This window comes from Labeo rohita, chromosome 15 (assembly GCF_022985175.1).
Source record: "Labeo rohita strain BAU-BD-2019 chromosome 15, IGBB_LRoh.1.0, whole genome shotgun sequence".
NCBI classification, from domain to species: Eukaryota; Metazoa; Chordata; class Actinopteri; order Cypriniformes; family Cyprinidae; genus Labeo; species Labeo rohita.
The window spans coordinates 3,221,487-3,293,575 of record NC_066883.1 but is presented as its reverse complement, the minus strand read 5'-3'; the positions used below and the strand labels follow the sequence as shown (position 1 = coordinate 3,293,575).

Genomic DNA, 72,089 nt, shown 5'->3' with positions numbered 1-72,089 from the left:
AAGCATAAAGCTGCCTGGAGTAGCATGAACGTTCATACTGGTCCAAGATGGTCTTAAAGAAAAGCATGGCCTTATGAAACTGTCATCTTATATCTAATGGAACAATTTCAGGCCCTCATGCAGATTCATGTTCAACTGGCCGACAATTCCTCTTCTAGAACGGGCCAAAAAATATACAATGTCAAGGACACATTCCTGAACTCAGAAACATCATCCGTCTCGCCGCCTCACGGCATACCTGACCAAAAGCACGTCTTAGCTTCGACCCTCTGGAGAGCCGAGATGACGTCTGTGAAACATAAATAAAAACAGTATATGGAAATGAAGAACTGCAGTCCCTTTATGTCTGTAGACAGACTCGTAGGTCTGCAGATCTGCAGTTATGCGATTAGGCAAAGGAAATAATAAAGCAATTTTGCATATAACTTGTCTTACCTCCTTCCTCTGAAATCTCTAAAGCTGACAGCCTTTGGAAAGAACAAAAAGTACTGCGAAAGTTTGTGAACTTTATGTTGGCTTGATAAAGTTTTGTTTCAGAATTCTGGAAACCTGACCAATATTTATTCATCCTTAAGACACAGTTCACTGGGTTTGTTAGCTTTGCTTCAAGCAGCAGGAAAAGAGCCAGCAGTAGCAAATGACTGAAATACTGTGGTGATGAAAGACAAAAACTGAGATACAAGCAAATGAAGCAGGGCACTGGTGTACACAACAAGGACATACATCATTTGTACTACATGGAACTGTTACCCAAGTTAGAAGGTGTATTACGTTCTGTACAAACCACCAGTGCACAGTGGACTTCTGAAACCAAGAGCCAAAATCCTGTCTGTGTGTTTGGGTAAATTCATATTACATTTGTTGCTTGCTGTTTGCATGGTTTGTAGATTAAATGCATATGGCACATCATTTACCTTACACTATCAGCTACAAGTCCTATAATATTGCTATCGTAATTTATATTATCATACTATTTATTAAAACCAGGGCACGTCATTTTTTTTTTTTTTTTTAAACGTTTTAACACTGAATAAAAAAAAAAAAGACTATATCGCTCAGTGTGAATGTGTAGTAACTTGTCTTATTTGAAAATGTTTAACAAATCGAAATGAACAAGTGTTGATTCAGTCTAATTTGTGCTTTACACACTGTTTTATCAAATATTCTGAAATATGTTGAAAAGACCCCAGGTCTAAACATAGGGGTCAATATCACCATAGAGTGCCTTTCAAGCCTCACAATACTCAAAAATGTTGGTCTTAATTTCCCATTCGCCTTATGTCATGTCGTAAATAGCAGACACTCAAGTACTATAAAAAAACATATTAGCTGAGCTCCCACACATTTTTTAAGATAATTATGGGCCATTATTTGAAGGATAAACCCTAAGATATGTCCACCCTGTCATGGACATATTTATTACTATTGACTTTTTTTTGACTATACATATAGATACGATGAAATTATTATTTTAAATATTATCTTAAAATATCAAGATGACAGGGTGGACCAGCACACGATGGGGTGGACACATATAGCACAAACCATGATAAAATATGACAATGAAACATTTATTCAACTTCGAAAAAAATATAGTAATAATAAATAATATACTTACATTCTCAGTCACATTGAGATCCCCCCAGACTGTGACTAGCTAAATAGTCAGTCTGGTTGCTGAAGAGAATTTGGTATATTTAAACTTACATATTTTAAAAATATTGTATTCTAATCATTTCTGGCATATTTTATGCTGACAGGGTGGACATGTTAAGCTTAGGAAAAGCAAGTAAGCAAACTCATACAAAGAAAATTGTCAGTTTAAAAGTCACCAACGTACTCACCTCAGCAGTTGAAATTCCCGCCACTGAAGAGACAAAAAATCTGTAGTCCAGATGTCACTAAAGGGGATGGCCTTTTCTTAAAGTGGCAGAGTCCCAAATATGACAGGTTGGACAACAATTCAAGGGACATGGACAAACTCTTCTTTTTTTTTTAAATAAAAAATCTTGTTTTTATATTAATAATGAGCAGTGCACAGGACATAGCAAAATAACACGCATCCTCTTACAAAAACGTAAAAAAAAATCTAGAAAATGTATTTAAGGGACCAAGTAATGCTTTTGTTATGAATATGAAAACTAATATAACACACCCTTTCATAGTCATTTTTATGTTATCATGGCATCATGGTAATTGAGTTATTTATGTACAGGACACCAAAAGGTAACCCTACAGTGATACTGACCCATATAGTTCATATGCTTCAGCCTCTCAACAAACAGTAAGGACGAGAGGACGCAGGCATCCGTCAGCGCATGAGGCCTGTCTCTTGATACGAGGCCGAGAGCGTGTTCGCATGCATCACTGTACCGTTCTCCTGCCAAGCATGAGAAAAACATTTCCTCACAATTCCAAGACTCTGACCTCTTTTGTACGAGGCGGATTAATGCGGCTCAGAGAGGAGACCAGGGGGTGAGGTTACCCCAAAAACATGGGAAAATCAGGTCAAGCATGGAGAACATTACCAACTGTCGTCATCTCCTGTCTGTCAGAGTCATCCGCCCCGAAACACGGTACACTGAGAAATGATCCTTATAAAGCGTCCGTCCAGTCACGACTTGGTCGTCTACCAAGACATTAGGGTTGTTTTCAGCTTTGAGCACGGGCCAGGATGACATTGCATGTGTTTTCATCGTATTCCGTTCAGTCATTATCCGCTTGGCCGTGGACGTTTTTACGGCAGACCGCACATGTTTTTGGAGCATATGGATAGTGTCAGCTACACAAATGTGTGTATGAAAATCTGACAAGCTTTCCTGGGCGATACATCTCTCGTAGGCGCAAGCATTTTAAACACCTTCTTGTTTAAGTCTTGGGTCTGACAGGCTGTTTGCCGCAGTCACGGAGGCTTGTGAAATGTTCTGTTCATTTTTTATCAGCAAATGTCAAAAAGATGATAGCCCACATTCGTCAGGATTACAAATATACGGTCTTGATCGCGCGCCATCAATCACAGCACCACGTTCGCTCATTCTTCTCCAAAAGGGCCAAACAATATCTCTCGTTCAGATGTGTAAGGGAAGCAGCTGCTTTGCCATCAAAAGGAGAAGAAGGCATCATTAAGCGAAGCATGTCACAAAGAGTTCAACGTGCCAATTCGGCTACGTCAAGCGTCTGCCATTCTGTGCGGAAACCCGATCTTAAACCTGACACATCAGCGTGTGGTCTGTGAAGTTTGGCCTAGAGAGCGCATCGGCTTGATCTCTGAGTGCCTGTCTAGCTGCCACGAGACGTGGTTTACTCATGAAATCACCGCGATCAGCCCCGGTACTACACATGGAGAGCGGTGCAGCATCTGGAAGACCTGCCTCATTCTTATTCTTATACTTATTCTTATATAAGTCAAGCCTTTTGTTCTGTCGCTCATGCCTTTGTTTTGTACATTAATCCTGAAGAGTTCTTAATGGTTATAAGAAGCGAGCCCACTCAGATGGAATAATGGTGCTGTTCCATACGAATGTACCTCTCAGTGACTTTGCAACAGCAAGCATAATATTTACAAAGATAATCTGGTATTGAAAATCTAACTAAACCATGGAAATAAGCAGTCTTTTTCAGTATTTTGGAAAAATGTAAACAAAGATAACATCACAAAAATTATTTACAGTTCTGCTTTGACAAAGTCACTAATCACATGCAAACAAGTGACATTGGTATCTTACATGCAGTCAGCCTATCTGCTTTCATTGAAGCGTGAATTGCAGCATTCTCAGATCATTCTGGAAAGCATGATGTGACATCCCTGTAGTCACTTGATTGTTTCTTGCTATTTTCATGTGCGTCTGTGTTTTTACTTACAGGCATTTGACTGACTAATGTGAGATTTGGAATACCAGCATGCCGTCTCAAATTGTCATGCTAATAATACCTTTGCCAGTTTTGTTTTTTTACATCATTTATGTAAAGAAAAAAAAAAAAGGGAGCAAGCAACAGGATAACGGGAGGAACATGATATGAGTAACATATATTCAAGGATCAGTTCACCCAAAAACGAAAATCCTGTCAAATTGGCTCATGTGATTTTTAATCTGTATGGCTTAATATGAGCAAAGGAGATTGAACAGAATACAAAAGAATTCTCCCAGATCATTCACGCTTCTATTTCTGTGAATGGGGACTGTTGCTGTTGAGGTCCAAAACTGACAAAAAGCACTGTGAAAGCAGTCCATATGACTTTTGCCCCATATTCCAGGTCATCTGAAGTCATACCATAACTCATTTGTGCTTCTGCATATTCAAATGTAATGCATGGCAGTCCATAATACGTTGTATTGCATCATCTTGACTCACCATGTATGAACGTACTCAAAGGAGGCCTAAAGGCTTTGACATTGGATCAACGGTCTCATACGACTTCAGAACAGTGTGCTAGTTGTACAGACTGTGGTGTTGATATGGTGCTTGCTTGGTTCATTTCTAATGCACTTTCATTGGGTGGAAAAGAGCAGTGTGAACATTCTTCTAAACATCTGTGTTTCAAAGCAGGTAAGAAAGTAATGTGGGTTTGGAGCGGCATGGGGGTATGTAAATGGTGAAAGAGTATTCGTTTTGGGGGGAAAAGAACTTTTTTACCCCCAAATTATTGTATATCTTAGAATGTAGCCTTTCTCTTAAACGTTTTATGCCTTGGCGTGACATTTGTTGACAGAGACGCTGTCCTCTGGTCTATTAAAATTCATTGGTTTTATGTCACCGTTCACCTTACCATGCGGTCTTGGACAAACAAATGAAATCTTACAGTGCCCTCAACTGAAAGCTGAAAGTTATTGTCTTTGGCTTAGTCGAGTATGACAGAACATGAGCTGTACAGCCACACCGTGTCATGAGCAAACCTTTCATGATTTATTGCACACTACACTTTTCCATTCGACACTTGCCGTATGACTAAACGGCACCTTGTTTTTCTGGGGCGCAATGTCGTACATATCCAACGGGTTGATGTATGGTTGTGTTCTTCTGTGTTTTCAGACAACAGCTTTGCTTCATTTTTAGACCTTTGGCGATGGCTGAAGAGGAAGATGAATGCGTACGCGTGTGTGCCATGCTAGTTTCTGCTCTGCAGCTCTGTGTCAGAATTCTCTGATGAATATTCAAAGTAAGCCAAAGCAGATAAGCTCTTTTGGCCAAAGCCTGCTGACATTGTCTGGAAACGTGGTTACTTGAGACGTTGTAAACCCCATATTGCCAGTCCACTGGCTTTAAAAGCATACAATTTTCACTTTATGAAAGTCAAATGAACCCAAAAGGCAAATCCGTCTTGAGCTCTTTGTTCTGAAGGGTAATTCAGTTTTAAACAGGAAATTCTGGAAGTTCCTGTCACCTTCAGAAACTCTGACTCCATTCCAAGCACGTTCCATTGTTTAAAAAAAAAATGGCTGGAAAACAACGAAAAACACACGAGTGCTCCTCAGAGGTGCTTTGTTGAGCTAATGAAGGCTTAGAGACGGAGCTGAGCTTCATTTAGTAGTCCGTTCCTCTAAAGATGTTAAACACACGGTGAAGACTGTGAACTCTGGAAAACATAAACTTACAGCAAACGCTCAAAATGGAGCAAATGGAGCCGTTCACACAAGACATGTTTTTGCATTAAAAACACATAGATGCAGCGCAGTGGATGGTTCGAAGTTGAAACTGAATTGTTTTTCAACTCATGCCGTGACAGTCAAAGATGTCTGTTAAGTGCATGTTAAAATAAGAAGAATGCAAGAATGCATACTTTGTGAATGCTACCTTGGTCATAAGTGCACTTGAGCATTCTTTGTAAAACATTATTGCAAAATTTGATTTGTTTTTGTTTTGTTTTGTTTTGTTTTGTTTTGTTTTTTGTTGTTGTTGTTTTTTTTTTGTTTTTTTTGGTTGCTTCCTTTGAAAAATCTGTGGTTACAATGGTGTTCTAAGTCAACAACTAGTTTTGCTAGGTGGTTGCTGGTCGACTAGTAGCTCAAGAGCCCACCCCCATGTCTCATGTTGCATTTTCAAGTTGCAAATGGCAAAAGGCAGTGCATTCTCGCAGTGAATTATATAATTAATAATAATAATAATAATAAACTATTAATACACTATATCCAAGTAAGTAGTAAATAAGTAGTGTTTGTTTGGATCATGATTTAAAATGCAGTGGTCACTTCTTATTTTAGCAATGTAAAATTATTTGTTCAGACAACTGTGTTGAATAGCTGTAACAAATATCCACCGAAGTCAAGTTGTGATCATGAACCCAAGCACAGTTTAAGCAGAGTGTAATCCAAAATACAAACAAACGAAGACTTGATTTGAAACAAACTTGACTTGGCATGGCATGAACAGACTTGACCATGTACAAAAACACAACTAACCAAACAGCAGGTTACATACTTTCAACACAAGACAAGACACAATGGCAACATGAGGGTTACTTATAGCGAACAATAAGGGTCACATGACATAAACCAACCAATAGGAAACAAGGCACATGGCTAAAGCAGCCACTGAGCAAACAGAACTGAAAATCACATGACAAGACAATAACCAAACACAACAGGTGTGTTCGACCTGAAGCATGGCCAAAGCCACTAGATGGCAAATCTGCAACCATTAGCCGAAAAAGCGTAATGGCTAAAGCTAACGCTTCCGGTCTGTCAGTATGTGGGAAAGGAGACCAGAGGCTGTTTTCTTTGAATGGATTTTTAGAGTTTAGAAAACTATTTTTAGAGTTTACTACGAAAAAAATGCTGTTTTATAAGAGAAGTCACTGACTTTTTGCAACAGGTGTGATTCAGCTTATGGCACTTCTCATTCATTCCTATAGTATCCGTAAATGGTGAGTGTCGCACAACTCTGACTGAAATTCAATGACATCAAGGTTGTAATGTGATTGGTTATTAAGGAACACGTGATCCAAGTTTGCCGTTACGCTTTCTCCAATAGTACGTAATACAGACCCTCTCATCTCCCTATAGTAAGAAGATCTCTGGCACGGCTACAGACGGCAGTTGGGGGCAGTTGAAAATGGAGCCGTCAAGTCGGATACTTTCTGCTCTCGTTAGTGAAGCTCTCACAGTGTTTGCATGCTCTATCACAGATGAAGTGAATTAAATGCAATATTTGTCAAATACACAGACTTTTCAAAAGCGTTTTCGTGAGCAACAGAAACACGTTTCATATACTGCTTAATACAGCGTCATCTGAACAAGAATAATGTTCAACATAAACATATACTGTTTAAATACTAATAAAGTGGGATTATATATGCTTTTATCGTTGTTTTATGATAAATCTGACTCAATATAAAGTTGTGACTGCAGTAAAAAGCTTTTACTGTTCTAAAAACACAGATTTGTGAGCATTATTGGACTTTGATAGGATGTTAGAATAAACCCGAAACACACATGATCGTTGTCATGTGGTGAATCTGGCCAATCGCGAAACAGCCGTGTTGTCATCAGTGCTCTTGCAGCCGCTCTGGAGAAACTGCGGCGGCTGAGTTAGCTGGCTGCTCTCGAATCGCTATCGCGGTACTTTGATTCCACAGTCACGTGGCGTCAGCGCTGTCTCAAGTCGGACAAAATTTCTAATCGGCATGCACTGCTTAAAGTCAGAATTTGATCGAGCTGCGCAGTGCTGCATTTAGTCAAACACATCTAACATGACACAAGGCAGGAATACAAGAGGGAAAGGGAATCACATGACTGAACAAGGACCATGACTAAACTTCAAAATAAAAGTCTAACCCAGGCTTTTGTGTAGTTCCAAGAAAAATACAGAGTTCTGCCATGAAACTCTAGATGGCGCAGTCCGATAGGTCTAGCTCAATCTGACCTGGCGACATCACTGTCACATGGCATCTGACTGGTTCTCTCCTGAATTGGTAGCCAATGAGCTTTCTGCTCAATATTCAAATACCTGGCTTTTGTTTGCTGTAGTAGCTTGCAGCGCACTTCAGAAAACCTCCACCTTCCCCAGCTCCACCAGTATAGATCTGCTACGGGGTGATTCATGTATGCTATATGGGGGTTATTCATATGTGTTATATGTGCAGCAGCAGCATTTCTTACATGCTCACAGCAGCATGTTGTGGACGTATTGGCATTAGCAAGTCTCTGTACTTGCTCTGCCGCAGCAGCAGCGTAATAGATCTCTTCCGCCAAGACCAAATCTATTAACAATGTCATGCACATTACCATACCAATCCCTCTGAGAGTTGTCATGACAGAACTGCATTTCTCAGAGTCTTAAAATGTTTCATAAACTGGTAAAATATGTAGGTGCTTTTTATATCAATGCATTAGTACTGCCGTTACTTACATTTTAATGTCCTGTGTATTATGAATAGAGCCACTTGGTATTTAATGTGAAAGTATATATAATTTATCTTAATAAGATCATAAATACCTGTGTTAACCGTGTCTTGTTGTATGTTCTGTTCTAGTTTTTCTTGTTTGCTTTCTTTGTTTTGATTGTCCCACCACTGGTTTGTTACTTCATTGATTTCTTTACACTCCTAACAATAAAGGTGCTTCACAATGCCATAGAAGAACCTTTTTTGTCTAAATGGTTCCATAAAGAACCTTTAACATCTTCACAAAAGGTTCTTTGTGGCAGAAGAAGGTTCTTCAGAATATAAAAAGGTAAGAAAGAGATGCTGTGAAGAACTTTTTAAAGCACCTTCATTTTTAAGAGTGTATTGTCTGCATCCAGTGGCGTTTCTCACCACTAGTGGCATTGCTAGGAATTCTGGGCCCTGTGCACTGAATTTGCTGTGGGGCCTCCTCAAAAGCACATTTATTATCTGCTCATTGTCAGTTCTCATTGCGTGTAACCCAGCTGTTTTGTTCTGATCCTGTTTTGAGTTTGTGTAAATACAACTGCATTGCTGCACCTTGATCTATCACCTCCTCCGTATTTGCAACCGTTTTGTGACAAACAGCATATCCAGCCAATTGTTATATTGTGTAAATAGTGTAATTATTGTGTGATCTAGGTTTTAATTTGTTTAGTTGTGTGATTAAACTCCAGAGTGCTTTATTTTTTAAACAATCCAAAACCTGATGCAGCATGTCATAGCAGCAGCTGTAAGGAATCACTTCAGAAAGAGAGAGCAAATGCCTCATCTGTGTGTTGCCTAATGAGCGTTCTCACATCATAGCGCCACAGCTATGACATCAAGAGCATCACACGTTCCAACACATGGCGTATTCAGCACATGACTCGAGAATCATATTACGCCACACATTTACACTTTTCCCACATGGATCCTTGATTCCAAATAAACAGAGGCACGGGGCAGGCCGCGGTCCGAGCGGGGTGAGCTCACCCTTCCCTGAGATCACCGCATTCAGTTTGACATCTGTAACGTTCCACAGGAGTGTCGACAGAGCGCTTCCAACTCAGAAACCAGCAAATTTTGCACTTATGATGCGTAAACACTTCGGCTGGATCTGTAAACACACTTGACATCATTTTTAATGTTGCTCTGTAGCTGAAAAGCAGCTGTGATCGTCTTAGCCTTTATCCCATCATGCCTGCACATGTGCACTTTGGCATATTCTAACGTTCAAGAATCAATGGCATTTGGCGTTGTGGCACCATGACGAGAAGTCAGTTTTTAAAGGAAATGCAAATGAGATTTCAGAGTTTCGGTCAAGGGTCAGATTTTCTTTTACTGGGTCCATTTATGAATTCAGAGGAACGCTGAAAGCTTCAATCACCTTCAACGCAATTATCGGGTTAACTTGTGCAAGGACTCGCATCCTCCCGAGTGTTCAGCGTAGCAATAGCGCACTATTCTGACTTTTACACATCAGCACAACTGCACTGTTTGATCGATGAGAACGTTAAGCTGAGTTGGGTCATGAATAAAATTAATAATGGTTTTTCATACTATGCAAATCCCACAGGTCTTCAGAGATTTCACGGACTAGCGGAGACATCATGAACAAGAGAAAGGGAACAGGCGTAAGGAGCTTATTTACTGTTTATTGAATAAAGTTAGTTGAGGGATAGTTTAACAACAGCATTGCTGTTAATGTAGATCTGATTTGTACGTCAGAAACTAGGGTAACTACCACATCTAGACGGGTTGCTGTGCATTCATTTATATCAGGTGGCGGATGAGGGCCGGCACTGCATCCTGCTGTCGTCATTTAGCTGAAATGAGCTAGCCTATTAATGACATGGTTTTTATCACATTGTTTCTTTCATGTTGTAAGCGTTTAATTGGTGTCAGCACACTGCCATGACTTGGCGGAGGATTGCTTTTCCACAGACTGTAGATTCAAGTTAGCCAAGTATGTTTGTTCAGAAATCGCAGCACTCCCCATCTGTCCACAGGCTGTCAATGGCCACAAATTGTTTCCAGAGACACGGTATTTAAAAACTTAAAGTGTTGTTCCCTGAATTGGGTTAATCTATCGCTTGACCGTTCGCATGTTTTTGAACCGTTCCCACCAGTTAGAAAGCATGTGAGTGCAAGTCATAATCATTGTGATTATGATCGCAATCTTTCAATTGTTATTGAAAATAAACATAAAATGGACTGCGGATCCAGTATTATAAGAGACTGGAGCTTTGCCTGAATGTTTATTCAAAGCCAGCGCTTCCCAAACGCCAAGACCCTTCTAGCAAAAATAAATTTTTTGAAACATACCGGGTTTGTACGCTGTGAACAACCTGATCGAAGGAAATATTGTTTTCCAAATTGGAAACATATTTTGTTTAAACCTTTATATTTCAAAATATATGACAAAATTTGCTTTCAGGTCCAAGCAAATTTAAAAACGATACTTCCATTATCAAAACCTATTTTTTTGAATGGTTGGAACATGGAAACAGAAACGTAACAGAGGCCCTTTGTAACTTTTTTGCTTAACTGAAATAAAACGGTTTGTTTGTTTGTTTGTTTGTTTTATTTAAAATGCATGAAGTGAAACGTGGTGGGTTTGGGGGAAAGAATTTTCACTTCAGAAACTATTTTCTATTTTTTACTGAAATGCATTTGAAATTCATCTTGATTTTTAAAAATACAAAATTACATCTGTATTTTCCAGTCTTCTCCAGGCTCTAGAAAGCCATTTTAGGGCTAGACATGTTAATAAACCCCACAAGTAATTACTTTGTTTCACCATAACATCTCTCCTGGTTTTTGTGATTGATTTTGAGCATGTAATGTGTGTTTTGAAAACAAAAGTCAAGACATGTTTAACTTTTAAGTTAAATACAGCCTTTAATGTGGGTAAACATCTTATACGTTGTTTATAGATCACTCATATTCATATTTCCTTTTCTTCAATTATTCTCATCAGCCGTTACTGAAAAAAAGCCTTCCACAAACTGTGCATGAAATTGTGCACGAACCTCATCATCACAGATCCCTCTCAAATATCATGCATAATTCACGCATATAATTCACGCACAGTTACGTTAACGACCATAACATTTTAATTAATCTTTATAAAATCGCAAAGCCCCCAAAGCCGTGGCCAATTATTTTCAACGCTTGACACGGTAAGGAGTGGAAAAGTATTTCTAACACACCTCGTTCTCCATCATATAAAACGATCGCCTCTGCTGATATGTTTTGAGGGAGGAAAACGCTAAAAAGCCTCGATTCGGTTGACGAAGCAGTACACCGGTGACTGCAGTCTCGCTGATGAGGCCAGCGACGGGCTCGCGAATGTGGCGTATTTTCCTGCGTGGCCGACACTGTTGCTTTAAGAGCTGATAACAGTCCGCATCAGGCGGTCCCGGCCAAGCAAAGCAAAGGGGAAATAGAATATGCCGACTGACAGCCAAATGACTCTGGAGGGGTGTGGGATGTGTCAAAGATCCACCCAAAATGCTTGAGGAGGTAAAAGACGCCTTTTTTAAAAATGACCCTCGGCTCACGCTCCTTAATGGATGGCCATCCTGCTTTTTCCTGGGCTCTTCAGAAGACGTATTAGAGCAGATGTTTGCACAGCTGCTGCTGTCAGAGGTAGAGTCTGGACCGCTGCCTCACTTCTACAGCGCATGAGGAATGAGACTCACACATCACCCTTGGCTTCTTGTGAAATGCTCTCGCCTCGTTTCGGACGGTCCATGAACTGGTTTTGATGTCGGCCAATGAGCCAGCTTTTCTGCGACGCTTTGCAACTCCTAATTATCTTGTTGACAAAAGACTTCCATGCGGGGACATGGAAGATCTCAGTGGCCAAGAATGACAAGTGTGCTGCAAATTATTTGAATCCCCACATTTCTATTTCCATATTTGTTTCTAGCAACTTATCAGTCAAAGAAAACTGACACATCCGTTCATTTACAAAGTTAGATTTGAAGGCGTTAGGAGAATCATCCTTTTCAGTCTTTAATCTTATTACAGGTTGAACAATGCAGTAGTTTGAGCATAGTTTAACTGTACTGATCTAATCAATAGTGGCACTACTACTATTGCTCATACTTGAGGTTTGTGCTAACACAGGAATGTAATTCCACAACCTTTCTTTTTTTTTTTTTTTGGCTACATGAATGACTCCTCAAATAATGCGGCTTGAAGAGGAAATTTGTGCTGTTACTTCTCTAACTGATGACGTTCAGAAACACAGGGCAGAAAGGACAGCCCTTCTCTCTGCCCCAGTCACACAATTACACATGAAGTACTTTCATCTTTTTCCCATTACAAATGAATCAGAAAAAAACACAATCCTTTATCTATTTTACTTGGGTCGCACATTCAAAAAATAATATTAAATGGATTTGAAATACACTGCTCAAAAAAATGAAGGAACACTTAATCATCCCATAGAACTGAGTTAAACTTCAGGGATATCAGTCTGTCCGGTCAGGAAGCAGAAGTGATTGTGAATCAGTTTCTGGAGAGACAACAGCAAGACAACCCCCAAAAAGGGAATGGTTTTGCAGGTGGTGGTCACAGACAATTGCTCTCTCCTTATTCTTCTTGAGTGATTTGTCTCTATTTTTCTGTTTTTTAGGGTTCTTTCTCACTACCTGAAGCATGAGGCAGTGCATTCCACCCAATCATGTTGTACAGATAATCCTGCTCCTACGGGATCGTACATCCATGCGTGCCACCACAAGGAGGTTTGGTGTGTCTCCCACCACAGTTTTAAGAGCATGAGGAAATACTGGGAGACGGGCCATTGCACGAAGAGAGCTTGACAGGACCGTAGAAGAGCAACAATCCAGCAGCAGGACCAGTATCTGGAGGAACAGGAGAACTTGCACTGCAAGAGCCTATAAAATGATCTCCGGTAGGCTACTGGTGTTCATATTTCTGACTAAACAGTCAGAAACAGACTCCATGAGGGTGGCATGAGGGCCTGATGTCCACTAGTGGGCCCTGTACTCACAGCCCAGCTGCAGCCTGGTTCGCATTTGCAGAAAAACACCAGAATTGGCAGGTCCACCACTGGTGCCCTATTCTTTTCACAGATAAGAGCAGGTTCACACTGAGCATATGTGACATACGTGAAAGAGTCTGGAGATGCTGTGAGGAATGTCATGCTGTCTGCAACAGCATTCAGAATTAGGAACCGGGAAGAAATCCAACTTTCCAAGATTTCCAACTTAAATATTGTGTTCATCTAGATCCCATGTGTGATTTAGATAAATAAGTAGATCCCATGTGTGATTTAGATAAATAAGTAAACTCTATTAAGCAAGACTGTAACACCTGCATGCAACATCTTGTCAGTAAAAACAGGCCCTCAGAATGACCACACAAAATACCTGTTGTATGTTTTCATGCAATCTGCTTACACCCCACTGGCAGCAATGTTTAGGGGTAGGAGTAGGGGTTTCTTTTTTCCTTCTTCTTCTGCTAAAAATAGTACATATTTTGTACAAATTCATACTAAATTACCCCTATGTAAAATACTTACACTTTCTCAAGAGGCTGGATTGGAATCTTTGTTTTCTGGTGTCCATTATAAACTCTTGGAGTGCTTGATGTACAAGGACAGTTAAATGATCTAAAGCTGATGAGAACAAGATTCACAAGCTAGGTTCTTAAGATCTTAAACCTTGTGTTTATTATTTTAGAACAGTTTATAGACTGAAAAAGACGAGGCAGTGTTTAGACTGTTTGCATGTGAACACAACGTTTGTTGAAATTACTGCAGGGTTGCCAGCTTTGCTTGCCTGGCTGGAGTGAGATTTTGATGTTCGATCATATTCCCCTATTTGGATCCAGCAATTTACCCTTATGCTTAATGTGGTAGATTTTGGTAAAGTTGGGTAGTTTGATTAAAAATGGCTAACTGTTTAAAAATTAAAGGGATAGTTCACCCTCATGTTGTTCCAAACCCGTAAGACCTTCGTTCGTCTTCAGAACACAATTTAAGATATTTTTGATGAAGTCCAAGACCTCTCTGACCCTCCCATAGACAGCAAGGGTACTACCATGTTCAAGGCTCAGAAAAGTACCAAGATGATTGACAAAGCTGTCCATGTGACATCAGTGGTTCAACTGTAATTTTACAAAGCTACGAGAATTAAAAAAAGTGTTCTCGTAGCTTGGTAAAGATGTCACATGGACAACTTTGTCGATCATCTTGGCACTTTTTAAAATATCTTAATTTGCGTTCTGAAGATGAAAGAAGGTCTTATTCACTCCTTTAAAACAGGACCTGTTATTCTTTCTTCCTGGAAATGTAGGCCCTACTTTTTATTAAGATCCCATTTCAGTCACTCTTCTTATTAGAAAACAAAAAACAAAAAAATTATAAAATAATTCTTGGGTGGATATTATGATGCATGACAAAAAGGCATATTATAGTCAAAATTATTGTGCCCATTTCAAAACAGTTAGTGACAGCGCATATAACAAATTGACCATGAAATGATCACCTGCCATGGTGCTCTGGCCAAATAGAACATTTAATAGCTTTTGTCATAATTTGCATGTGTTCAATTTGTTAAACACCCATCTCACAGCTGTTTCCTTCATTTTCTCTGTCTGGTTCTGGTGCAGGATCTTTCTGCTTGATCAGTTCAGTCGATTCAAGAAAATCTGTTTGAGACAAATCATGTAGAGTGGTGCGAAAGTCCTGTGATCATATTTATTTTGCTGTTATTTAGTGTGAAATTTAAAAGTGGGAAAATGAGACAGACTCCGAAAGTATGTGTCTCACTCCCAGTGCATGAGAGTTAGCAACCCTGATTTCTGTTATCTTCAAATCTAAAGATTTGCCACACCTCTCCATATAAAAGAATACAGTCCAAATGCATTTCCAAGCATTTGCATCGAAGGAGGGCCTGTGCTGTAAACATAGACCAGAACATCACAGAGACTCTTGGATGGCCACATAGACCACCCTAGCAAACACATGGTGCTAGCAATGCCAAGATCATGGACTCGATTCCCAGGGAATGCATGAACTGATAGACTAAAACGTGAGTGCAGTGTTAGTGACTCTGGATAAAAGCATCTGCCAAATGTAAGTGTGTAAAGGTTTCCACTGTGCAGAACTCCAGCGCAGTGCTGGAGGAAAAACATTGACATTTTAAGAATCTAGTTAACACTGATTAAATCAGTACCCAGTAATTTAATTTCGATGAAGAATCCTGCTTTAAACCACATGGAGAAGCTCATGTTTCTACAGACACTCTCCATTTCTCCAGCAGAAGCATCATTTGGTCTGGTGTTTGTGTTGCAGCTGACTTTGTTGCATGTTCCACCAAAATCTGTTTAAAAAATGAAAAATCTGGCATGGCTAGAACATGCCATTATTCTTTCTGTCCCTTCGATTTACGGACGAGTGATTATTATAACGATAAGACTCTCGGCGTCCGACGCTCCCATAACATCATCCACATAAACAGGTAACAGGCAGACAGGCAGATGCATCATCGCAAGTACGGACATCATTAAACAGGAAATGGATAAATCATTTTGGCCTGACCGAATTATTTCCAGGTGGAAGTTGCTGGAGAAAAATGCAGGATGGGTTTACAAACATTTCTATTATCCTCATCTGACACAACAAGATGACGCCACGTCTGCGAGAGCAGCAGAGCCCTTACATGGTGTTCGGGCTGTGTGCGTGTTAATAGCAAAACAGGCAGCTTTTGCTTTTGCACGAATACCTTGAGCTCAGAAACTTTAGTCTGCTGGCATAAGCATAGTCCAGACATTCGGAATTCCATATTTCACTTTTAAGGAATGGTATCAGATGGGATTAGGTTCGGTCCAGCTCAGCTTTCCCAAGAGAATGTGGCCAAGTGCGCTCAACTCAGGCCTGAAGTATCCATGCAATCCAGTGCACGTTACCTCTCTTCACGCTCCCCCCGGACGCCAGAGCTAATGAGTGATGCAGAGAGAGTCCAACACTCGCAGGAAAAAAAGCTAGTGTGAAAAAAATGGCTGCGAGTTTTGTGTGCTGCACTTTCCTTTATGATTTAGTAGGCCTGTTAGGATGCCTGGCCAAGTTCGAACACATTTAATCAATCAATATAATAGTCACACCAGCATATGTTATTGTCCAGTGCTTTTCCTCAAACGGGCCAGAGTTTCTGGGTGAAACTTGGTTTCTCTCAATAACCTGTACATACTGTTGAGGCTCACGAAACCTGCTACAACCCGCAAACCATATTTTGGTGAATATGATTTACAGCTGATAGACGTGGGCGGTGAAATGTAAGCATTTATTGCTCTAGAACACGCAGTGCACACAAAATTGTAATGATTCACATACTGTTTGATAGTTCGGCCAAAAATAATATTGATAGTGGTCATCATTTACTCACTCCCTTGTCATTCCAATCAATGTCATGTTCTTTCGAACGAAGCAGAATGTCCATGCTGCTTTTCCATACGTTAACACACACTGAAAACTGAGCAAGAAGCACCACGAAAGCAGGTCAAACAACTTCAGCGCTGCAAGTCTTCAGAAGCCGGACAATAGATCTGAGCCATTATTTGCTAAAAAATCTCATATTCTAATCGTCAGCGATCCCCGGGATCTAACCGTTATCCCTCACGATGGGCCACAAGAGTTTGACATCCTGCACCGGTTTTAAAAGCACACGTGACATTTACGAGCTACAGTGGAAGATTTTCTGTGAATAATGACTCTTGTTTGTTCTTCACACAAAGGCTTCGCTTGACCTCAGAAGATTTAGATGCTTGATGCTTTTATGTTTCTTTTCTGTCCTCTTTTCACGCTCCACTGCCCCTGTCACTTTTGTTTTATGGAAAAGAACAGTATGAACATTCTGCTCAACATGAAAATACAAGTTTGGAACAACAGAAAGATGGGAAAACGATGACAGAATTCTTATTTCAGGACAATCTATTCCTTTGAGTCAGTTTCTTACGAATGCTAGTAATGTGGCTAAAGCTTTACTGTTGGTCTAAACATTTCCATATTCTGAAGCATAAAAGAATCTTTTGGCCAAGATTCCCTCTTTGATGTGATTTATATCTCAGGATTAAAGCAAATCCCTCCAAAGGATCCTGCTGAATTCCAGGGGTGGCGAGCATTCTTGTCAAGTCGAAAATACAAGCTCTCCTGCACATGATGAACTCATCTCGAGATCTGCTTCCCTGATAGAGACCCGCTATCATGCTGAGCACTCCAGAGACGGCTGCTGTGAAATGAGCAACTCCATCAACATCTAGGATTACCAAAAGGACACAAGACACAGATCTGGCCAATTTTTGACATTTGATCTGTTCAATAATCTCAGCAAAGACAGAGCAGTAAAGCACCGGGACGATGTGCGTTGGTCATCATGCCGTGATGTCGGCAGATCTCTCGCACAGACTGGAAACCGCTAAGCGCACACATACACAACAGCCATGAATAAACAAGACCGGGCAAAGAAACACAGAAACAATAGGGCTTATTATACACAAGGGCAAACAAGGACACCTGCGGAGAAAATCTAGGGGAACCAATTAACAATGAAACTACAAAAGCACTACAAAACTTTTTATTTGGGGGGCAGTTGTGGCCTAAAGGTTAGAGAGTCGGACTTGTAACCCAAAGATCACAGGTTCAGGTTCGAGTTTGAATTGTAGGTGGGGTGAGTGAATGATGCGCTCTCTTCCACCTTCAGTATCACGACAGCAAGAACAGAACCCCAACTGCTGGCACCGCAGCAAAAATGGCTGCTCCAGGTGTGTGTGTGTGTGTACTTATATGTATGGGTGAAAAGCAGAGCACAAATTCTGAGTATGGGACACACATCACATCACCTTTCCTTTCCTTTCCTTTAAAAGAGGCAAAGGTTAAAGGAACACTCCACTTTTTTTGAAAATAGGCTCATTTTCCAAGTCCCCTGGAGTTGAACAGTTGAGTTCTAATGTTCGAATCTATTCAGCCAACCTCCGGGTCTGGCGGTAGCACTTTTAGCATTGCTTAGCATAGATCATTGAATCCGATTAGACCGCTGGCATCTCGCTCAAAAATGACCAAAGATTTTCTATATTTTTCCTATTTAAAACTTGACTGTAGTTACATTATGTACAAAGACAGACGAAAAATGAAAAGTTGCAATTTTCTAGGTCAATATGGCTAGGAACTACACTCTCGTCACCGGCACCAAATTTGTGTAGATGCAGAGTTGCAGCCGGCAGAGTTGACGGCTGCGTAATATCATTGCACCTGCTGCACCCGTGGTATGGCAGCAAAATTCCTCGATTATTACGCCAGAATGAGAGTATAGTTCCTAGCCATATCGGCCTAGAAAATCACAACTTTTCATTTTCCGTCAGTCTTAGTACACGATGTAACTACAGAAGAGTCAAGTTTTAAATAGGAAAAATATCATTATATATGGTCATTTTTGAGCAAGATGCTATCAGTCTAATCAGATTCAATGATCTATGCTAAGCTATGCTAAAAGTGCTACCGCCAGACCCGGAGGTCGGCTGAATGGATTCGAAAACGGTAAAATTCAACTTTTAAATCTAGGGGGAGTTGGACAATGAGCCTAATTTTAAAAAAAGTGGAGTGTTGCTTTAAGTAGGCCCTAAAAGAGTTCTGAATGCTCAACTAAAGGAAGAGGTTAATGGAGAAGCTGTTTCAAGAAGTGAAGGATGATGGAGAAGAGAGAAATCAGAAATCTGCTGAAGATACCACTCTTCAAGAGCTCAGAGACATGTTCCAGCAATGCAGCAAGCCCAGGACAGTCATTTAGAGCAAGAGGTGACCTGATAGGGTCACCTATGAATCAGTTCAATTTGCCCCAACAGAAAGTGCACCTACAACCCCAGGTTCACGTCAAGACGAGGGCAGTGTCACCCAGACTTTATTACCCAGCATCCAATGCAATGAACTTTCTTTGTCCACAGAGAAGAACCCAGGTGATACATCACAGTCACACCTGAGGTCTTCCAGGGTTTGGAAAAAAAGCCTCAACTACAATTGTTGAGTGAAATGGATGATACTGAATATTTGGCCTACAGCTGACAGTTAGCTATGGACATGAATGATTCATTCCATTATGACAGGGTTTAAAGGGATGGTTCACTCAGAAATGACAATTCTGTCATTATCTGCTCATCACATTACTCCAGATGTTCCAAACCTGTATTGACTTCCATAGCAATTTATGATTTGGAGTGGAGTTTACAATATGTATTTTTCCATCCTTGGTTTTCTGAGACAAAAGTAAAAACAGACAGGTTTAATGCATCTTTAGCAAAATAACTTCCATCCAAGGAAGGTTTTGACATTCATCAATCCATGCAGATTTCTTTCTAAATAGCTGCTCCTTTTATCACTCCCCTCTATACTCTTACAAGTTCTTCTTGCAACACCCTCACAGAAAAAGTCTTAAAACATTATGTAGTTAGTATGTTTATTAAGCCATTTCCTACAAGAATGGTGGTGTGGTTTTAGTGTTTATTATCCTTGTGGGGACATTTGGTCCCAATCAGGCTTTGAAATTAACTTTTTTACTTTACAGCCAATTTGGACACTATTTTTTTTTTATTCAGAACTTCTACATGCCAAAATATCAAAAATAAACCAGACTGTTAAAGTTAAGATTTAAATAATGATAAAACAGTCTGATTTAGAATCACTGAATCCCCATCAGTTATATGGCATTTAATCATTGTTTGTAGATACCATCTACAAACTCATCATATTAAAGCCTCTCCTCCACTGACATCCATTCAAAAAAAAGAAAAAGAAAAATATTATGGCACAATGACAAAATAATATCCTAGCATATAATTTAAATGATTTCTCTTCTCAGCAGTGCATCAGCACGTTACGCTTTGATTTGCTCACGTTGGAGGCTCTGATGCCACACAGTGTGATAGGACATAATCATAACCCTTCCAGTGAATTGACAAAACAGACACAAACCATTTAGCACTTGTTCTACTAATTTTCTCTCTTATTTTCTATGTGATTACAGAGCGATCACGTAGAAACCAGCTAGTTGAGTGGGCTATAGGGCACACATGACAGGTTTCTGACAGGTTTGCAGGGCTCAACATTAACCATACGGCAGCAGGCGGAAACAATCTTCTCCGAGTTTATCTTGTGCCATAAACTTTTTGGCTTATTAACTCACATGCTAATCAAACGTACTGTGGCTTGATTCCAGCAGTTCCTGTTTTGCAGAACTCTAGAATCCCCCTGCGGTGGACGAAAGAACTCTGGAGAGATGCAATAAAATGATTAGCATATGGGAAACAAATGACTGATTGTGTGATGAATGGCATGACCTGTAAGTGATTATATTGTAATTTGTTAATTTAATAGTGTGATAAATTAATGTATATGTATATTTGTTATGCCTCCACCAGGCTCTGCTTTCTCTCACTCGCACATGTAACCATTCGCATGCGCAATCAAACACAGCATATATAAATATAAACCCTCCACCGCCACACAGTCAGTGTCTAACTGTAGACTCAACAGACTGCGCTGCGTCTCACAGTAGTGTTCCTCACTTCTACAGACCACTTCTGTTGTTATCATTTTCCCTCTGTGTTTACCGCATCCTCTCAGGAGGTGTTTCCACAACAGAGAACTTTTTATGTGTTTTAGCTTTGCGTTTAGAGAAAAAAAAGGCAAATAACACAATGAATTAAACATGAAATTGTAATAGTAGTATATTCTTTTAAACAATACTCCAATAATCATAGTGTTATTACACTATAGAACAGCTAACTCATTAACTTCAACCTACACAGCAAGATTCTTTTCAGACTTTATTCCGCTATGACAGGTGTTGACCTGAAGGAGAAAACCAACCTTGAAGACTAATAGCTCCCCCTGTGGTAATCCTGAGAATGCAGCGCACATTTGTTATGAATTGCATCGACACATTTCTGAATGCAACAATAATGGGTGAAATCATGGCTGCATAGCTAGAGGTGTTTGTGCCCCATTCTAGTATAAATTATTACGGGGCCGGAGTGTTGCATGGACTGCGTGAACTTTGCAGACACTACACATGAAACAATGTTCGATCCAAATGGTGGAAGTGGGAAATATAAGCTCGCTGTTCTTGTGAGTCACTCGGGACAGGCCAAATCACTCCCAGGCCCAGTTCAGCATGTTTTCGGAGCCTTTGGTGGACCTGTGTGCCCAGCTGTGTGCTGCGGTCCACCCGTGCCAAGCTCTTGATTGAAGCCCGTAGATCCACGTGCCAAGAATCACAATTGCTGGAATGCCTGCGCTGGAACGGCTCGGCTCGCTCCATTCCTCTCTAAGTGACCATAAAAGGCTGAGAGGATCGTTCAAAAGAAAGCGGAGCGCATGCAGGAGGAAAAGGTTCAAAGGCGTTTCTTGTAATCTAAGGTAGCATGAACAAAGGTTTGACAGGGAGACTACTTCCGAACACGTCATGTGAGAGACTTAACACTCTGTTTGTGCTGAAAGGTCACAAAATTCGAGAATGCTCCTAGTATAGTATAAATATCTAAGAACTCTTGAATCAAGATGAGTTTACAAACAAGACTATCTGCCAATGGGGCAAGAAAAATAATCTTGTTTAGACTTTGAATTAAGATTATATTTCTTACCACATTGGCAGATTTAAGCAAAAACTAACAAAATTTTGATATCTTTTTCAGAAAACAAGACATAATATCTTAAGTCATTTTACTTGTCAGGTAAATGCATCTTGATTCAATAATGTATCACCAAGTAAGAAAATTATTTTTTGCAGTGTTTGAGCCAAGTCAGCTCACCGTTCATCCATTTTGCCAAGGCAGACAATTTTAGGACGACATGTGCAGCTTAAGAGATGGAGGTTTGACTGGTTAGCGCCGCCACTGGCAGACACCATAACTACACCTGGGGCACGTTCAAGCTCAAACCGGTGCGCAACATTTTGCTACGGTATCTGGGTTGAACGACATGTTTCCTGGAGGGGGTTTGAGATACGTTTTCTCTTGTTTGGTGGGTGTGTCAAAAATGTCAGCCCAATCAACAGCAACATGTATATAAACCACGCGGTATTAAAGAGACATTTAAGTCTGTCTAAATATCATGTAGTAATTGCAATGTCTTCTGGTCCATATCCTTTCCTTAGGAAGGTGTGCTAGATACTGATTAATGTAACATAAAAATACTGTACATATTTTTACATTTTGCTATTGTATTGTGGAATGACACTTTCATACACTTTTCTATACTGCTCTGATTATATAATGGTAAATATTACAATATCATAGCACAACAACAGTGATCAGCAATAATGATAAGCTTAATACTCACAATAAAAACAATAAGGTCATATAGATCACAACACAGTCTCGGAGGTTATAAGTGGACTATCCTTCACCTGAAATGTGAGGTAAATGTTGGATCACAATAATTAGGAACCACAGTTTCCACAAACCCTGTTCTCTTTTATTCTGGACGGCAAGGGCAGTGACTGTAACATTGAGCATATTTTGCAGTAGTAAACATATTTATACCGATTTCATCAGGCTCAGAAAATTCTTCAAAAAGAACACAAGGAATGGCCTTCTCAGCTGCCATAGTTGCAACTGTGAAAAGGGTGTTGAACGCACCACCGTTTCCGTTTACAAAAAGACATAAGCGTTGTTTTTCACAAATATTTTTTGAAGTAGTGATTACAGTATAATATAATATAATATAGTCCACTACAGTACATACGGTGACTACCAGACATATTTGGCCACCTAAATGTGTCTGAATGTCATTACTTAAAATTGAGGTAAGAAAGCAGACCTTAAAACAAACATTTCACACAATTTCACATAGGGATGTGACGAGATCTCGTGGCGAGACCAGTTGGATCTCACGAGATCTCGTGACGATATCCTTGCAAAACATTTTGCAGTGTTTACATTTTAGCTGCACGATTAATCCTTAAAATATGGAGATCTCGATTCAAACACCCACGCGATCTAATTCCTGAATGACAACGATTTAGCTATGTCTATTAGGACTGTTTCACATCACAAGTGTCAGTGGAGCGTGAGAAGCACGTTTTGCCGCTGCTCATGTTAAAAAATTAGAGGGTCGGGGTAAATGTGAATGCGGAAAAAGCAACACAAACAGTCTTTTCAACCACATTCTAATCATTATTTCTGTGTTACAGACATTTAAATAACAGAAGTACTGGGATAAAAGTTTGTAGTTTGGGTATAAACACTTATTGTCTACAGTAGCAATCAAAACGAAAGTATCTTAACACTTGTACGTATTGTAACGCTTATCCTCTTCCGCCAGGAGGTGGCGACAACTGGCCGCTTAAAAAAAGTATGTCATTGAATCGTTCATTCAGCAGATTTCAATAGTCAAACAAGTCTTAATAAAGTGAGTCACTGACTCCTTCATTGAATGTTTTTTTAATTATTGTTATTTTGTTTAAATGCATATGTTTTTAAAAGACTTAAGCAATGATTTGTCAGAACCACTAGTAAATTATGTTATTTTGTTTAGTTTTCTGATCTTTTTTCTACAGAATCGTGAGAGAATCATGGTCTCCAATTTATTAAAAACAACTGGGATTCTCAGTTTATCCAGAATCGTGAAGCTCTTGTTCAAATGTTGTTTTATTACTGCGTATAATTCATTAAAATGGAAGTTTAATTTCATAAAGTTCAAAATGCACCTACATTTTTTTGCATTTTGCCTTTTTCAGTTGAATAAAAGACTATTTTCCCTATATATTTCATCATTGAGGATTTCTTAAGGAAAGTTTAAAAGTCTCGTCTCGTTCTCATTAACCCAGTCTCGTGTCTCGTCTCGTCTCGTGGGATAAGTGTCTCGTCACACCCCTAATTTCACAACAATAGATGTACTGTTCTGATTGAAAATGAAAGTATTTGCACACTTTGTGCAGTCTGATTTGGGTTGTTTTTTTAGTGGTGTTTCATGGCCCTGGATACTTATGCTATTTTTTTAAACAGTTTAATGAAAAGCAATTATATTATACACACTATAGAATTTTTGTTTAGAATTAACAAATATAAATACAAGCTTTAGAATATATAAAGCTTTTAAAATGCCTAAGCAAGTTTTGTGACTTATATAGATGATCAATTAAATAAATTCAGTTGATTCACTTGTGTTTATATAGTTTTATATGTTTTATTCTCAAACATTCGTGGCATCAGCTGTTTTTTTTTTTGTTTGTTTTTTTTGCCTTGTACATGCCTTCAATTAGCAGATATTTGTCATAGCTGTTTTTCTGCACAGAAGAGAATTGTTTTCTGCGATTGTCTGTGGGCTCGCCTGAGTTTAATCACAAACTCTGAAACGAACCCGTCGTTGACGGAGAACATCCATTGTGAGTGCTGTGAACCCACTGAACCCGATCTAAACTGGGTGGATTTGTTTGGTTTAGTCAACTCTAAACCTGCTCTGTGACTCAGAGTTTGTTCAACTGGTGTTGTGTAACATGCCACTCTTGAGCCGAGCTACAAATCACCAAAGCACCAGCTGATTCAAAGACATTGTGAGACCTCAGATACTGTGAAGAAAACTGATGTTAGCGAAGAAAAAGACTCATTTCAGCATATACAGACACTTTCTTTGATTTTTTGTAACCTAACGCAATCACAGACATGGTGAAGTGTGACTAAATTGTCTAAACAGGTAAATAATTGTGTTCACACGTTTCACATTTCTCCACAGTTGTGTTTTTGTATTACATTTTTGCAGTGTTTGTACTGTTTTGATACAGATGTTTTTCCGTCTATACATCTGCAATGCACAATCACATACGGCTGTGATGCAGATGTGTGTGAGGACACAGTTCTGAAGAGACTGACAAAAGCACCACCTAGAGGCTAAAGTTGTCCAATACAACACAACTGAGATCTGCATTCAGTTAATTCATGCACATTTATTTATTTGCTCTTTGTCTAAAGCAGCTGATTGCATTCAAATTCGATCTTGACATAATTAACTACAGAAACACATTCCAGCTTTTTCTTTTTAACATTTCAACTTAAAAGACTTGGAAGCCAATCGCCCAGTTCCATGACTGTACGGCCCATCTTGAGAGCCCTGTACGTGCTGTGACTTTCCTTAACGATTGGATGTACACTTTTCCCCATGCTAATGAACAGATCCGCCGGTACTGAAGGAGAAAACACAACGTATAGACATCAAGAACATCACTGAGACTTGGGAATGGAATCCTTTTGACCACCTAGTAACCGGCGTGGTCATCCCAGCAACCATCTAGCAATACCCTAGCAACCGCTCCCCACGCCGGTACCGGAGAGCACCGCTGGCTGCGGCCTCACATCCTCCCCAATGTTTATGCAGAGTGACTTCACTCTCCTCTGATGGACACGCCAGAGTTTACACTGGCTGAAATGTAATGTAATCAGTTATTCATTTGTTAAATTAATTAGTTACAAACTGTTTAATAATCTGTTCTGGCACTAAACCGCTAACAGTGACCTGTTTCGATGTTTCGAAAGAAACGACAATCAATAGATGCGATTCCAACTCAAATCAACACGTTTTCACATACGATCCAGATTGTTGAAACACGTCATGGTTCATTTGAGCCGGCTGGCGTGGTAAGCGTGTGTTTGTATTTGTAAACTCTCAGATCATTTGGTAATGATTGTGTTGTTTCTCAGGTCAGTAAGTGATCTTGAGCAGATCTCCATCTTCTGACTTCATGATCTGTCACCTGTGACCTGAGAAATGAACAAGTATTTGAACAAAGGGCCAGAAACAACAAATATTATCAAATTCTTCAAATGACTCTTGTTTATTCCCACTTCAGTCTTTCATTTTAAATTTGAATTAATAGAGGACAGAATTGAAGATAAGAGTCCCATACACGAATGCGATTTATGTACATATATTAAATCTTCATATATGAAATACATTGTCACATAAAAACGTAGATGAAACCTAGAAACTGGAACTGTTTCATATGTTAACGTATAATATTAGCCCTTACAAAACCCTAAAATTACCCTCACGCAGTTTACGACATTAAACGTTTCTGGTGTGCCTAGTAATCAACATATGTGACCCTGGACCACAAAACCAGTCTTAAGTCGCTGGGGTTTATTTGTAGCAATAGCCAAAAATACATTGTATGGGTCGAAATGATTGATTTTTCTTTTATGGCAAAAATCATTTGGAAATTAAGTAAAGATCATGTTCCATTAAGATATTTGCGATTTATGTTCATATATTAAATCTTCATATATGAAATACATTGTCACATAAAAACGTAGATGAAACCTAGAAACTGGAACTGTTTCATATATTAACATATAATATTAGCCCTTACAAATCTGTTTGTTAATGGATGTATAATATACATAGATATTTCTTCATCTAACCAGAGAATGTACATATGTGAAAAATATGGCCTTATAGATAACAAATATAGCAATATCTCTCCTGATATAGGGCGAAATATGCTGTATATTAAATTACTGTATGGTGTGCTAAGGTACATAAACAAATAATAACTGAAAAACAATGTGCACTTGAGGAATGGGCTTTTTGAAACTTTCAAAATGTGCACACCTTTATGCATTTCTTTGATATAAATAAATGATTGCATTAAATCATTATATCCGATATTGAAATGCACAATCACATACTTGAGGTTAGACAGATGCCGAATCTTAATTGTGAAACTCTCAGCCTTTTGGAGAATTTCTAGTCATCTTTAGCCTTAACGGTTGATTTCACAGATCGGCCTGTCATTGTGTACATGATACGTTAATGTTGTTCCCCACAGAAACAAACACGACCAGGAGCAGAATGGATGAACTGAATCCAAAGCTAGACGGCATTCATCATTCAGTGAGACATGAACATTAGTTCATACTGAATCTCTGACCTAAACATGCTCAGGACGAAGCTTAAAATGATACAAACCAGCTTCTGTTTACACAGATTCAGATGTTATCGAACGCTTCGTCGTGAGCTGGTGCTCCATCAAATCCTCCACAGATGATCAGTCAGCCACAGGTGAAGTCACTTACACAGTAATGCTCTGACGCAGTTACTGACTGACACAACCGAAATCTTCTCCCTTCCCCTTAGAGTAGTCATGTAGGCCTGTCTGTGGTGATCTGATGAAAGTTTTCACATTGTTTTGAGGTACCTGAAGAAAAGAGCAGTCGCTGCACACAAGCGCGTTGAACTGAATCCGCCAGTGGCCAAACATATAGTCGGCGAGCAGTTAAAGAGAGCGGCCGGGTTCCTCCCCGCCTGAAGATAAATCCTTGATCTGTTGAGCGTAGATCCCTTTAGGACATGCAGACAGGCCGGTGGGACATCTGGAAACATATTCAGCATGATTGATTTCCAGCTCTCTTAATCGTGGGCCTATTAGTCGTGGTTATCGCTGTGTTCTCGTGACGGTAGATTTGTTTTCCCGGTGGGTATAGCCATGAATGACTGCTGAAACACTGGTGCAGGAAGTCTTCCTCTCGCTGGGAAACATCCCAACCAGACTGATAGGGATCGAGGGACACATCTTACAAGCAAAGCTTGAAAAGCCGCAACACAACAGCTGGGTATGAAGCAAAAACTCACATTTCTTCAAGAACAAAGGCAGCCTACTCACTCCGCGGAGAAGAGCGGACCGTGTTTTACCAGGCTTTTAAAGCAGGATTCAACACATCTTTAAAAAAATCCTGTTCTGTGGCTTCCACGTGATTCAGCTATAATCAGATCCACTGTGGAAATCTACATCCTGAATACGTGGTCAGAACCAGCAGCTGTTTATCACCACTAACCCTAAAATTACCCTCACGCAGTTTATGACATTAAACGTTTCTGGTGTGCCTAGTAATCAACATATGTGACCCTGGACCACAAAACCAGTCTTAAGTCGCTGGGGTTTAGTTGTAGCAATAGCCAAAAATACATTGTATGGGTCAAAATTATTGATTTTTCTTTTATGGCAAAAATCATTTGGAAATTAAGTAAAGATCATGTTCCATTAAGATATTTTGTAAAATTCCTACTGTAAATGTATGAAAACTTAATTTTTGATTAGTAATATGCATTGCTAAGAACATTATTTGAAGAACTTTAAAGGGGATTTTCTCAATATTTATATTTTTTTCCACCCTCAAGATTCCTGATATTTAAATAGTTGTCAAAGCAGGTTTTTGGCAGCCTTTGGAAGTCTACAGGTTAAATGTTTATTGGCTAATGTTGTGTCACCGTGTGTCATAGATCTTTTTACACTTTTCAAATATCTCTATTTTTGTTCCCTCTTGCATCAAAGACGTCAAGTGCAAAGATTGTCGAATAATGGTAACTGCTGTGAGGGAAATGCATATTAAATAATGAGTTGTATATCTGAGACTTATATTCTACTAATTACATTATGATAAGATGACCAGATTTTTTCAGTGGTGAAAATATCATTGAAATCTCACTTGTTTTATCTACCCTGCTGAAAAAAAAAACAGCTAAAACCAGCCTAAGCTGGTTGGCTGGTCTTAGCTGGTCAGCAGACTGGTTTTAGAGGGGTTCTGGCCACTTCCAGGCTGGTCTTAGCTGGGCATGAATTAAAAAATGTGCAAAAAAAAATAATAATAATAATAATAATATTAATATAAGAAGAATTATTGTGTGTTTTGTTTTTTAATTGCTGTAGGTTCCCTTTAATAATGATGATGTTTGGTTTGATTGAAATGACCAGCTGTGCAGAAAAAAGAGAGAAAGAAAAGATGACTGGTTTTCAGACTGGTCTAGGCCTCAGCAGTGCGTCTCAGTGGTGTGTAGCGCCCCCTCCCTGCGGCGCGTGTATCGCACGCGGCTCGCGCTCTAGCGCCTCTAGCGGCAGCGCTGACGAACTGCGGCCGTTTAACCCGTTCCTCGCCTGCTGTTTGTGTCCTATCAGTGGAAGATGGCGACCAGAGTCCTTCAGACCTCTTGCTCCGGCCTATATCAGGCTACAAACAAGGGCCGGGCGAAAGGACACGTTACCGCTGTTATCAGGTCGGCCAGTTTTATCTCAATTACACGTTATAAATCTGCGAGCTTTGTGCTTTAGCGAAACACGCGCCGCTCAGATCTAAATGAGAGTTTCTACACGAAGTGGCGCATTAGTTAAAGACGTCATTACTAGTACTGCTGCTAACAGATAAATACAAACACTTTGCTAATGTACTGATTGCAGAGCGTGAACAGCTCAACGGTTAATGGTTGCTACGCGAATCACAGAGGCGTCAAGCGCGTGCGGATCTGCTGCTCAAGGTCATCATTCAGCTTGTGTTGTTATGGCAAAGACACTGTGAAGTGTTTTAGCTTTCGTGCTGATGAGTGAAAGGTTGCACTGGTTATGGATGTGACTGAATGTCAGAAACGCATCGTGATCATCTGACATACTGAAATACAAACAGTTCCTGACGGTGACGGTGTCCTGCATATGAGGAAATAACACATGTGCACATAGTCTCATAATGCAGTGTAACGTCCAGGTCTGTATATGTGTACGGTATCATATAAAAAATGCAGAACTTGTCTTGTTTCAGGGGTCTGTCAGCATCTAATAACCGGAATCGAGAGGACAGCTGGTTTAAATCACTGTTTGTGAGGAAGGTGGACCCCAGAAAAGACGCTCACTCCCATCTGTTAGCCAAGAAAGAGGACAACAACTTATATAAAATACAGTGTAAGTTATGCCCCCTGTTGTAAAACGTTCAACACGGGTGAAAGTTGTTGATTAACTAGTTTTGTTGCTTGTGTTGTAGTTCACAACGTGAAGCCCGAGTGTCTCGAGGCCTACAACAAACTCTGGTAAGTCAGACTCTCCGGCATGAATAAACCGGGCCGAACGAGGCCGTTGGGTGTTAATTACATAAAACGAGCTGTTTCTAACTTCTTCGGAGTCCCCTGAGAGCGAACTGATGTGACTACTGAAGTTCAAACCAAATGTCCTGCTTTCTATTCCTGTCAGTGATTGGCAGCGGCGCTGGCAGGAATCCGCTAAAGCCCATTCCTCAAGTGTTTACCGCTGAGGGAAATACGACTCAACTCACTGATCTCACTGATTAATCACACTGACCCTCAGTGCTCATCCCTGTCATTTAGGTGTGCTTCAGTCAGATGGTGTTTGATGACTCTAGTGAAAGTATGAAGTCAGTTCTCCTCCGGTTCCTCACAGAGGAACCGTGTTTTACACACAATTTCACTGCGGTAAACGAGCTCTTAAGAGACCGTGTCTTGTGTCCGCAGTAATGAGGTGCTGCCGTCCATCCATAATGACAAGCATTACCCGTGTGAGCTGGTGGGCACCTGGAACACCTGGTATGGAGAGCAGGACCAAGCTGGTAGGACACACACAGGAATGGGCCTCAGAACTAAAGATGCCAGAAGAAACATTTGTTAAGAGATGGAATATAAAAGACTATGCATATATTGTAATACCTCTTGAGTTACAGCTATGGGAACTGTAGTTAAAAGTACTTTTTCCCCATTTTTGAACTTTCATTATTGGCATATAATGCAGCAAAGAATGCTGAAGTCAACAAATTTTACTAACAAACTTACCAATCCCTGTAAAAATGACAATGACGCTGCCGTCTTTCTAAAGTCATTTTTTTAAAGCCATAAACTCCTGTGTTCTGGCTCTGAATCTCAGGTGAAAAGGGTCATTTTGACCTCCCTCTACAAAATAATGGATTACTCAGTAACTATACTTCTGTGACATTTAATATTCAGGCTTTCAACACTATTTCTGTTTGTCTTTCTTCAGAAAAATACACAATTTTAGTGAGGGAATATTATGAATTTGGTTGATTTGACACAGAATGATTATTTATATATATATATATATATATATATATATATATATATATATATATATATAATAATTATATTAGAAGGGTTATATTGACTTATTAAGATTTTAAATCTATGATAAATCCATGACGATTACATTTTTAACAATATTTAAAGTGTCATTTATTAGATTTGTTGTATTTTGAATCCAGTTTTTCTTTGTAAAAGGCAAAAGTTGATCATACTGATTTCAAACTTAAGGAATCTTTATCTTTTTTAAGGATATTAGATCAAAAACTATCATAATATCTTAGTTTATTATTCGTTATACTTTATTTTTGACAAAACATCCAATGTTTTGGTAGTGACAGTAATGCTTTGGTAGTGACCACATCACATTACAGAACTTTAACTCACATACTAAAATATAAATAAATATAATAAAATCAGTCTCAGCCAATAGACTAAAAACATATTCTCTTTCAGTAGTGACATGAAAAATGCTGGACTTTTTTTTTTTTTTTTTTACGTTAAGTTTCAGAATTTAGAGCGAGAAAATTCCACTTTTTGAGCTTTATTTTTTAAAATAATCAGAAAGATACTTTTAAAAACAGCAGTGAATAAAAAATATAAAAATGATTTAATATCATTTTCTTTTTAGGGGTTAGGGTTCAGGACAGCCACCTCCCAACTGAAAATAGCTGACTAATGTACTTTATGTTTTATTATTGTGAGTTTCAGTAGATAATAGAAAGAACTTAAACATCTAAGATTTAAATACTTAAATGCTTTTAAAATGTGTTTTTTTTTTTGGGATCTGTGTTTAATCTGTTCAATGTGAACACTGACACACTGTACCATGTTCATCTTGTTCACTATGTAGTGCACTTGTGGCGGTACAGAGGAGGATATCCAGCTCTGACTGAAGTCATGAATAAACTGAGGAATAACAAGGTAAAGCGGTGTTTGTGCTGCACGCTCATGTAGTTCAGCAGTGCAGTCTCCATATTGCACAGCACAAGACATATTATGGTTTATGTTATCAGTATACACAATTTCAGAGCATTCATATCTGCTGTAATACACGCGTGTGTGTAACATCTCACAACACTTCAAACCCATTCAAGGCAAGTTTTTAGCAAGAATATGCATGGTGAAAAAAAAAACGTGTGTTACCTGATTAAATAGCATTAAAAGTGTTATCTATGAATAATATCAACCTACAGTCAGCGGATCTGCAGTAAATAATGGATGGTGACACAGCCGTATCAGCTCACGTCTGCAGGTGGTGCTGTTCATGCAATCTTGGAACTTCCTCATGTCTTGTTTGAAAGTCCATTTCCTGAATTATTCAGATGTTATTATTAGCTGTTTGTACGGCAGTGTACAGTGCACTGTGAGTCCTGCACACATTCAGCTGTATTGAAATGATGTTCGGTTGTGGAAGATCCTGCAGATGGACAAACCCAGTGAGATGATCAGTGCAGACGTCTTTGTGTTCTGGTTCTGGCTGTCAAAGCGCTGATGTTTGTTTGTGGTGTTGTGCGCAGGAGTTCCTGGAGTACAGGAACGAGAGGGGGAAGATGCTGCTGTCCCGCAGGAACCAGCTGCTGCTGGAATTCAGCTTCTGGAACGAGCCGGTACCCAGAGACGGACCCAACATCTATGAGCTCCGCTCCTACCAGCTGAGAGTGAGTGTGTCCCACACCTTCAGCCTCAGTCTTTCTCTAGCTGAATGACACATGTGCTAGTTATCGTTGGAGTTCGGATCGAGTGATTTCTGTAAACTGCAGTAGATGTGTATAATGTTTTTTGAATGTTAAATCAGTTTGGCACAGATTCTTTGAAACATGCAGTTTGAGAACTTTTCAGTCTTTCTTAATAGTGACACACTTTTTAGTTTATCAGTTTCCTAATGTTGCTTTACTTTATGTTACCGACAAAGTCAGTGTGAATAAGCTTGTAGTGTTATACAGTCATGGCCAAAAATATCGGCACCGTTGCAGTTCTGTCAGAAAAAATTGTGGAAAAACATGGACAATCTCAAGGCTACAAGTCCATCTCCAGAGATCTTAATGTTCCTGTGTCCACTGTGCGCACTGTATAGCAATATCAGGAGATAACCTCCCTGTACTTTGACGGAAGAGCAAAATTAATGAAAAATTACAACGAAGGATTGTTCGAATGGTGGATAAAGAACCCTGATTAACTTCCAAACAAATTGAAGCTGATCTGCAGACACAGGGTACAACAGTGTCAGCTCACACTATCCGTCAACATCTGAATGAAAAGGGACACTACAGTAGGAGACCCAGAAGGACACCACTGCTGACACAAAGGCATAAAAAAGCAAGACTGGAGTATGTGACAAAACCACAATCCTTCTGGGAGAACATACTGTAAACAGATGAGACAAAAGTAGATTTCTTTTTTTTGTAAAAGACATCATGGCACTGTTTACAGAAAAAGAAATGAGGCCTTCAGAGAAAAGAACACAGTCCCGTACAGTCAAACATGGTGGAGGTTCAAAGATGTTTTGGGGTTGCTTTGCTGATTCTGGGACCGGATGCCTTGACTGTGTGAACGGTATCATGAAATCTCATGATTACCAAAGAGTTTTGGGGCGCAACGTGGTGGCCAGTGTCAAAAAGCTGCATCTCCACCAGAAGTCATGAGTCTTCCAGCAGGACAATGACCCGAAACACACTTCAAAAAACACTCAGAAATGGAGAGTTGTGAAATGGCCAGATCTGAATCCCATAGATCAACGGTGGAGAGATCTCAAAACAGTCTGAATGACTTGGAGCAGTTTGTAAAACAAGACTGGTCCAAAATTCCAGTAGAGAGGTGTTAGAAACTCATTCATGGTTACAGGAAACGATTGATTAGTTATTTTTTCCAAAGGGGGGTGCTACTAAATATTAAGTTGAGGGTACCAATAATTTTGTCCAGTGCATTTTTTGGGTTCTGTGTGGAATTGTATCAGATTTGACTTTTGTTCTCTGTTTTTCTGTGTTGTTCCAATGCCAAAAAAAAAACATGTGAGTACCAAAACATTTGCAACTGCAACAATTTTCTGAGAGAAGGGTTGCATTTTCTGACAGAATTGCAAGGGTGCCGATATTTTTGGAAATGACTGTATATCAGCAGTCCTACAGGCTTGCTGTGGGCTTTTTGAAATGAAATCAGATTAACAGTTGTTTTTCTTGTTTCCTGCAGCCCGGGACCATGATTGAATGGGGCAACTATTGGTAAGAGTGCGAGCAATACATAACACAGCTGTTTAAACTCACAAGATTGAAAATGTGTTAACAGCTCAAAATACAAATTAATAATTAAAATGAAGTGTTTATGTTCATGCACTGCTGTAATGTACTGTATGTAATACTTTCGAGCACATTCAGTTCTGCACAACGTGTGCTAAATTCAGTTAAATCTCTCAAATACAGGACCTGTTGCAATCTTCAAATCCTCACTGGAAATTCTTGGGAGTGTTTCAGAAGTCATTATGATGAGATGTGCATTTTTTCATGTTTTTTCATTCTGCTGTAGAGAATTATGGGAAATGTAGTTTTGTCACTTGGTGTAAATCATCTAAATGAGCAGTTCTTTCTCCCAAGATTAGTCTTTATTCTTTATCAACAGTACACGGAGTGCATATGAACTCCAATGTACAAACATATATATATTTTACTCCAACTGACATTTACAATTCCAACTGATTGTGATGAATATTAACCAGGAATAGTCTGTCCACGGTTTGCATCCAGAGCTAATGTTCACCTTCATCACATGTCATCCGGCAGCGGGCTGGAGCACTTTTCCGTCTCATTTTGGTGTGAATACACCTTCATTAGTGATTCGCTTCACTCATCCAGTAGCTCAAACAATACAGCATAGTGCTAGAGCTTCAGTTCCCAGCGGATGCATGAACATGAAAAAACATAGCTTGACTGCAAGTCACTTCAGATAAAAGCATCTGCAAGTGTGTTGAAATGGGCCTTTCGTCAGTGATTTGTCTCAGTCTTGGTGTGAACAGGCCGTTATAACGAGCTGTGTGATTCCTCATGATTGAGAAGTGTGTGATTACTGTGTGTGTTCCTCAGGGCGAGAGCCATCAACTACCGGCAGCACAACCGTGAGGCGGTCGGCGGCTTCTTCTCTCAGATAGGAGACCTCTATATGGTCCATCATCTCTGGGGTGAGAATGATCACGTGCCTCCAGACATTTAGTCAAGACACGTTTATGTTTTATAAAGCTTTACAATGCAGTACAGAAAAATAAATAAACAGGAAAATAACAGTATCAGTGATGCAAACTTCATCAAATATAAGACGAATCCAGATTCAGCTCTGCTCAAGACGGTAGTGTCCTTATTCAGATCAGTTTAGTTCTCATCTGGTAGGACCAGTGACATCTCTTGTGTTTGTACAGCACAAATGTTGACAGACCATGTGGTTTTGATGTCTTGATTCCATCCATAGCCCGCGTCAGTGAGGTCAGATGTTGGGAAAACTCAACAGACCATGTTAATATTGTTCTAGGTGTTATATATGTGACCCTGAACAACAAAACCAGTCCAATAAATAAGCTTTCCATTGATGTATGGTTTGTTGAGATAGGATTTTTGATGTATTTACAGTGGGAAATTTGCAAAATATCTTCATAGAACATAGTCTTTAGTTACAGGGTTTCTGTGGGTCTTAAAAAGTCTTAAATCGTTTTTTCGTGAATTAAGGCCTTCAAAAGGTCTTAAATCAGAGCAGCAAGTCTTAAATTCGTGTTATCATGGCATTAATTTCCGTGAGGGATTGTTTCCTCGTGTTTCATTCATCGTGTTTTAAAAATATTTTGGATTTTGAAAAGCCTGTTGATCATTTGTCTAAGGTGATAGTGGAAGTTTCATATTTATTTGGTTCAACAGTGTTTGCTGATTTTTATTTAAACAGGGTATTTTTTTTTCATCAAGGTGTATGCCCTGCTTCCAAGCTTCCTTATTTATTTTGCTAATAAATGTTCTGTTTGTTATGTATTTGATTACACAGTGTTTACTGATTTTCAGTTTTGTATTCCTATTTAAACTTTGTGTAAGTTATTATTTTATATTAGGCATGTGACATGGTGTATTTTTATTTGTTTGTAAAATGTGCACAACGCTTTTTTACAAGCTACTTAAAACCGAAGGAAAGTGAAAAAAGGGGGAAACTCAAACGAACAAAAACAAACATGTTTGACGCTAATTTGAAAGTAGTGTTGTCACACTACCAAAATTTCAATATTTGGTACCAATACCAATCCACGGTTTTCGGTACTAATTTTGGTGCCAAAGCAAAACACAAAAACATGAATTGAACAACACACTATTTTTATTAATAACAAACAAAAATAACACCTAAACAATTGTTGGCTTGGAAGCTGGTGGTTTGGGTTGAGGTGATGAAGCATTTGCTGGAATCCACATTTTTCAGTGTATAAACTGGCACTTGATCCAGACATGTGAATTCAGCAACAGGTTCAGTTTTCTTGCCTCAGGTGCGTTTTTGTCGTACTTCTGCTGCTGCTAAGAAGCATCTGGAAGCGTTGTTGTCTTAAGAGTTTGCTTTGGTGGTTCGTGGTCTTCTAAAATATCATATACTTCAGTAAAACAATGGGCTGAGTCTGACTAAACTTTATGTATAATATAACTTTTCAGTAAATAACAAACGTCAGCTTTTATAATAAATTTAGATAAGATTACTTATATTAAGTGTATGATATCAATGTTACACAGACGTTACAGACGAAACACTTCACAAAAAGATTTCATTTAACATGACTTAATATACAAGTGTTACATAGCAATTATTCTTTTTAATTTCAAAATGTATTAATACATTTTTTTTTTTTTTTTAATTAAAAGTTGTATCTGTTGACATTATTTAACGCACAATGAACAAACATGAACGATCAAGTTCAAAACATGAACATCAAAATGATGTTAGATAATATATTACGTGATATTAATGAATGGCATCTTATTGTAAAGCCTTACCAAACTACACAGGACTGTATTTGACTACTTTTATTTAATCAAACTGCACAAACTATATTTCATAGCCTAGAACTGCTATTCTGTTGACCGATTTTAAGGACATAAACATTAACCATACATTTGTACATTTGTTCTCTAACACACATATTTTGGCTACACAGGTCATTTTTAAAAGCCTCTGATGTGTAGAATTAGTACACTATCATGTCCTGTTTTTTTTTTTTTTTTCATAAATGCTATAAAAGCATTAAACCGTTAATAAAGAAGCTTTGTTCGAATACTTGCGTTAGCCGCGCTTATGCTAACGATTAACTAAGCAAATGGTGATGTTTTTTTCAATCCGACATAACAAAAGCTCTAAATATAAAATTAAATTAAAATTTACCTGCTTGAACTCTTTCATTAAATCTGGGTGTCCGTTTTCGATGTATTTCCTCCTTTTGAGAGAGAACTTCGATGACACCGTTTGCAGATGGGTTTCTGATGATCTATGATGTTGCCCTTGTCATCAGCCGCAAATGCAAATTATTTCCACACGTGGCTCCTTCCTCCTTTCTTTTCAACAAGCGGATTCAGAGCCGCCGCATCAGCAGCACTGCTGGTCGCATTGTCTCTGTGCAGCGCAGCGCGCACCTTTTGGTCTTAAAGTCTTAAATTTACCCTCATAAAACCTGCAGAAACCCTGAGTTAATATCCTAATGATTTTTGGCATGAAAGAAAAATCAATAATTTTGACCCATACAATGTATTTTTGTCTATTGCTACAAATATACCTGTGATACTTATGACTGGTTTTGTGCTCCAGGGTCACATATAATAAATACCAGCAGCCTTCTGGATTTTCTGCACAAAAACGACTTTAAAATTAGCAATAGTATACATCTCATATACAGTTTTGTCTGTGTGTTCCAGCGTATAAGGATCTTCAGTCTAGAGAGGACACGAGGAACGCCGCCTGGCAGCACGAGGGCTGGGATGAAGTTGTTTATTACACCGGTAAACACCGTCCTCAGACACGCTCACACTTCTTTTGTGTTCTACAAGTGACTTTTGCTGCTCTTAAACAGCAAGACAAGTCAAATATAGTGTCGGTTTTATTTTTATTTTTTGCTGATGTCTGTTGGTGTTATGAGACAAGATAAGTTTGTGTTGGTTGTATACATGATGTCATTTGGTAATTTAGTGTGTTTGTGTTGCTTTCAGTGCCGCTCATTCAGCACATGGAGTCCAGGATAATGATCCCGCTGCAAGCGTCTCCACTCCAGTAACGCATCCAGTTGCAATCATCACCGTTATGTCCCCATGAGCTCCAGACCAGACCGAGACATCAGACACTTCCACTGCCGGGATTAACTCATGAGGCCAACCGACATCACATACATCACATTTGTTCTGTCCATTAAAATTTGCACCAGCAAACCAAATTGAATTCGTAGGAATGAAGGCTGTTACTGTAAGTTGAGAAAATCTGTATTGCTGGTTACGTGAATGTGTTTCTTGCTAAGCTAGAAAAAACACAGCCGTGGATCTGTTAAATTAAGTTTTGTTGGAATATTAAAAGGCTTTGTCAGAAGGGCTGTAAAGTGCATAAGTGTAGAGTATGAACCCTTTGCAGTTTGGTGGGCAGTGAATCTTTGATTCGTCGTATTTCAACATAAACAGCATGCCTTCGTTAGCGCAGACTTGTATGAACTGATTGTTGTCAGGAAAACAAACGTTTACTGATCAGCCTGCTGAGAAAGCACTGTAAATGTGCTCGAATGCTGCAGTCTACTCATGTATTTATTGCATATTTATAAGCTGTAAATATGAGCCCCCACATAAAGATGATTTAATGCTAAGTGACAATGACAAATACAACAGAGTCCTATCAAATATAAATGCTCCATTTGTTTGTTACCAAAGTAGCCTGAAATTGCCCTCATTTAAACAAATCTGTAAAACTGGAGCTGGACAAGCCTCACTGGGGACAGGTTGTGTGCAAAATTAAAACTTTTTTTAGAAGTTGTTTTTATTTAGTTGCTGTATTTTTGTTCTGTTTCTACATAGACATGCTTTCCAATGCCTTTTTTGTGTTGTGAAATGTCTGCAGTTTCTGGATGAAGCTGCTCTGATCGGTAACTCGCTGACAGACTGACTTAGTTTTGTGTGTGATCGCGGCATGCTCAGTCTACTGTACACTGATCCCGTGGGGATTTAACAGCACAAGATGTTTCAAATCAAACCAATACTGTCATCAATAAATCATAAATGATCATTCTACCACAGTGTGTTGTTTACACGAACAGAAGACACTGAACCGCTGTTAAGTATTTTATTATCTGCTGAGCAATATTAGAAATGCTCATTTTCAAATATGCATACTGAAGTGGACAGTTGTTAGTTATAAAATAATCATTATCAAGGAAAAATATAGTGTTCTCTCAAAGTTCGACATCCAAACATGAGTCAATACCATTAAAATGCTAACCGTACAGTACATCACAGAAAACGGATCCTGCAAACTGAACTCTGCTGGTTTGCATGATCTTCTACAGAAACAATTTCAATTATAAACTCTAAAAACATCTGAACATTAAAAATTGTGCATTAGGTAAAACTAGGAAAGGCACAAAGCTAGTGCATGACCATAGAGTATGCTAAACTCTGTGTTGTGCGCTCCAGGATGTTTTCAGTCACTATCATTAGATCTTCTCCAGCTCCTTGAGCAGCTCCCCGAAACTTGTGACGTACCACGAGGACTTCTCCTTCACCTGCTGCCGCACCACGTTCCCACCAAAACCAATGAAAGCGCTCTGAAAGGGACAGGACAGCAGTTGTCAAAGTGTTTTAATAAACGCAACTCAAAGTTGTCTTCTAGCAGGTGATGTTCATGGGCAGATGAACAGTAGGGTGAGTTTTACATTATAGTGTGGTACTGTAGCTTGTCTATCCAGACAGCGCTTGAGCTGGTATGATGACGTACTCACCGCGGGAGGACAGGCCTCCAGATCAGTGGCTCCGTCTCCAATCATCACGATGTTCTTGAAGCCGTACTGCTCCTTCAGCAGGCTGATGACTCTGCCCTTCCCGCCGGACTGCGCAGTGGGCTGAGATTCGTCAAACCCGGCGTATTCTCCTGACAGACACGGCAGACACTCGTCAGTCTCTAGCTAACATCAGCGGCCCGTGAGGCAGCGGCCGGCTCTTACCGTTGAAGTAGAACTTGAGGCGGTTTGCGTAGACGTGATGGAGAGGAATGTTGAGCTGCGACGCCACGTGTTCGACGATGCAGCGGAAACCGCCCGAGATGAGGAACACCTTCACGTTGCGCTGATGAAGCTTCTCCGTGAGCTCCCTGAGCAGACAAAGGCTTCATGAATAATCTCCAGATACATGTGGATATAGTGTAGCAGTGTGTAGTGAACAACCCTTTTATTTCCCATAAGAGCAGCGAGGACATTCGTATGTTTAACGTGTCTGGCTTCTTCTACAAAACAGCTCCTTTAGCTGATAGATATTGCAAACTGGTGTGTCTCACCATATTATTGTAATGAGTTATCTTAATTATGAACACACGTTCGTAGTCAGACAGTTTTAGTGTTTACTGCACTTCGTTCTTCTTCTCGTTATTTCCCTACAGTGGATAATAAACCAGAAGTCTTACACATTCACAGAAAACATACTTAAACAAACATAAACAAACTTACTTCTGCATAAAAAAAATAAGGTGGATATAATGTATATCTTGTCAAAGGTGCATATGTGTATTGTAGATATAGTGTAAAGTGCGCATAGAGTATATGTAGTGAATACAGTGCATAGGATATATAGTATGGAGTGAAATAGTGGATTCAGTGTGTATAGTAGATAAAGTGTATATAGTACAGATTCTGAAGTGTTTAGTAGTGTGCAGTATGTATGTAGTGTAGTGTATATTGTATATAGCATAGTATATAGAGTATATAGTGTGCATAGTAGTGCATATTGTGTACACTATATAGTGTGAAAAATTATAGTATGCATAGTGTATATTAATCTATACACAATGTAAATCATATAGTACGTATGGTGTATATAGTAGAGTAAATGTATGTATGTAGTGTGAAGTGTAAATGTATATTATGCATAGTGCATACAGTGTAGTGTGTATAGTAGTGTATATTATGTATAGTGCACGGTGTAGATTGTTTATAGTGTGGATAGTGTATATTGTGTCGTGTATAAAGTGTATATTAAATGTAAAAAGTGTACAGTATGCATTGTGTATATAGTATAGTGTGTATAGTAGTGTATATTGTGCATAGTAAACAAAGTGTATACAGTTTATAGTATGTAGTGTACATAGTGTGAAGTATTTCTAGTGGAATGTGTAAAGTGTAAATGGACAGTACACAAAATAAACTATACACTGTGCATAAAGTGTATACAGTGTAAAGTATAAATGGTATAGTATGCATAGTTTATACAGTATGCTGTATAGAGTGTATAGTAGTGCATACATTTTATAGTGCATAGTGTATTTTGTGTAATGTATAGTGTCAAGTGTATTGTATAATATTTACAGTGCACAAAGTGTAAGGTATATAGGATGTATAGTATATATACTGTAAAGTATATAGTATGTATAGTGTATATAGCATAATGCATGTCATTTACAGTGAATATAGTGTTGTGTGTAAGGATTATATAGTGTATACCATGTATAGTGTGTATAATAAGTGTATAGTAGTGTATATTGTGTACATGGTGTAAGGCATAAATAGTGTATATAGTGTAGAGTGTACATGCAAATAGTGTAGCGTATAATGTTTAGTGTAGTATTATTAGTGTGTATATTGTATAGTATGCATACTGTAGCATATTCAATGTAAAGTGTATATTGTATATAGTGTAAAGTTTTAATAAAGTATAGTATGTATAGCGTATACAGTATATTGTATAGAGTGTATACAGATCTGGCCACTGAGAACGGTGTCTTTTTTCACGCGGCAGCCTGCAATTTGCCACGCGTGATCACGGAGCTCCCTGCAGGCGCTATTTCAGATTTTAATCTATGTAGGGAAGTAAAAAGGACTTAACCCATTAACGTTTTATTATTTGTAAACGCACACTTTATTGCGCTTTCCTCATACATAGTCGATAGCTAGTCAAGTCAGCATGCTGATTTAATAAGTCTAACTAAAAGTAAATTAAAAACAACAAACCGAGTGAAGCAAAAGTGATAATTCATATTTGCATAAAGTATATATTTTGTTTTCAATTTGACGGTTTATTTCAGTTCCATGTTTTGCCTAATATACAAAAGTAGCCTAAACTAGCTGAATGATGTTCTACTATTATGACCAAAAACAACTATTTAAGTTTGTATGCTATTATAAGAAAATATTCCAAGTGAATGCGCCGGTGCGCTCGTCCGAGGTTGATTTATAATGTCAGAATTAAACCCGTTTAGAACAGTGCCACTCAGTCAACTCTTATAAACGTCAATATTGCACACCAAATAAATAAACGATTATTTTCTAGAACTGTGGCTGTAATATTTTTAGGATTTTTGTGACAGTCATGGTCAAGATATTGCTTTTACCTTTCTTTTGGTTGAAATTTATGTTACTGTTTCCATAATTTTATTTTCAAGGGCTTTATTTTAATATTTAATGAAATCTTTACTGATGTTTTATTTGTTTAAGTGAAGCACTTTGAGTAACATTTAAAGGCACTAGAAAACAAAGATTGTTATTATTATGAAATTGTTAAATTGGCTAGCCGTAGTTTTCTTATTAAAAATCAATGAAATATATAAATGTCAATGTCATTAAAATATGTACCATTCAGCGAGATCACAGTCTCACTGTGCTGTTTGTGAATTATGTTTTAGGCCGAAAATGCGAGTGAAGCAATATGTGGCGAATATGGAAACATTTGGACTTGTGCCGAACGAGAGAGGGCTTTAGTTTCACTTTAAATGAATTAGTTTTGGCTTAACATTTATACACCCTGAATGCTGTTAACTTTAGACAATTTGAGTAGTGAGGGGAAATATAGCCTACAGCTGTCCACAGTGTTAAAAATCTAAATAAAATGTGACGTATGTGATCTTTTTTTTCCCTCCAAAAATCACAATTTTATATTAGCAGAACATACTGCAGCAAACATTTTAATACAAAAAAATTTTGAGAAAAAAAAAAAAAAAAAAAACACTTTAATTTCTTTAAACCATTGAGAGTTTTCCTTTTACTTGGCCAATATTATAAAACACGATGCCTTACTATGACAAACTGTAGCCTACAAGATTTAAACACTGCAAAATTTTGAGAATAAAATCAAAGTTACGAGAATGAAGTCGTAGCCATATTGTTGAGAGCAATAAAAGGTGTGGCAATAAAATCATATTGTAAGAATAAAGGTGCAGCATTATGTACGGCGTGTTAAAAATTCTAAGGTAATATTTTGACTGGATAACGTTGTAGTAATACGAGAATAACATTGAAATATTTTGAGGATAAAGTCAAAATTTCAAGAATGAAGTCATAGCAAGAGATTAAAGTCATAATAGATGGAGAAAATGGCTTGGAATAGGAGCACCGGGAGAAATTCCAGTCATTCAGTCTGAGAACTGACTTGAATATTTAATGAAACAAACGTCTCGTTTTAATCGAATGATTCGTTCACGTGCAGCTTCAACTGAGGCGAATGTAGCGATCTGTCACGCCACATTAAAGAGCGTGAAAAAACACATGAGCTTAAAGTAGGTAACAATATTACGCATAATATTTTTGAGTACTTTTTAAAGGAATCTACCTGAATAAATAATGTAAAATCCCCTAAATTATTTGAAAGAATTTATATTAAAAGTAACAAAAGTACAAATCGGTTTATGTTAGCCTATTGTCTTTCCTGAAGTAAATAATTTGAATATTCATAAGCTGTTTTATTCACTGTAGTCTTTAATAAATGATTTGAAGTGACATTTTACTTGTTATTGTTTGTTAGCTATATAAAACTGACAGAATTTAAAAGCTAATTAAAAATGAAGAGATTGCAAAGAAAATTCTTCTTAAAACTTGTTCAGTTACAAAATAAATTAACTGATTTCAAAGCAATGTGTAGTGCTGTATTCCAGTGGACGGTACAGGCACAAGAATCAAAGAACTAATAGTTTTTAACCCGTTATAATAGTTTTAACTTAAATAGTTTTAACTTTAAGCAATTTTGCTGGGCAACTTTTTGGAGTAATGTTGCTTGGGCACTTTCCCATTGAGAATGAAGAACAAATTTCATAGATACTTTAGATCGTCGTGAGTCCTGTCTCACAATGTTTGGACCCCAACCCCCTCTACGCCTTGGTTTCGCAACTCGTCAAAGGTCAAGAACTAACCAAGAATAACAACTGTAATTGTGAGGGGGTTGTTGGTGGATGGCCAAAACTGCCCAAACCACCTTCCACCTCCCCCACCTTATCAATAAAGGTGAGAAGAGCAGACTTGGCCCCAGGGGGTTACTGTAGATTTGGATGCATTAAAAGTAGGATGATTTTTAAAGTAGGCTGCTGCCAAGCACACAAGCGATGCATTTATACTTGATTAAAAAAAAAATATAAATAAATTTATCATTCAGACATTTTTATTGTAAATGTAGGCTTTAGAACTACTTGCATTTATGTACAATTATTCTAAAAAAGAATTTTAATGTCATAGGCCTGAGTAAATTGTACCATTATAGAATTGTGACTGTAGTGTAGTAATTTAGGAGGTGAAATTACATACTGTACATACAAATGCCAATAAATTTGAAAGCGTAACAACTGAATGTCTATGAAACGTCAGTCAATAATATTTTAATGAGGTCCAAGAATGCACTGGAATTGAATTTTTTAAATGTGTCCCCCCTCTATTTAACATCATTACATTTTAACAGCATTAACTACAGTTAATTGCAATTATGTACATATTAATACAAACATATACATCACGCAACAGTAATAGAAAAAAAAGAAAAAAAAATTAAGTGCATGTACATGGGTAAAAAAAAATTGTGATCTATGCCAGCGATAAAAATCAGGTAGAACGATTGTTTTCCTGCCCTGCTAAATGTTTGGCTCATGACCAATAAGTTGCATTCACCCATACTTATTTGCCAAAATTAAAACATGGACGGTGAAGGGAATTGCAGTAAGCGGGAGCAGCCGGCGGAGGATCCGCTTGGTCTTAAAGCCTCAAATGGCTAAGACCACAAATAAAACAATCATGTGAAAAAAAAAAAGAAAAAAAAAAGTGATAAATTATCAATTGTGAATTTGTTATTCATATGGTCTGGTGGTCATATGGTGTATGCCATTAGTATGTTACAAAAAATAAATAAATAAATATATAAGAAATAAACAAAAAAAATGAAGTCTGGTATCTTGTGTAGTCACTGCCAATACAGCATAATTTTTTATAATAAGATTTTGGCCAAATGTAGCCTATTAAACCAACGAAAAAACTTTCGGGGAAATTACAGTTTTTTATATATATATTTAAAATGTTTACTGCATGGTTAAAAATTATGCTATTTGTATAAAACTTCATTTTGAGAGGAAAAAATTATAAATCAGGTAGGATTTAGGCTGCATTTTATTAACAGGCGCTTGAGGCGCCGACACAATCACTCACTTCCTCTTCTGAGGAAACTGTTACTCCATAATTAATGGTCATACGGAAGCAAAACATAATTCAAAACTGTAAAGCTTTTGCAAAATAAAGAAAAGAAGAGGATGCTGCTTAATCCATGTTTCCTTTTTTAATCTGTAAATGATATTAATTTTCATTTCTAAAGTTTTCTTCTGTTTTCTCTGTTCATAAACAGATGCGGTTTAATTTCTGGTCTATTCTCTGTTTAATACCAATTTATTAGGGCGGCCGTACACGGTGCGAATTCGGACAGTCGGAAGACCGTATGGCCACGCACACGTCACGAGTGACTTTGTTTACGGACGCAGTGGTACACGGCACGATTTTAAAACCTGCCGATTTCCGAGGCAATCACATTCACGAAGTTCCGCGCCAAAAACATGGACTCTGAGGAAGAGATCCTTTTCTTTGTGGCAGCAATGGCTTGCGAAAAAACAAAAAAAGAAAAGAAAACGAAGGGCATGGCAAAGAGTTTGGCTGAAGGGCAGAGAACAACATGGACTTTCTTTTCTTAATCGTCGTCGTGGAAGATATTGTAAATTACACAATCATTGCGTGTCATGCAAGTTTCTGCAATTTGTGACGTTGTTTTTATACATGTTAAAATGCTGGATAGTTTAGGTATTATTGTATACATACTGCATCTTACATGTTGTATTGTTGTGGAAGAACAGTAATGCAGAATCATAAAACTGCCTTCAGGACTTTTGCTATATGGTTTTCTGATTGGTCATTTCCAGTTTGCTCAACAAATCGGCTCGTTCAACAGCACACACGTCACGCTTTCAATCCGACAGCTCCCGAAGTTTTTTGACATGTTTAAAAATGATCGTAAGGTCGGGAAGTGCTCGTAAGGCACTCTGCTCGTCTCGTAATTTCTCACACACCATACGAGCCCCGACCATACGAGAAGAAACGATTTCCTCCGATAACCAAAAAAAATCGCATGCGAGCTCGTACGACCTCAAAAATCGCACCGTGTACGCCCGCCTTTAGGCTTCATAACAGTAAAAATGCTTAAATTAGCCTTAAAATACAGGAAATAAAAAAATCAGGACTACAATCGGCTTTTTGTATTTTGTGTTTTTTTATGTTTAAAAAACGATTTTAGGTCACATCATGTAGTGAAAATAAATTTTGTTTGTCTGTCAGATTCAAAGTCATGTTAAAGGATAGGTTAAGCATTAACAAAAATCTGTACTTACTCACTACGCCACTCTCTCACGATTGAAAAAAAAATAATTCTTTTGTTAAAGTCTTTGTTGTATAAATGTAAACGGCCTTCGCCAGCAACACGGGATATTTACACCTAAACCAAATTGCTTTTATGGTTTCATTAGAATGTTTGTCTCCGTTTTTGTAGTAAATTGTGCATAAGTCAAGGGGAGTGTGGTTTTACATTTTAGATTGTGATTTTAGATGATCCACAAATCGAAGCAAGATAAAAATAAGGCTGTAGAGTAATTAATAGCCTACTTTTTAAATGATTTTTTCTGTGATCAAATTGTCATGATAAACAGGTGATAATACTATTGGTAAGAGAATCAGGAATATTTTATTGGCCTTCGTGGAGTACACGCAATAAACTTCATCAGACTACCGCTCGCCGTGAATAACGTTCTCTGCCGCTTCAGTTCGGTGCGTTACATGACTGCCCCTACTGATCATGTCTTTCTGTGTCAGAGCATTTTCTGAGACCCTGCGCTATATGTCGTGCTCACGCGTTTTCCCTTTACTCCACGCACGCATTCTCAGTAGCCAGATCTGTAGTAGTGCATACAGTTTATAGTGTATATAGTGTAGAGTGTAGAATGTATAAAGTATGTACAGTGCACAAGTGTAAAGTATGTGTACAGTGTATATAGTAGAGTTGGGGTGCTCGGACTCGAGTCCGGTCTCGAGTACAATTTTTAGGCGACTCGGACTTGTCACGGACTCGGATGCATTTTTACTCGGACTCGAGCCTTTCGGACTCTGAAAATATGCCGAGTCCGTCCGAGTCCAGAGACAGTTGACGGAAATGTCACTGACTCGATGCATTATCACGAAAGTAACATTCAGTGTTTGCATGTGTTTTTAAGTCTTGTCCAGTAGGCACACTCAAAGCGCGCTCACAGAACGCGCCTCTCAGTCAGTGTGCGAATGCTCAGTTCTCTTTCGCTTCTAACAGGTTCTGTTATTGCTACACACATGCTCGTATCGGAGACTATTCATGTAAATGAGGTTGGTTTTGTCTTAAGTAAACCTGAACAGCTGGGAGAAACACTGATGCGTCAGATCTTAAAGTGACAGCAGCGTAAACCTGCAGCCGCCGACCACGTCAAACAATAAAACAATCACTTATTGACTGTAATAAGAATCGTCTTTAATGTATACAGTGAAGATTTTGCAGTGTTTTATTTTAACATTTATTAAGAAATATCTGTAGTAGTCTATTTCTGTAATAGCCTTTAGATAGACCTAAAAAAAAATCTATTTTAAAAAAGATTCTATTTTTTAAAAATATTATTTCATTTGTATTTTTGATTAATATATTTATTTGTCCTTTTGTTTATAAGTAATAGGCCTACTTGGAGTGTTTACTTGCTTGAGAATGTTTTACTTACATTAGTTGATTAGTTTTTGCTGTATTAAAATTATTGTTATTTTTAAACATGGTGGCAGTTTCTAGCTTAAAAGAAAAATAATTTTTCTAACATCTTTGCAGCAACAGTTTTAATGGGTCCAAAACCACCTTGGGTGTGCATGATTTTCTAGTAATTCAATGGTACATCATCAATTATTCCTTATATAATGTCATGTATTGTAATTCATGTAACTATAAATTCATTCAAAAATAAAACAGGTGTGAGTTTGCTGTGATTTATGTAAAGCATATAGGACTTTATACACAGTGTATGATTGTAAAGACCAGGTTTATCCCTCACAACCTCATTTTCATCCAAGAAAAAAAAAGTCTCAACACACACAGCCACAATCAGAAATAAAAGAGGTGCATTTTCTGCTCTTAAGGTCCCAAGATACTCCTACTCCTTTACCCCCACCCTTGAATTTATACATTTACTATATCAATGAATAAAGTCAAGTCCCGCCCTATAATTTATCACATTCTAAAACCTGTTTCACTCTGAAATGTGTCACAAGACATAAGTCAGCCATAACTTCTGTTGCATGACTTTAAGTTTGCTAAGCAGAGCATGGACACTAATTATGAGATGTTGTGAAATCAAAAATCAAAAGGGCAAGATCCACTAGAGGTTTGCTTTTCTTTGCTTTTTGCTTTTCAATTGACATTGTGTTTTACTAGTTGTAAAGGTTAAAAACAGGGGTGCCCAAACTCGGTCCAACTTGGTCCAACTTGCCTCAGCACCAGGGGGTTTCTAGTATGACTAGTGTAAGCTTGATTAGCTGGTTCACGTGCGTCTAATTGGGGCTGGAGCTAAACTCTGTAGGACACCGGCCCTCCAGGACCGAGTTTGGGAACCCCTGGGTTAAAACAATGTTAAGATACTGACAAACAGTAGTGTTTCCTTGGACTCGGCCCATCTTGGACTCGGACTCGACTGGTAAAGACTCAGACTTGAACCCAACACTAGTATATAGCATAATGTATGTCATTTATGGTGAATATAGTGTATAGTATGTATAGTAGTGTACATTGTGTACATGGTGTAAGGTATAAGTAGTGTATATAGTGTAGAGTGTACATGCAAATAGCATAGTGTATAATATATAGTGTAGTATTAGTAGTGTGAATATGCTACAGTATACATACTACACAATATACACACTTCACACAATGTAAAATGTATACAATGTATAACTGTTGTGTGTATTGTATATGTTGTATAGTGTATAGAGTGTAAAGTGAAATGCGGACGGTTACCAGATTACCTGACACCCGGGGTCAGCTGAGGCGGGTGGTCAGTTATCAGTTTGTTGACTTGTTCCCTTGAGCACTTGATGATGGACAGACGCTCACTCAGGGCCGTCTGAAATGACACGGAGCCACCCATGGCCTTCCGGGTCCTGCGGGCAGGACAACAGAGATGTGCTCTCAGACTCAGTAGTGCGTATGTGTGCATGTACACTAGTTAGGGTGCTTGATCACACACGTGTGTGTGACTAATGGTACTGTGCTGGTGTTTGACAGTAAATCTGTTTACTGACATCTCCGTGACCGCGTCCCCGACGCCGCAGAACTTGGCGAGCTCATCGATGCCCTCCTCGCGGATCACGGTGCTGTCCACGTCAAAGCACACGGCCTCCGCGCGCCGGAAGAGCTCCTGCGTCTGCGCCGCTGTTGTCATGGTGAGCACTGAGCGACAGGAAACAGGCAGCCGTGACGCCACAACATAAGAAATGAACGCGTCGCGCTAAGCAGCAAACATCATCAGCAAACAGCCGAGATAACGGGACATACCGAGAAGCACGTGTTTATCACGCAGCTGCGAAACCCGCTCATTCACAGTACACAGTAAACGCATTCGCTGATCTGAACAAACAGTGAGTCATTGCATCAGCCTCAGGGGGTGAACGCGCCCCGCTCACAACACACGAGCACACATCCACACATCCACACAGCTTTAAATCAGTCCCAGCAACAATAATGTGACGGACGCACGCACGGTTCAGATAACATTCGCTCACTTTACGATAAATAAACACAAACGACAGTGGACAGTGTGAGCGGTGTGACTTCGCCCATTTTTATGAAAGCGGCTTTACCTGAATGCAGGAGCGGAGAGAGGCGCTTCCGTACGGACACACAGAGCTCTTCAGTCCGGCTCCGACCACCGCGGGACCGCTCACAGGAATCTGCCATTCATTGCGTCTCTGAGACGACACCGCCAGCCAATCACATCACACTCGCTCGCTCACAGACTGCTCTGATTGGTCAGGAGTTTCCCATGGCTGTGATGACACAGGAAATACCACTCACGCGAGTTTACTTTTTATGATCTTTATTGAACACGTTCAGTGTGTCATTGAAACAAGAATCTTACAGTGTAATACCACACAACATCAACACTGACACGAGTGAAAGACTGATTTAGAGTTGTCACACAATCAACATGTCAAATGCGTTCCTAAAAAAAGATCATATTGATAAAAAAGTTAAACTAACCATAAAAGATTGATGCATTTAAACACACTAAATTAAAGCACTTTGAGTTTCAAAAACCAATAAAAACTACTGCTAGTGTGTTTTCTTGTTTTTTATTAAGGAGCCTCTGCAAACTGCTGCTGAGAGAAAGATGAAGACATGAAGCCTCAGGCTGGAATGAGTGGAATGAGGCTGATCCTGTCTCAGATCATTCATATCAGCCGCCTTTATGCTACACATTCATTAATCAGAGGCCATTGATCTTCTTCAGGGAGCTGCAGACTTCACCCAACCTGACCTGTGCTGTGAAAGCATCTTGTGCAACGCTGCTGTTACAGCTGCTTTTCATTGTCTGTAAATCCAGGGTGTATCTGAGTTAGTTTAAAGATCTCACAGTTAAGACCTTTTCTCTGAATTGCAAGTTTTAAAGTTTTCCTAAGAATTGTGACTTTACCTCTTGCGATTCTTACGCTTTATCTGAATTCTGAGTTTAAAACGTTTTATCTAACAATTCAAATGTTTCTTTTCAGAACTGCAAGTAACACCTTACATCACCTTACAGTTTATATCGTGCAACTGTAAGGTTATAACTTTTAAATCATTCTTTTTATTTTTTAAAAAACAGAGAAATTTGCAGTTACCTTTTCATTTTTCTTTTTATTCCAAGCAAATAGGATTCCAGAAGTTTAACAGTCATTAAAATGAAAACACACTGAATAAAGTAGTTACTGACCTGATAACTGCAGCTTGTAATCATGAATATCAATTGACCGACTTTGCTTTAGATTTGTACTAAACTGCAATAACATTTTTTTCAACCTTTATGACTCTCTTTCCAAACAGCTAAAGCAGGGCTGTAGTGTATGGGTATGCAGGTGCATATGGGCCAAGGCTGACTGGGGGCCCTTCAAGGGGGACCTTTTAATTAAAATGCGGGAACATATTCTTAATTTGTGGCCATGATAGATAGATAGATAGATCGATCTGCATGTCATGTGCATGGCTCAGTAATTTATTGTGTGCATTTGTTATTTGGTATTGCTGCTGTAGAACTGCATTATTTTATTTTATTTTGTTAAATTATGTGCGAACGCTGAATTGCTGTGGCCAAATTAAATAATAATTATCAAAAATCAGTGGCTTATTATGTCAGCCCTGGGCCCAAATACAAAAACATTTCATTCTTGTATGAAAAGACTATCAAAAGGAGATATTCTTTCCACTGAAAATACACAGTCTTAAATTAAACACCAAGGACATCGTGGATCAATTTTCCAAAAGAATGAAACCAACTAAGCATTTGAGTAAATATGGCAGTGTTTTAGTATCATAATATTTTTAGAATAAAGTCAAAGTTATGAGATTAAAACTCTAATATATTCCATAAATAATAATAAACTTCCACCTACTCCAAAAAAAAAAAAAAGTGTGGAAAGAGTGGAAAAGAGAACTATACCAACTATACCTGCGTTTACATACTACGGGGGTCTGCGCGTTAAACTGGGTGCAAAGTCGTGCCGGTCAGCAGGTAAAGTACCATGAAGTTACTAGAAAGAAACGTGTCAGTAACCATTCACTGAACAATTAGAATGCTTCTTTCCTGATCACTTAAAATGTTTTTACGATGTTTATGTTTTTACAGTTTTTCTGAAATGCTAAAACATATTTTTTTGAAACCATCACTCATTTTATCAAAACCTTAAACACAAATCCAAATGTTCAAACTAAATTCACAGAACTAAATTTGATTCATCAAAACCATTTCAGCTGTACTCAAAATCAAACAAAGCTTTTAAATGATTCATTAGACACTACATCAAAAAATGGAGAACACAGTGTTCAGTGCATGTAGTTACTAAAAAAGGACGTTTACTGTGTATAGTAATTATTTTGCAATAAAAAAGATACATAAACATACACACATATATGTGTGTGTGTGCGTGTACATATGTGTGTGTCTATCTATCCATACATACATATGTGTGTGCATTTTTCCTTTTTTTGGTATATTTACCAACCTTAGGTGTGAAAATATATTTGCACTTTGAACTGGCTTATATGTTCTACATTTAAATATTTAAAAAACAAGTGTGAAGAAGTTTGAATTATTGTGTAAACGATTACAGCCGTGTATATATATATAGATATATAGTGGGTTCTCAGGCATTTGTTTAATAAAAGTACTAAATTCCCTTCTGAAACTGTGAAAGACACTTTTTTTTTTGTTTGTTTTTTTGTTTTACAATGAACATTTTCCTCACATACTTTTCAGATGCTATTTATGTACACTGTAGTTTTCATTCATTCTTTTACTCTTCAAACTTTCAGTTAACTATAGAATGTTTAAAATTATGACCTAAACAAAGAACAAAAATTTTCCTAAGATGATGTGTTACTGCACCACAGCTATTTGAGTTTTTTTTTTTTTGGCTGATCCGCTACAAATAAGGGACTTAAAAACTTTAAATATTATCTCTAAGCATTTATACTGTCCATAAAACAGCTTGTGACGTACTCCTTCACTGGGTATGGGGCTGTTTTTCCAGGAGTTGGGCTCAGGCCTTTACTTCCAGTGAATGGCAATCATACCAAGAAATTTTAGATAACACTATGTGCTTCTCTCAGTTTGGAGACGGCTCTTTTCTGTTCCGTCATGAAGCCTCACTGAGCCTCACTGCACAAAGCAAGCTCCATAAAGTAATGGTTGGCCGACCTCAATCCCAACAAACACATTTGGGATGAAATGAAACAGATTGATGTTGGATGAGAAAGCCTGTTTGTCAGTGTCTGACCTCACAGATGCTCTACTGGATTAGCAAAAATACCACAGAAACTCTCCAAAATTGACAAAAAAGACTGGAAGCTGCTAGAGCTGCAAATCAAGGACCAACTCTATATGAAATGCCCTTTTAGTTAGAAATGGATGTCATTAAAGTCCCTGCTTATGTAAGGTAGGTTTTAAATTGCCTTTCAGCACATCTCCTCATTCACAATCACACTGGTGACTCAGTTAAATTAAAATAACATTTTACTTAAAATACACAACATACAGACATACAAATAAAAGAGCTTGACACTTTAAAATCTAAAACTAAAACAGCAGCAATGAACCTCCGTCAGAACATCAGCGGTTCAGTTTGGCCCTCAGTTTCTCCAGCGTCTTCTACAAAAGATAAGGAAACACATCACACATCTCAGAACATCCATATCTGTACAACATTCAAGGATCACGCTAAATAGTTATAATTCAACCCAGAAGCAGAAATGAAAAGACAAGGTCATTGTGAGGTAAATGTGAAGAGTGTGTGAACCCAAACTCTGATCTCACAGCCTTGAGCTGCAGTCATTTGCTTGGTTTGGCAGCCAATTCACGTGTGACTGTAACCTGAGGGAAATCAGTCATTTTGATGGGAATCTTGCAGACATTTGGACTATTTTACCTGAGGAATCTTCCTGTGTAAGGGTCAATATAACCAAAACCATTACAATGATGTTTGGCCTGAAGCTGATTTTGGGGTGGAACATGTTTTAGCGTGAGACTCATCCAGTCATGAGACCGCGAGTATGCTGCGTTATGTATGTCTCTGTTTCTCTTCAATGTCTTGCTCATGTGTCTCACCCTCTGGAAGTCTCTGGCCTTCTCCCGGTTCTTAGCGTACGATTCCTGACGGCTCCGCAGCTCCTTCTTCTGTTTGACCTCTTCTAACTGATTGTACAATCTGAAAGGAAGTTCAGCCATTACAGCAATCCTGTTTTCATAAGATGTCATCTAAATACTCTGTAACATCTAATGGTCAAAGATGCGGAGCACTAACATCTAAACTAGAATGCAGGCTAAGGTTCGTGCTAATCAGACGCAGGTACCTCTGTGTGCGGCGGTACATCTCAGTCTCTTCACAGCGTCTGTGTTCATCAGTGCAGATCCGCACCTCGGTCACGCTCTTCAGTCTGTTCGCTGTAAGCAGTCATTGTGTGTGACGTGTGCATTCAGATAAGCATCATCTACAATAATCAGTATGTCACTCACTGCAACAAATCAAAAATACACCATTCTTCATGCTTTCACTGTGCGGTGATCTACTTTAATGCTGTAAAAATGCCCTGAAATTCAAACTACAAATGTCATATTGACTTAAACAAAACACATACTGTTTTGCATCTCTGAGAAACACATTGGTGCCTGTTACTAAATTAAGCCACGTTTTGAATAAACCGTTTTAATGAATGCTTACTCAATGACTCATTAAGAATGACTTACCACCTCCTATGGGCAGTTTTAATTTCACGTAAATGTTTTTTTTTGTTCCAATTTAATGTCATAATTAAATATTCAAACTTAAACTCATTTTAAGTCTTTTCATAACACTCTTTATTCAGTGTGAATGCATTCATGCCACCTTTAATCTGCATTAAAGGAGAAGTCCACTTCCAGAACAAAAATGTACAGATAAATGTACTCACCCCCTTGTCATCCAAGATGTTCATGTCTGTCTGTCTTCAGTTGTAAAGAAATTATGTTTATCGAGGAAAACATTTCTGGAATTACCTCTGTATAATGGACTTCTATGGTCCCCCTGAGTTTGAACTTCCAAAATGCAGTTTAAATGCAGCTTCAAAGCCTCTAAATGATCCCAGGCGAAGAAGGGTCTTATCTAGAGAACTGATTGGCCACTTTAACACAAAAAAAAAAAAAAAAAAAAAAAAAAAAAAAAAAAAAAGGATATACTTTTTACCTAATCATGTTTAGCTCTGCGATGCACATGCATACTCTGTGTAATCTGGGTCAATACAGTTAGGGTAGGTCGAAAAACATTAACATTAACAATTTTCTTCTCCAACTTCAAAATCATCCTACATCGCCGTTTTACCTTTTTTTTTTTTGTAAAGGTCATTTGACCACCTTTGCATGTTTACTTTGTAAACACTGGGTCAGTTCTTCAGCGATGTAGAACAATTTTGAAGTTGGAGGAGAAAATGAGATGGGAGTTTTGACATACCCTTACTGTACTGATTCGGATTACACAGAGTCTGCATGTGCATCACAGAGCTAGATAAGACATGCATTTGAGGTTAAAAAGTACTTACATTTTTATTTTTTACAGGTCGTTTGGCTAGATAAGACCCTTCTTCTTTGGCTGGGATTGTTTAGAGACCTTGAAGCTGCATTTAAACTGCATTTTGGACATTCAAACTTGTGGGCACCACTGAAGTCCACTATATAGAGTGTAGTGGACAGCACATTCCAGGGCCTGGTTAATGGCAGGAGCCCTCCCTGACCACAATAGTGGACAGAGGTTTGCTACATTTTGATTGGATCGTGGTGAACTAACAAACAAACTGTCCAACGCCATCAGATAAAGATGCCAGGGCGACAGCCACACACCTCTTAGAGGGCAAGAACACCTTTGGTACAAAGGGGAAGGACAGGACTTCCTACTGGTCAAAATGCAGTTTCTGCCCTTCACCCACCTTGATTCCTAAGGGTTTGGCCTGTGACCGACCATAAAAATTCCTTAGGACCTCCAGATGCAGCAGCAGTGGGTGAAACAGAGAGAGATCATGGAGATCCATCCAAATGTTTTCAAACCTTAAAACTGATGCACACAACAACACACACATCTTATACTTATTCAGAGAAATAAGTATTCCTTGTGACAGCAACGTGTAGTGCAACATCTTACACAAACTCAGCTGTTAATGGACAAATGAATGAATGCATGCATGACAGTTCAATCTTCCCCCATCATGTTTGGACTTAATGTGTTCGTAACATTGCCAAAGTCATTCTGGTTTGGAAAGTGAGAAATGCACCAGTAAAACTTTAGTTACGCTTTTCTAACTTTCTAACTAACAGTGTTTGAACTATGCAAATAAATTCCACAGGAGGAAAGAAAGGAGGGTGACCCCATGTCCCCCCTGCTCTGATGGAACCAGCCAATCACAGCCAATTGCAATCTCCTCCTCATAGAGGAAGGGGATAAAGGTAAACCCTGTTAGGACACTAAGAGCAACACAGTTCTGAGTCTGAGCCCTACGAGGGTGAGACAAATCTCAGAAACAACCAGTCCCGAGTCTCCCATCCAGTGAGACAACAGCAGATCAACCTCGGTTCTAAGTCTGAGTCCTGCGAGGGGAAGGACAATAACTATATAGAGTTAACTATATCTGCGACCCGCAAGGGCGAGACAACAACAGATACCAAGTCCGAGTCTCCAGCTTTTGAGGCAGCAACAGATACGACCACGTTCTGAGCCTCCAGCCTGCTCCTTTCCCCATTGTACTTCCACCAGCGCAACGAGTGGAAGAAGTCGCCGCCACCGGACTGCTCACTCAACCACAGAGAACGTAAATATCACTTCCAAATGATATGATGTATATGATTTTCTAATTTACATTAGATATTATATAGCTGATTGCAGCTGATAAATCTTACACATTTTTTTTGATGCATAAGGTTGTTTACTTTATTTGTTTCAGAGTAGCAACAGTTTATTTTTGATAAACTCTTGATTACTTGAGTTTGATTACTCTTGTCTATATTTTGTTAATAAAATTTATTTTATTACAACTTGTGTCTTGCTTTTGTTGATAATACAGTAAGAGGTTCTACAAGTTAGAGATCCCACCAATCTTTCTTATGTGATGTACTCATAACCACACTATTTTGCCTCCCTAGGTTGGCGAAAGCAAAATTCACTACAACAGATAATTCCTAAAATGTTTTCCCTCAAAAAACAATTTCTTATTGCCTGAAGAAAGAAAGGCATTATCATTTTGGATGACAACAGGACGAATACATTATCTGTACATTTTTTGTTCTGGAAGTGAACTACTCCTTTAAACTATAAACAGAGCTAAATATGACTCCCATCCAACAAATCACCATGACGTGATGAGCAGGACTCCCATTACCTGTGTGTGTTTTGGAACCTGTGCGTCCTGTGTCTCTGGACATTTTCTGGAGCGGTGTGGCTTTTCCAGACTCTGCGTGTCTGGCTCTGATCTGGGCAGCTCTGTGCGCTGATCTCTGTGCAAGACGATCCCGCAGGCGCTGCTGCTGAGCAGATGAGCTCTGAAACTCCAGCAGCATCACTGCAACACACACAGTCATGTGACACTCACACTAACACTCAATACTAACACACCTGCGTGAGTCAGAGCAGCAGGTTCACTCACCAGCGTGAGCGAGTGACGCCTCAGGCCGCTCTGATTGGCTGTCGTCTGTACGGCACTGTGATTGGCCCTACGAGAGACAGGACCCATTAGCTCTGAATGACACACATGAAGCAGCAGTACACATCTGCACACACAGACCCTCACCTCACAGCCCTCAAATTCCACTTCCTGTGCAGCACTTCCTGTGTCTGAAGACTGCATGAGGGTGAGCTCAGGATCCTGTAGTGTCGACTCTGGAAGACTGATGAAGGAGATGGTGGACTCCTCCAGAATGCCCTTCACGTCACCCGCCGCCTGACCAGAGACACAACCACAGTCATGTGATTAACAGCTCAGCACGTGACGCTCATAACGGCCCAAACTCAAATAAACTCAGGATCACCTGACTCATGCTCCTCACTAGAGACTGTTAGTGTTGTGCATAGCTTCAGACACTTATACATTATACATCTCATGTAAACGGTCCCTTTAAGAGAAAGTAGCAAACCTAAACATGTAAAAACTGTTTGTAGGGGTTAAGAGGAATCAGCTGGGAGAATGCATCTTATGTGCTCACGTGAACATGGGTGTGATTCTGACAGGTGCGTAAACAAAAGCAGGTCGTCTACAGCACAAAGCTGACACCAGACATAACGACGTTGAATTGTCACAGAGTAAGCACCATCATGGTACAGTGAGGTGTTTTGTTAAACGTGAAACTTCACCTGTGCTCGTTCTATGAGCTCGCTCAGTGTGTTTCCTCCTCCAGCTGACTGCTGTGACTCAGCGTTGACCGGCTCTGGGTGTGAGCTCACTTCCTGTGAGAGCAGCTGGGGTACGAGGTCAAGGCAGTCTTCCTTGAAAGGGGAGCATGGCATGAGGCTCACATCTGCAGCAGTGGGAGGAGCCACAGTGTCAGTTTCACAGAGGGACTCGTGGGTAAGAGAGAGCGTATCCATGGATATCTGTAGCTCTGACTGGGACTGGAGCAGCGTGTCGGCTCTGAGATGCTGCAGGGACGGAAGGGACTGATCTGTCGGCTCCAGCCAGTCAGAGGCATCGGCCACATTCAAGCCAAACGGTTCTGCTTCCAGCGGGACGTAAAGAGCCGTCGAACAGTCTGCCGTCTCATTGGTGGTGACATCAGAGGGCAGAGGAAGAAACAAATCTGATGCATCATCTACAGTAAAACAAAATATACATCAGCTCCACTAAACATTACAACAATAACTAATTAAACTTCCTGCAGGAAACACAAGCAGTTCCTGCAGCATAATAGTGTGCACGTTTTACACAACTGAAACGCTGCATCAGACCTGAAATACTGGTCTCATGATACAACACTACATTTGAGATATAATGAGTGATCACTAGTGATGCACCAAGATATTTTTACTAAAACCAAAATTAAAGTTTTCATTTAGCCAAAAACAAGTTTAATAATCAATTAGCACATTTAAATAAATGACAACTCATAAAAAGGGCGCTATATTATTCAAATTGCACATAATGCCATTTTTATATCAACTTTTAAATTATATAACTGTCTCCACTTTTTCTTGTTTACATGACAGGATTTATTTAAATCAGACATCAATAACAGGTTTAGTAAAAATGTAATGAATATGTCATAAAGTGAATTCATTTATCAAAACGCTCCTCTCTCGAATTGTTTTCTTGCTAACTATGAAGTTTATAGACATTGAATGCCTTTCCTAAGGTAAATGTGATGTTACATCTCAAGCTATTCTGACGTCTTTCTGTGGTTGAAACACTGATTGATCAATTATATGAGACAATTCACTTCAGTAAGTTTTGTTTCTTTCAACACCTTCTGATGTTCATTCATAATTATTTCATGCTATAACTAGTAAAAAGGAACTACAAAATGTTGAAGGTTTGTTTACGCTCAACTGAAAAAGATAAGTTCATTAAAATGAAGATTGATTAAAAGAGCAAAATTTATATTGTTTTCCAACACTAGCATCCATGCAGCATGTTCAAGCTTATCTATGTTGTGTGCATGAAACAATGACCGAAACTGACATTCAGCAGTTCTCCAGTGGTGCACCGTTTCTGAAACTGACAATTAATTTTTGGCGTATTACTAACACTAATAATTACTGTTGTTTAGCTCAAGAACAAAAGCAGCAGATTTGCTGGAATAATCAACAGAGCACTGCCTTTAATCCACTGTAATAGTTAACACTGTGGTATATAATGCAGGATTATCCGAGGAACATCTTCACCACTCTGCATCATAAGGACTGTGGTGTTTGCCATTTACCGTGTGGCACGTCAGTCAGAACATCATGCGTCATCATCTGTGATGTAGACGGCTGGAGTGAGGATCTGACCGGACTGAAGCGCAGCACTTCTGCAGCTAAACAAACACAAGCACAGTCAGAGCAATCAAACACAGCGCAGATGCACACACTGAAGCCCCCATCATTACCTGTGCTCTGAGTCACTTCCTCCGGCCCATCGACGAGGACACTGCTCTGATCAAACACCTGAGACGAACCGATATCTGACGCTTTCCCAATCACTCGGCTCAAAACAGACTCACAGCCATCAAACTGATCAGATGCTGACTGATCTTCAGCACTCGAATATGTGCTTTCATCTGGCTGCGAGTTTGAGACGGGACCGGCCCAGCTCTGCCTCACGATGGGAGAGGGCGGCAGTGACTTGTTCAGGTGTCTGTCTTCATCGTGACTCACTGAGGACGACAGACGAAGCGATTCAGCAGGCGTGGCGCCGTGACCCTGCTCGCTTTGTCTGATGGATAACTGATCGGACAGGCGTTCAAGGATCCGGTTTACAGTCTCGCTCCAGCCCTGATGTGATTGAGCAGAGATTAACATGGAAACGTTCAAAAGAACAGAATCATGAGAATTAAAAAAAAAAAAAAAAATAAAAATAATAATAATAATAATAATAATAATAATAATAATAATAATAATAATAATAATAATAATAATCACACACAGTACCTGTGCTCTAGGGCTCTGATCATCTCGCACTGCATTTCTAGATGATGAAGATGAAGACGAGGAGTCGATGTCTGGACGGGGCTGTAGCGGCTGGAAAACACCTGGAGAAAGAATAAGACCCTTCAGCCCAAAGTATGCTTTTATGTGGACACACAAATACCAATTCAAACTGATCACATGATGCCAAACTGCATCTGTACTTTGTGTTGCCGTCTCTCAACACTGGCCACACCACATTAGTTTAGGTGCAGTGTTACCTATTAGTTTAAAGTGATAAGCAGTTGTCACATAAACGTATGAGTTTTCAATCATTTTGCTTAACCATCATCAAGTCTGATGCTTCCTGTAGTGCTTGTTTTTAGCAACTCGCTTTTCCTGTTGTGTGATAATTGCTTGCACCTGCATATGTCATGAATTAATTTATTAAGTGAACAATTGCAAGTAATATAGCTGCAAGCAGCAGTTACTGGGGTTTTTTAAACGCATTTAAATGCATATGAAAAAAGACATTTAGCAACCCTGTCACCACCTAAATCAATTCTTTAGAAAAGCAATTTTGGCAAATCCAGGTAATTCACCATAGAAACATTGTGTTTTTTTTAAAGGTGCAATGTGTAATAAAGGGAGGTGTGAGCGGTGAACTGAGCTGTTGGTTGCAGTTTGCAACCTCACCGCTAGATGCCGCTAAGTTACACATTGCACCGATAATGTTTATGACAGTTATAGCGCCAGCTGTGGTCTGATCCTTAAAACTTTGCACGCTTGTTTAGAATCACCTGTCCCATGTGCTCAGCAGGTGAAGTTTTGAGTTTTCCTTTAGGCTTTATAGAATTTTGGGTAAATTTGGACAGGCCCCTTTCTAAACAGGTCCTTAGCTTCCCAAAGGGGTACATTTCTTTTGATAATTATTGACCTAGAGAGTCCAGAGAATTGTACTGCAGTGTTTTTCTAGGATGAATGAAAAACCTAGGACTAGTTTACAAAAGTTGTGTTTTTACATCTTCTCAATCGTTCAACAAATGATTTGATTGACAGCAGTGGTTCTAGAGGAAAAACTGTCCGGGATGAGGAGTTCTATCATACGATAGAACAATGCAAATTGAGTACTACCGTCCCTCCAAATTTCAAGTCTCTATGACTTACAGTTTGGTCTGCACAATCAGTTTATATGGAGATCGCTGCTCCTTCGCTACTCTGACAATTACAGTAGGGTTTCAGCGCTACATGCTTGAACCCCTAATGATCATTTAAAACCAGCGTGTCTATGCGGCTAGCAAATGGAACTGGAGGTCAAAGGGCAGAGGAAGTGGAGTCACCTGAGAGCTGGGTGCTGGACAGAGCTGCAGCTGAACTCAGAGAGTCTCCATCATGTAGCGAACACTCCTCCTGAAGCACACTGGACCAGGACTGAGACTGTGAGCTAGTGTTCACCGCACCTGCACACATCACACGTGAGCGTCTGTACTTCCTGCACTCGTCTGATACGCTAAATGAACCAATGACACGTTTACCTGATGTCACTCCTGCGTGTCTCAGTGAAGCGTTCAGCTCCTTGCTGTATTTTTCTATGATCTGCTGCACAGAGTCTCTTACTTCCTGTTCCTGGTCAGCAGGCGTGTGACCGGAACTGGATCTGGGTGATGGGTGATCAGGCTCTATGCAGAGATGAGATGCATCTGAGAAAGAGATGCAGATGTGAGCGCTGATACAGAAACACACCCCCATACAGGACAGAGGCGGACGCTCACGCTCCAGAACAAACTGTAAATGTAAATGATTAAACACACCTGAAACAGCATAACTGGGCTCATGGTCACTAGTGGAATAGCTTCCTGTTGAGATCGTAGTGGACGAGAGATAGTCTGGGTCAACAGCTCCAACGCACTAGCAAACAAACACAGAGAACAGTTTCACAAGATGTGATTGGACAAACACACACTGAAATGCTTCACCTGAGCTCAGTTCAAGTGTAGAGACCTTCATTACCATACACGCGTTATTTGCATGTACTTCAGGTGCAAAACACTGTCATCATTGCTCAGGCATATACATGAACACACACAATCAAGCATGTGCACACACACACACACACACACACACATCAAGCATGCACACACACACACACACACACAATCAAGCATGCACACACACACACAATCAAGCATGCACACACACACACACACACAATCAAGCGCGCACACACACACACACACAATCAAGCGCGCACACACACACACACACACACACACACACACACACACACACACAATCAAGCGCGCACACGCACACACACACACACACAATCAAGCGCGCACGCGCACGCGCACACACACAATCAAGCGCGCGCACACACAATCAGCTTCTCTTGGCATAATCACTGGTGATGGCACGCTCAGATTTGGCTAGTTTTCATCACTGATCCACACACCTGTGGATCTCAGATGAGCCGTCAGTGAGGCCGTGTGCATCACGTGATCAGATTACCATCAGTGAGACACTGTCTTACCTCTTGCTTGTGATTCATGCTGGATAGACCTAAGGAGTAAACAGGACGAGAACAGTTAAAGCAGAAATAACCATCTGCAATAGGAGAAACAAAGCTGATGAAACTATCAAAACACAAACGACATAGTGGGCTCTAAAGCAGAGCTGCAGTAAATGTGCCGTTTCATACTCGCTGAGGATGTAGCGTCACGCAGGAGCGTTTCTCTCCAGGACATGCGGCTGATTCTGCCCGTGACCTGCGACCCCTGACTCACGCTGTGAGTGTCTTCAGAGGAGACGGCGGGGAGAGACACACTGCTGGATTCACTCACATCAACAGACTGGAGCTCTGCAGGAGCCAAATCACAGAGCAAAGAGACGTCACGTGAGGTCAGACATGCCCTGAATGAGGATAATATGAGGTGTGTGCTGGAGCTCAGGTGAGTTTGTGTACCTGTATCCAGACTGATGTTGACTGGAGTGTCCACTTCCTGTATAGCACTGAGTTCATGCTGCTCCATCTGCCGTAAGAAGGCCAAACGGGCGGGTGGACGAGACACGGGTGGCCTCACTCTCCCACGATGCACTGGGGCTGGATCATGTACACAGTCTACAAGACACATCCAGCACCTTTAGTGTGCATTACAGTACTTTTTTTTTTTTTCCTTCCCCAATTAATTTTAATTCCTCCGTTTCATGAACCAATATCACTTCCCAAGACCTTTTAGGTCCTTTGAGCTGTTTGTTGATGCATTAACATCTTTCTGGTCCTTGAATCTGATTGGCCGGGAAGTGATATCAGAACTGACATCAAAATGGAATCAAGAGCACATGAATCAGAATCTAATTAGTGAAAACTGTATCATCACCCAGGCCTCTGTGTGCGTGTGAGAGCACTGAATTTACCATCTGCGAAGACTGCTGTGGCGATAGCGACTCTGTCCCGCTGGCCGGGTGCTGTCGAGAGTTCGGTCTGGCTGTTACCTTCCTCATTGGCATTTAGCAGAGAGTTCAAAGTCATCCGGTGTGTCTGAACATCGCTAGAGCTCAACCCTAAACCCTGCCGGAGGAACAGCGCTTTACTGAAAGAGGCAATGATGTGATGTACATTTTTGTGAAACACTGTTGCCCACACCTTTAGGTTTAATAATTACCAATTTCATTCATTTATTTTTTTTTAGGTTTAACTTAAAGGGTTAGTTCACCCAAAAATGAAAATTAGCCCAAGATTTACTCACCCTCAAGGCTTACTCACCTTCTGACTTCCTTCTTTCAGACAAATGCAATCGGAGCTATATTAAGAATTATTATAGCTCCTCCAAGCTTTATAATGGGTGGGCAGGTGTTTCTCTTCATTAGTCCAAAGTCCAATGAAGTGCATCCATCCATCTTAAAAAGTGTCTCACATGGCTCCGGAGGGTGAATAAAGGCCTCCTATAGCGAATCAATGCTTTTTTAAAGAAAAATATCCTTATTTAAAACATAAATTACTTTTCTCTAGCTAATGCTAGCTATCATACATGCAATCTGTTCCGGGCAGATGTCGCTGCTCTCGTGAAGACCAACATTTGTTTACAGGAGCAAAAGAAGCTAAGTTTCCTTACTTTACCAAAGGAAAACCGGTCTCCTCTTGGCTTACATCAAAAAACATTGACATTATTCTTTACAAATCCTCGTTTTGTACTTCTAATTCGTGACTGTTGTTTTGATTTGCTCTCTCCTCAGTGCTTCTGCATTCTGAGCAACGCATGTGCAACAATGATGTCCTATGTCATCCACCCCGAATGGTTTCCACGTACAACAGATAGCACAAGCTAGACTAAAGTGATTATCATGCTTTAAATATTGATATTTTTATTACAAAAAAAACGCATTGATTCGCTACAGGAGGCCTTTATTCACCCCCCGGAGCGGTGTGAGGCACTTTTTATTATGGATGGATGCACTTTATTGGACTTGATTTGGACTGATGAAGAGAAACACCCACACACTGACATTATAAAGCTTAGAAAGCCAGGATAATTTTTAATGTAACTCCAACTGTATTCATCTGAAAAGAGGAAGTCATATACACCTAGGATGGTTTGAGGGTGAGTAAATAATGGGCTAATAGTGAACTAACCCTTTAATTTTGCGGGTGAATTATTTCTTTAACAAGAGTTGAGGCTGTTATTGACTATAGTTTTTATTTCATACTCATTGCGCTTGGTGAAAACAAACATGAAAATAGATGTGTCCTGTGGTTGGCTGGTCAGGTAAGATTTACCTGTCGGTCTGCTGTGATCAGAGCCTGCAGGATGTCTCGCTGTCTTCTTATCTCCTGTCTGTCCACCTCCACAGGTGGCTGCTCCTGCTGTGCCTGGTTCTGAAGCAGCGTCATGGGCCGCACTGGACCGGCAGAACCGAAGGAAGGCACCATCACTGACCCACTGACCTCAGCGGGTCGTGGCATTGCACGATGCTGCCGACTGCGCAGGAGCTCCAGAACCACAGAAGGGGGAGGAAGAGGGAGCCGGTCCTGCTCAGAAACACCATCTTCCTGTCCATCCTGCGGTGACCTTTCTGAGAGAACTGATAGGCAGCTGGAATCAGATCCAGAGGGGTTCGGCAGGCTGACGCAAGGCTGCTGTGGAAAACAGTGGCTGTGAGGTTGGTGAATGACGAGAGCGGCAGTGTGATAGATATGAGCACTGACCTGAGATGGAGCAGGGCGAGATGGAAACTGACTAACAGGTGCTTTTTCTGGATGGAGGACATTAGGATCCGGGATGAGATGGAGAGGAGGTGCAGAGCGGTCATCAAATTGTGCCTCTGGAGGAAAAGAAGTCTGCTGTGGTGCTGCTGATGTGCTGCCCATGGCGTATCGTAATTTCAGAGTATGCTGATACTCCTCCAGCCGTCGACGAGCTTCCTCTACACACTTCTTATGAAGCCTGTGGAGAAGAGCACAGAGTCACACATGTGACACATCGGATGCATTACTGCTGCAGTGTGTGTTGCAGTCTGACCTGTTCTGCTCCAGGAGCCTCTGCTGGTACTGATGGAGTCTCTGCGTGTGCGCGACATCCGGACGAACCTGCACACACACAAAGTCTAGTTAAAGAGTTCACCTAAAATGACCACTGTCTTCACTTACTATCCCTTTAAAAAGAACGTTAATGTCTTTATCACAATATTTTCAAAATTGACAGGTAAATACACATTTTTACAGAAAGGTAAGCATTACTAACTTAATGTTACTGCTGCACACTGAAAAAATTACTGATTTAAGGTTTCAACAGCATGTCGTTTATGATCGGTTTGGTCTGAAAGATCGCACCTCTGCAGGCAGTTCAGGAAGTGCTGTGCTCTCTTCAATCCCAGCATGCCTCTGAGCAGCTTCCTGCAGTGTCCTGCTGGTCTGTTGAGTGTCTCTCAAGCGCTGCTCGAGCTCACGCCGTTTCTCTTCCAGCTCCTCCAGCAAAGCCAGCTGCTCCTGCTGCTGTCTCAAAAGTGCCTCCACCTGAAGAGGAGGTCAATCAAGATGATGTTAGAGCTGGAACAAACCACAAACACAAGGAACCAAGAGCAAAGTGTCTCGACAGATTAAAAGAGAGAAAAACAAAAAACAAAACAAAAACATACACATAAAACTGTGATCAACAGCAAGTAAACGCATAGTTTCTGGCTCTGACTGGAGGAGTGACATTCAAAGCTGTTGTTAAATAGCTTGTGCAGTTACATACGTGTGTGTGTTTCCCAACATCTTCAGATGGATGTCATTTCATCAGAACCATATGTTTTACAAAAGAAATCATTACAAAATCGCTACAGACAACTTGTTTCTGATTGGTCATTTAGCCATCAAACATCTCCGTTACACCGCAGGCTATCCATGCACACACACAGTTAGAACGGGAGTCAGCACCTTGTACCCAAACCACTACCAACTGTGGTAAAAAGGGCCTTTAGTATTCATATTACTTTGTGTTGTCCAGAGACTTTATTTATTGCTAGGAAACGTTTCCTTAACAGAGGTTAAAAGAATGTAAAAGTTAAAAAATTAACTGGTCTAAACTCAGATCAATATTGCTTCTCCATATATATTCTTAATTTGGCAAGTATCCATATAATAAGTGCGATATCAGAGCATGCTGGCGTCCTCATGAGGTCTCTGACATCTGAGCTCAGATCAAGTGTAGATGCCTTCACAGAATGCAAGTGTGTTTCACAAGCACCTCAAGTACAGTAGAGTCTCATCACAGCTCAGCCGCTTAAATGTTGCGTGTTTGTTGGAGGACAGGAGAATTATTAGTGCCACGTGTCCCATATAATCCACACAGACAGTGATGTTCTAACTCACATGGGTCGGCTGGTCCACGTGTGCCCTCCTCTCACTCTCTGGCATCAGATGGACTCGTTCCTCCAGTGGCAGCAGCGTTCCAGCCACAACAGCTTCATCACTTACATCAGGAGCTGAGGAACAAGATCAGACTGGAGATCATCTTGAGAGTCCCTAATAGCAGTATGATTGTAAAAGTTGAATGCTTACCCTCCTCAGTGTGCGTTGTGCTGGGTGTCTGCTCCTCTGAACTGCCTCCTGATGCTTTTTCCTGGCTGCTTAAAGATCCTGTTTCAACACTCAAGGCTTGCTCCTCAGCATCTCCGTCATGTGACGTCACTGGCGTGTCAGCGATCTGCTGACGGGTCCTCTGATCTCTCTGCCTCCTGATGCGCTCCAGCAGTCTGGTCAGAGCCCGTCTGCCCGGGTCAGCCGGAGGAGAAGCTGCCGAAACATAATGGAAAACATCACTGAAATTTCAATCTCTACTGCAGTCCCATCCAGTGACATGGCACTCTCTGATTGGCTGCCCACCTGGAGTTTCAGTGACTGGTGTCTCAGGCTCTTCTCCTTCAGGTGCACATTCAGGGTCAAGGGTCACATCCAGCTCCTCATCATGACTAGCAGCAGACAAAGAGGGAAGAGGTTCGGGTACCAGCTGCAGCATTAAGTCACCTTTGACCTCTGGAGAAGATCACATGACAGACAGATGATAAATAACAAATGCAGAAGAGCTCATTAACATAACATAAAATCACACTCTAGTTTAATGTGTTATTAGTCTATTCATGCATAATCTATAGCAACAGTGACGCCACTTAAAGTTTCCCCTTCTAATTTTGGGGAACATGTGTATTCGTGTGTTGGAGAGCTGTAGTGAAGTGAGAGCACATACTGCGCTCCTCTGTGTACACGTCCTGAAAGGCGATCTCAAGCTCCCGCTGCTGCTCGTCGCAGCTCCTCCTGTCTGTAGAGAGGCTGGAAGATCTGCGCCGGGATGATGTTCACCGCCTGTCTGCGACGCAGAAGATCGGCCTGCTGCAAACGCTCCAGCTCAGAGAGCAGCCGTGCACGATCCTACAGATGCACGTGACAGAAACGCATCAGAGTCCACATTCAAACGCACACGACTGCATCATGAATCAGACGACACCAATCAGAGCTCTACCTGCGTGTGCTGCTCTCTCCGCAGCGCATGGTTTCCTCTCAGTCGCGCTTTCTCCAGTCGCTCCTGCCTGTCACAAGCTTCCTCTCGCTGCAGCTCCTCCAAACGCTGGATCTCCAGCTCTGCGGCCTGTTGAGCGCACAGCTGAGAAACACCACACCAAACACACATCATAACAACACTGATCAACATAGAGCAACATGACAAAAATTTATACAAGAATACACATGTGACAGTGTGGGAAACATGCCTAGATAATATTTAACTACATTCTACTGTAGTGTCATTTTTGCGTTAAACATTTCAAACCTACTCTGCTCTGAAATGGTTTAACTTTTCCACCTCAATCAGTGCAAATACATAACTACATTGAGATATATACTGAATATAGAAGCTCTAACATCAAGTATATTTTTCTTTCATGTCAATCTCTCATATGTGGGCATTATTCATATAGGGCTCTACAGTGCGACAATTTCAGTTGCACTGGCGACCGAAAACAATTTCGTGCAACTATGAAAAAATATTTAGGAGCACCAGTGCGACTGACCCGATCAGCATGTGTGAGTGTTTGCGCTCCGGGGAGCTTCATAGGTTTCTACATATTTTTTTCCAACGCTGAGTAGTGTATCACAGACATATCTCACCAATCCTTTCATAAACAAAGTGTAGAGAGTGTAAATAAGAGATTCATTGATTCACTGTGCAGTGTAGAGAACTTTGTTCATTATAACGGAACTTTGTGAGAACGCCATGAACTAAGATGAGTGACAGCTTTTAATGATTTTTTGAGTGTGTAATGAGATATTGATTTAATACAACAGTTATATAAACAAGAAATTAATATTAAGTGACTTACGTTGACTGACTATAACGATATTGAAAACAAAAATCCCCTGTAAATCACTTTTCAAATATCACCTTGTAATAGGAAGGCCAATTTTTGATCAGATTTTTTGATTATTAATTAGAAGGTGCTCCTAATTTTTTTTTTTTTTTTTTAAGAAAAGCAAGGATAGAGCCCTGATTCATGCATGTACCTGCTGCTCAGTGTCGGTCTCTTTGTCCACAGCTGTTTGTGTCATGTGACAGTGTGTGAGTGAGAAACGCTCTGCTGCTGCTGACTTGAGCGGACGAGGCGTCTTCTTCCCAATGCTCTGAGACAGAAAACATCAAAGTCATGACATGAGCTGACAGCTCTCTAGCAGCTGACTGTGTAGAGGAGAGCAAACTGTACCTCCACTGGGTTTGGAGGAGGGGGCGGCAGACTGGCCACTCTCTCAGCTCTCTTCTTCTCCTCTACCAGAGCTTTCCTCCGTGCTTCAATGTGCCTGTTATCAGAATCAATTACATCTCACACATGATCTTGGCATACGTATGTTAGGAAACACTAGTTTCAAGTCTATGTGAAGCCACTAGTGGCTCAGATCATGCTGTTCATTTTCACACAAGCTACAGTTGCACACCCAGAGCATGTATAGAAACGTGTGCTGACCGGCAGCGCTGCTGCTCCTCCTCATGTCTGCGGGCGCTGAGCTCTCGCAGAGCCTCCCGATGTCTCTCCTCCGCGCGCTCCTGCCTCTCCACAGTCCTCTGAGCCAACGCCTCCAGATCAGGCTCCTACACACACAAACAACACAGACCTTAAAACACAGTTCAGCCAAAAACAGGACATCTGCAGTGAATGGGTGCCGTCAGAATGAGAGACAAACAGCTGAAAAAAAAAAAAAAACACCACAATAATACACTTACAAACATGCATGGTTTGTCTTCTCCAGATGTTAACTGATGGACTGGAGCGGTGTGGATTACTTGTGGATTATTGTGATGTTTTTATCAGCTGTTTGGACTAGGCTCGGGCGGTAATACGGTAGTATGGTTACTACGTATGCGTGGTTGTCATCACGTGACAGCGTGGAGGAGAAAGAGAGAGGTGGGGAAAGATGGCGAGTCGCGCACCAAGCGACCTGGTCTCGAGGCAGCAGGTCCAGCGGCCATCAGAGTGGAAGAGGGAGAGGCGCAACCCGAAACCTCACGAAAAAAGATGACTCTGGGAAGTATGCTGCAAAAAAAAGCTGATGCAATGGCAGGTCCCGTCGGCATCGGCACCGTAGAGGACCGAGTCGGAGCTGAATTAACAGCCTACTGTTTGGAGCCAGTTACTCAAGGAGACGAGGACCCACTTCGATGGGGGAAAAATGCTGCTGGGCGTTTTCCCCAGATGTCGCGAGTGGCACAAAAGTATCTGTGCGTCTGTGCCACAAGCACACCATCGGAGCGGGTTTTTCTAGTGAAAAATCTTGACTAGATTGATGCCACTTGCCATTTGTTCCTATTCGCACTGTGTTTATTTTTATTTATTTAATTGATTCAGGTATTTTTATTTGGTTTACGTTAAAAACAATATTGGAAAGAAGACTGGAAAGAAGTTTTTGTTTAGGACTATAGCTTTGCAATACTTTTTATAATATGGAGGATGTTTATGTTAATTCAACTCTGGTTGACTGTTGTGGGTCTATTTGCACTTTTTTATAAGCTGCTCTTCTTTGTTATTAAAAGTTGTTCAGGCGGTGTGATTTAATTTAATTGATTTGTGTGCCTGTCTCTGCGCGAAAACTGTTCTGGATGTTTATTCTGTTTGACTGCTGTATTTGCACTTTTTTATAAACTGCTATTTGTTGCTAATAAAAGTTGTTAATATTGTTGTGCATGTTATTTTGTTATTGTTTCAGTATTAGTGTTTGGTATTCAGTTTCTGAACGGTTTAGGCACAAGCCAACAGTTTGGTGACGCTGTCTGTGCCTTACGTCATAATTTTTTTATTATTCACAGCAATACCGTATACCGAGGTAAAATAGGGAGGAGGTTTGACGGTATCAAAATCTGGATACCGCCCAAGCCTAGTTTGGACTCTCATTCTGACGGCACCCGTTCACTGCAGAGGATCCATTGGTGAGACAGTAA

At 39.8% G+C, this 72,089-nt stretch overlaps 3 protein-coding genes across 7 annotated transcripts; 1 reads left to right on the top strand and 2 right to left on the bottom strand.

Annotated features, from left to right (window-relative positions):
* Nucleotides 1-29,298: 29,298 nt before the first annotated feature.
* On the top strand, nucleotides 29,299-39,508 carry nipsnap2 (nipsnap homolog 2). Its single transcript, XM_051128873.1, has 10 exons — nucleotides 29,299-29,429; nucleotides 29,966-30,105; nucleotides 30,185-30,230; nucleotides 30,669-30,763; nucleotides 32,098-32,168; nucleotides 32,765-32,905; nucleotides 34,434-34,465; nucleotides 35,321-35,415; nucleotides 38,159-38,242; nucleotides 38,450-39,508. The coding sequence occupies exons 1-10, from the start codon at nucleotides 29,338-29,340 to the stop codon at nucleotides 38,512-38,514; spliced, it is 861 nt and encodes a 286-aa protein (XP_050984830.1). The 5' UTR covers nucleotides 29,299-29,337; the 3' UTR covers nucleotides 38,515-39,508.
* Nucleotides 39,509-39,546: 38 nt separating this feature from the next.
* psph (phosphoserine phosphatase) lies at nucleotides 39,547-50,780 on the bottom strand. The gene is made up of 6 exons (XM_051128874.1): nucleotides 50,626-50,780; nucleotides 50,068-50,215; nucleotides 49,792-49,926; nucleotides 40,438-40,583; nucleotides 40,216-40,364; nucleotides 39,547-40,041 (listed from the first exon to the last, which is right to left on the bottom strand). Exons 1-6 carry the CDS (start codon nucleotides 50,720-50,722, stop codon nucleotides 39,931-39,933), a joined length of 786 nt encoding a protein of 261 aa, XP_050984831.1. The 5' UTR covers nucleotides 50,723-50,780; the 3' UTR covers nucleotides 39,547-39,930.
* A 3,234-nt stretch (nucleotides 50,781-54,014) lies between these two features.
* Nucleotides 54,015-68,995, bottom strand: cep295 (centrosomal protein 295). Of its 5 annotated transcripts, none has more exons than XM_051128871.1 (25): nucleotides 68,856-68,995; nucleotides 68,495-68,644; nucleotides 68,171-68,404; nucleotides 67,982-68,094; nucleotides 66,959-67,141; nucleotides 66,648-66,715; nucleotides 66,335-66,572; nucleotides 65,906-66,265; nucleotides 64,546-64,699; nucleotides 64,094-64,249; nucleotides 63,830-63,988; nucleotides 63,662-63,690; nucleotides 62,943-63,039; nucleotides 62,667-62,831; nucleotides 62,472-62,591; nucleotides 61,156-61,256; nucleotides 60,615-60,999; nucleotides 60,447-60,542; nucleotides 58,885-59,339; nucleotides 58,325-58,474; nucleotides 58,181-58,247; nucleotides 57,917-58,096; nucleotides 54,869-54,959; nucleotides 54,624-54,723; nucleotides 54,015-54,167 (listed from the first exon to the last, which is right to left on the bottom strand). In XM_051128871.1, exons 2-25 carry the CDS (start codon nucleotides 68,625-68,627, stop codon nucleotides 54,129-54,131), a joined length of 3,873 nt encoding a protein of 1,290 aa, XP_050984828.1. In that variant the 5' UTR covers nucleotides 68,628-68,644; nucleotides 68,856-68,995; the 3' UTR covers nucleotides 54,015-54,128. The 5 variants fall into 5 exon arrangements, 2 of the variants coding, with proteins under 2 accessions (XP_050984828.1, XP_050984829.1); XM_051128872.1 differs by having other exon boundaries at nucleotides 65,906-66,262; XR_007829171.1 differs by lacking the exon at nucleotides 54,015-54,167 and having other exon boundaries at nucleotides 54,869-55,030.
* Nucleotides 68,996-72,089: the final 3,094 nt, after the last annotated feature.

What these genes read in the sequence shown, in the direction of transcription:
- nipsnap2 (XM_051128873.1), top strand. Translation starts at nt 29,338, where the DNA reads ATGGCGACCAGAGTCCTTCAGACCTCTTGCTCCGGCCTATATCAGGCT. An exon ending in ATAAACTGAGGAATAACAAG is followed by an intron (nt 32,169 to 32,764) that starts GTAAAGCGGTGT and finishes TGTTGTGCGCAG; the next exon opens with GAGTTCCTGGAGTACAGGAA. An exon ending in TCCGCTCCTACCAGCTGAGA is followed by an intron (nt 32,906 to 34,433) that starts GTGAGTGTGTCC and finishes TGTTTCCTGCAG; the next exon opens with CCCGGGACCATGATTGAATG.
- psph (XM_051128874.1), bottom strand. Translation starts at nt 50,722, where the DNA reads ATGGCAGATTCCTGTGAGCGGTCCCGCGGTGGTCGGAGCCGGACTGAA. An exon ending in CAGCTGACCCCGGGTGTCAG is followed by an intron (nt 40,584 to 49,791) that starts GTAATCTGGTAA and finishes TTGTCTGCTCAG; the next exon opens with GGAGCTCACGGAGAAGCTTC. An exon ending in TGGAGGCCTGTCCTCCCGCG is followed by an intron (nt 40,042 to 40,215) that starts GTGAGTACGTCA and finishes TGTCCCTTTCAG; the next exon opens with AGCGCTTTCATTGGTTTTGG.
- cep295 (XM_051128871.1), bottom strand. Translation starts at nt 68,627, where the DNA reads ATGCTGCAGCTGGTACCCGAACCTCTTCCCTCTTTGTCTGCTGCTAGT. An exon ending in TCTGACTGACGTGCCACACG is followed by an intron (nt 59,340 to 60,446) that starts GTAAATGGCAAA and finishes GTTTTACTGTAG; the next exon opens with ATGATGCATCAGATTTGTTT. An exon ending in ATGTACCGCCGCACACAGAG is followed by an intron (nt 54,724 to 54,868) that starts GTACCTGCGTCT and finishes ACTTCCTTTCAG; the next exon opens with ATTGTACAATCAGTTAGAAG.